Source organism: Phragmites australis, chromosome 5 (assembly GCF_958298935.1).
Source record: "Phragmites australis chromosome 5, lpPhrAust1.1, whole genome shotgun sequence".
Taxonomy (NCBI): Eukaryota; Viridiplantae; Streptophyta; class Magnoliopsida; order Poales; family Poaceae; genus Phragmites; species Phragmites australis.
In genome coordinates, this window is record NC_084925.1 from 24,208,354 (window position 1) to 24,280,442 (window position 72,089).

The window sequence follows — 72,089 nt, forward strand, 5'->3', positions numbered from 1 at the left end:
ACAAAGAAAAATGAGAGCTAGAGATCCAGAGAAAGGCATTTGAAGAGCATTGATAACATACTAGACACACAGGAGTAGGGTATTACGCCTCAGTGCGGCCTGAACCTGTCTAAACCCTTGGTGCATTCATTACTACTAGCCGACGACGATTCATCCCGCCTAAGTCCCACACGCATCGACCCCACGTACGAGGTAGATCCAGGACTAGCTCCCCGGTTGAATCTCAAAGGGGGTCCCTCAGGATCCCTACTTGCGGTGTTCATCCACCGACAGCTGGCGCGTCAGGTAGGGGGGTTGCATCTCTGAATCCATCTCGTTTTCTGCACCAAAAATGGCGGGTGGACATCGTTTACCAACCATATAAGTTATCACTTACTGTTTAAATTCATCATCTGTATGAATCATTGCTATACACCTGTATTGCTCTTGTTCCAAGTTTTCCTCTGAAATCCATATGTTAATCTGCTTGGTGAGGTGCTCGACTCGTGCGCGAAAAACACGCTCTCTCTCATTTTCCCGCTAACAAAAATGGATGCTAGTTGGTATGCGGCGCAGGCAGCGATCGCCGACCTAAGTCCATTGTGGTAGGCTATGTAGCCCAGCTACTGTGGCAATACCCCGAGCACTACCGAGCCTCTGGGGTTCTCGGGTGGTTCTACCGCTCGAACATGAGTGGTCGGGCTGTCGGTGCTCGGCCTGGTCAGTCCTACCCCGAACACCACCGAACCATGGGGACTCTTGGTTGCATTTCCGCCTATGCGCGTCTCTGATCTATTTGTTTGAGAGGTCGCAAGGCAAAAAGCATTTACAAGTCACGGCGGGTACCGTGCCAGGTGGACTCACTTCCCGAGCAAAAGAGTTTTGTGTCTATTTGCGCCTATTTGACTCAGCAGCCGCGTACTCGCAAGCGCTTGGGGGCTGGATGCTCGAGGACTGCCGAACACCATAGGATCTTGGGTGGTCCTGTTGCTCGAGCGTGAGCGGCCAGGGCAACATAGTTCTCGGGGGTAAACTACCGGTGCTCGGCCTGGTCTGTGTTCCCGGGACGTCAGTACAAACAAGATCGAGGAAGGTGAAGTACAAAGCAAAGTACGATTCGACACCGGGCGACAGAAAGCCACATGACACCAATGCTGTGATCGGCCTCGAAGAAATAGGGCCCCACCCACAGTCTCTGGACCATCGCCTGCCGATGAGCCCGGGGGCTGCTGTTGGTGATATGGGATTCGAGGGTTCCCTAGTCCCGAGGCCAGGACAGCGTAGTGCCACATAGCGCCTTCCCTAGGGGACCACCTCCCCGAGGGCCCGAGGGAAGCCAGGTCCGGGAGGGGGTGCTCGAGGCCAAGAATAGTTGGCCCCCCGAGTACCCTAAGTGCCCTGAGGACCCGAGAAGAGCCAGGTCCGGGAGTGCGCGCTCGGGGCCAAGTACAGTTGATCCTCGAGTACCCAGAGTGCCCCGAGGACCCGAGAAGGGCCAGGTCCGGGAGTGGGCGCTCGGGGCCAAGAGCAGTTGGTCCCCGAGTACCCAGAGTGCCCCGAGGACCCGAGAAGGGCCAGGTCCGGGAGTGGGCTCTCGGGGCTAAGAGCAGTTGGTCCCCGAGTACCCAGAGTGCCCCGAGGACCCGAGAAGGGCCAGGTCCGGGAGTGGGCGCTCGGGGCCAAGAGCAGTTGGTCCCCGAGCACCTAGAGAACCCCGAGCACCCGGCAAGCCCCATGCCGGTGGACCCCGCAGGGACTCCACGATGAGGTGTCGGTCGGTGGGAGGCCCGATGCTGCGTTTAATAGGGGGTGTGGATGGTCACATCCAACCAATCTCCCCCACGCCTGTCGTACTGAATACGTCAGTCTCTGCCACCGCCTGGTAGGAAGGCGTGGGCACAATTAATGCGGCGGGTCCCATCGTATGTCCCCTCGCGGGGCCCATAGAGAAAGACGGCTTGAAGATATCTTTGATGGGCTTGAGGCTTATCGCCTATCGCCTTATTGCATCAGACCATGTCAGACCTACTCTGACTAGTCAGGCATGAGAGGGTACTCAGAGGCTGGTCGGTGGGCACCCCTGCGCCTGCTAAAGTTGGGACGTGAAGACCGATAGGACCGTCCGAGGGATGTATTTTCAACCCTCTGTAACATCAACTGTAGACCCATGATGGTCGCTTTCCATTTATTGTTTACGGGAACTTGTGCCCTCGTTCTGGACGTTCCCTAAATGGCCTCTCCCCCCATTAGATAAAGGGGGGAGCACCTGGTAAAAAGACCCCAGATCGGAGAGAGGATAGAGGAGCACTTCGTAGAAGGGGACTTCGGACAGCCGAAAGATAGGACCCCGAACCTTGTAACATAGAGAAAGACGAGAGCTAGAGATCCAGAGAAAGGCATTTGAAGAGCATTGATAATATACTAGACACACAGGAGTAGGGTATTATGTCTCTGTGCGGTCTGAACCTGTCTAAACCCTTGGTGCATTCATTACTACTAGCCGACAATGATTCATCCTGCCTAAGTCCCACACGCATCAACCCCACGTACGAGGTAGATCCAGGACCAGCTCCCCGGCCGAATCTCAAAGGGGGTCCCTCAGGATCCCTGCTTGCGGTGTTCATCCACCGACATCGGCCTTCTGTATTTCTCTGGCATTGTTAGTTCACGAATTTCGTGTTCTTCCATATATCTTATCCATTTATCTTGTTGTTATGCATATTGTAGCATACATTGTTGCATTTCATTCATGCTCATCATTACGCGTGTTTTTGTTTAGTGAGCGAAGAACCGGCACGTGATCCGGCCGTGGTTGAAGGTGATGCCAACATTTCCGAGTTCTGTGAGTGTTGTGTGGGGAGTATCAGGCGATCACCTAAGTAGCAAGGCAAGCAACTAAGCATATTGCACCTTTGTTCAATTGAATGAAGTCTAAAATTGATAAATTATGCTTATGTATGTTCGCATGTTTAGTGAGTCAATATTGGGTCGATATGGGTAGAACCTATGTTGATGCATGATCTCTACCTTGGCTTATTGATGAATCTGTATCCTTGTAGCCTAGGTCACCCAGAGGGCAGATTATGCCAGGGTGTCCTGGAGGCATTGCATAGCCTCAGTAGTGTGGATGCCACATATCAAGGGATGAACTTGATGTGAGGATGCGGTGCTCTGAGGAATGCTGTCGCAAGGAATCCTCGTTGCACGACATGCTTATATACCGCAAGCGCAGCATACCTAGGTCACTGCGAAGGCATCAAGTATAGGTTTCCTAGAAGGTATTGCATAGCTTCGGTCGTATAAATACCACGCGTTAGGGCACACCCTTGGTGGACAGTGTTTCGGTGCACTCGGGGCATTTCCTCGAGAGCACGACAAGCCTACACACTGCGGGCGTAGCATGCCTAGGTCACCTGGAAGGTAAGACTGCCTAGGTTTCTTGGAAGGTATTGCGTAGCTCCGATAGTGTGTAGAGCCTTCGACATTAATACATGCCAAAGTAGAGTCCTACAAAACCTCCAGCAAAAACGGAGAGTCCTACAAAACCTCCGGCAAAAGCGGAGAGTCCTACAAAACCTCCGGCAAAAATAGAGAGACTTACAAAACCTCCGACAAAAATAGAGAGACTTACAAAACCTCCGACAAAAAAGGAGAGTCCTACAAAAAACGGAGATACTTACAAAACCTCCGGCAAAAACGGAGAGACCTACAAAACCTTCGGTAAAAACAAAGAGACTTACAAAACCTCCGGTAAAAACGGAGAGACTTACAAAACCTCCGGCAAAAACGGAGAGTCCTACAAAACCTCCAATAAAAACGGAGAGTCCTACAAAACCTCCGACAAAAACGGAGAGTCCTGTGAAAGCTCCGGCAAAAATGGAGAGTCTTACAAAGCCTCCGGCAAAAACAGAGAAACTTATAAAACCTCCGGCAAAAACGGAGAGTCCTGCGAAATCTCCGGTAAAAACGGAGAGTCTTACAAAGCCTCTGGTAAAAATGGAGAGACTTCCGAAAATCTCCGTGAGACGGAGTGTCTTACAAAAACCTCCGCCAAAACCGAGAACCTCACCAAATGTCCGCAGGATGGAGAGCCTTGAAAAGACCTCCACAGGACGGAGAGCCTTGCAAAAACCTCCATAAGACGAAGAGCCTTTAGAATCCCCCGCAAGTGGGGATGTCTTCCAAAAACCTCCGCCGCCCGGAGAGGTTTAAAAAACCTATCGGACAAAATCCCGCGGCATCTTAAAGGTAAACGCCTCCATGCCGAAGAAGTGCGAAACACACTAGCCTCCGAGAGGCACAACCAACAGATCAAAAGGGGTACAAATCCCCCTCCCTCAAGGAAGAGGAGCTGAGCAACGGCTAAAGGCCGAGGAGTTCGAGGACCACCTCTCCCATCTAGCCTTCGGCTTCGCCTCCGACACGCCATCACCAGGCTCCGGGCGGATTACCTCCGGAACTGGGCAGCAGCTAAGGGCCGAGGGGGTCGAGGACCACCTCTCCTGTCTAGCCTTCGGCTTCATCTCTGACATTCCATCGCAAGGATCCGGGCGGATTACCTCCAAAGCCGAGCAGCGGCTAAGGGTCGAAGGGGTCGAGGACCACCTCTCCCGTCTGGCCTTTGGCTTCGCCTCCAACGCGCCGTCGCCAGGCTCCACGCGGATTACCTCTGGAGCCGGGTAGTGGCTAAAGGGCCAAGGGGGTCGAGGACCACCTCTCCTGTCTGGCCTTTGGCTTCATCTCAGACACGCTTTCGCTAGGCTTAGACGGATCGCCTCTGAAGCCGGGCAGTAGCTAGGAACCCGAAGGGACGCGAACCACATCCGGAGCTTGTCCCCAAAGGTTCTAGATGGACTTCGTTGGGTCAGAAATATGGAACAAATTTGGAAGAAGGCCATACCAATGCCAAACCAAAGGAGTACGTGATGACCAGGAACGATGAGGTCGTCACCGCTTCGCCAGGCCCTCCTTAGTTACCCTATGTGTCTACCACCACCAGATTTCTGAGGCCTCCTATCCCCTAGAAGGAATGAAACCGGCTATGATCTAAGGCTCGGTACATCGGTCATCCAAAAAAATAGCCATCGCCTACGAAGGGGACGAAGAAGCGCAACACGAAGGCACGAAGGCACACAAACATGTGGTCACCTGCTCGAAGGATCCCCTTACACTTCGGCCAAAAAAGAGATACAATCATCCCTAAAGGTCTAAATTATATTATTAAATAAACCGTGCATCCGGAGGACGCGTATAAAGAAGCAAATAGTACAAAGACCGATACGGAGGAGATAGACCCCGAAAGAGCAAACCAGGGGGATAAAGAGTACAAGGTGGCAAAAGGCAACATGGCCCACAGCAGGGCCATAGTCGAATGAGAAGACATGGATGTCCATGAAGCACCCCCAAAGGCCACCTTCGCCTCCTATGGATCTTGGCAGGAGCCGTGCATGGAGCGATGTATGCACTTCATCCGCGGCCTGCCGCCACAGAAGCTGATGCAGTAGCCAGCCCCCGAATTGTCGAAAGAAGAAGAAGAAACCCAAGGAGCCACTGTCGGGGCCTCCTCCCGCTTCTTCCCAGCCCCCTCCCTCGACGTCGAAGCCTGCTCCTCCTCGTCACTCTCCCTCTGTAGGAGATCCCAACCAATCTCCTCATCGTCATCAGAAATATCGATGATCTCGATAGGCGTGGTCTCCCGAACCGGGGGTTTGGCAGGTTCGACCCCGCAGGGACAGAAGCAGGAGGGCCACTGGCGCCATCGTCGGTGGCTGAGATGGCCCAGCCCTAGTAGAAGCAGTCGAGATTATCGACATTACCGAAGAGGATGAGGAGGAAGACTATGCTATATTCAAAGTCAAGGTTGGGTACTCGCTCGTGCGGCAGTGGTAAATCCAGCAGGGTGACCCCAGCTTTATATCTGGGCCAAGCAGCCATGTACGCCCGGGAGGTGAGGCGGAACCAATGTGGCATCGTTCCATGGCATCCCTCATTAATCTTTGAGGGCCCGTGGCCATATCCTAGTCGCTCCACCGACACATGGCAGCATCCCATGGTAATGCCTTGTTTTCTTGCACGAACGTCCCATCGCGTTAATGACCTAGACTCCTTTCGACGCATGCCAGGGTTGTGGGCACAAGACCCTAAACGAACCCACGCATTATCCAGCCAGAAACGCGCCAGTGACACATCCCAGCCTACCGTCCTCAAACTAGCGAACGTTAAGGGTGGCAATTTCCCCCGTCGGGTCGGGTCCCCACGGGTTTCAGACCCAACAGGGGCGGGTTCGGGTGTAAAAAACCCCGCAAAGCTATCGGGTCGGGTCTTTAATTCGGGTCAGATTCGGGTTCGGGTCTGTTTTTTCACCCTTGGGTGTCACCCGAAACCCGAAACCCCGCCCACCAAGCGCCCGGGCCCGCCTCGCCCCGCCTCACTCCGCCCCACCCCGCTCGCCCGCCCTACCGTGCCCGCCTCGCTCGCCCACCCCGCGCTGACCCGCCGCCGTCACACTGCCGGGTTTTTGGTTGCCCCGTCGGGTTTTGGGTCCCCGTCGGGGCCAGGGGCGGGGGTGGTTTTGCGCCCGTTATTGATTTCGGGTTCGGGTCGGGTTTGTCGAGTCGGGTTTCAGGTTCGGATCCGTTCCAGCAAAACCCGGCAGGGGCAAACCCGTTGACATCCCTAGCGATCATGGGGATTCCCCGATCCCACACGTAATCCCCCACTCTGACAAACTCAAATGGCGAGAAGACCCATCACCAAAAAAGTCTGAAGAATATAAACCAGCCTCAGCACGGACCTCGGAGTGCATCACGTCCACCGACACCCCTCCGGCCTCAGGTCCTGATACCGCATACACCAACTCCAACAGGCTCCGAAGCGTGCCTCCTCTGCAAATACGTCTTTGATCTTTCACTTCAACTTCGACGCCGGCTGCACCTCCGACCTCAGCATAACCCCAGGGTGTGTCGCCACCACCAATGCACCGTCGGCCTTGAGCTTCACCATCAACACCCGCGGTTCCCGCTGAAAAACTCCTCAGGGATGGGGAATGGCCTTCAGGAATAATGGTTGATTATCGCTATCAAAGGTCCCTTCGGAGCCTTTGATCTCCGGACCCTCAGAGGGAGGCTGTCGGTGTATCAGGAACCGGGGGTCCCCGAATCCCGAGGCCAGGCCAGCCATCCGCCACATGGCGCCATCCCGCGGAGTCTCTCCCGCGAGGTAAGAAAGATCGAGTCCCGGGAGAGGGCGCTTGGGGCCACAGCGGTGGCCCCCAAGTACCCCAGTTCCCCGATGATCCACGAAATCTAAGTACCGGGAAGAAAGTGCTCGGGAAGGTATACGGTGACCCCCGAGCACCCTAGTCCCCCGACGACCAGGAGAGCTAAGTACCGGGAGAAACGTGCCCGGGGCCGCCGGCGGTAGCCCCTGGGCACCCAAGTATCCCGAGGACCCACTGAAGGAAGTTCTGGGAGAGAGTGCTCGGGGCTGCGTGCAGCAGCCCCTGAGCACTCGGTTCCCCGAGGATCCGTACAAGAGTGCCCGGGAGAGAGTGCTCGGGGAGGTGAATAGTACTCCCGAGCACTCGGTTCCCTGAGGACAAGAAAGGGCATTCTCGGGAGAGAGTGCTTGGGGAGGTGAACAGTACCCCCGAGCACTCGGTACCCCGATGACCCAGAAAGCCCCTGGCAGAGGCCCCCGAGGGGCCCACCGATGAGGTGTCAGCCAGTCAAAGGCCCGAGGCCGCATTTAAAGAGCGTGCGTGCCCTGTCACCTCCAACTGTTCCCGCCGCGCTCAGCGTCAGTTCCTGCCACGTTCTGGCAGAGAGGCGTGGGGTCATTAAATGCACGGGTCCCATCCCGTACCATCCGGCCCGTCTCGGGATAACATCGTAAGAGCCGAGGCGTTCCATTTGCTGCGCTGCTGTGGTAGGGGAACAAGACAGGGCGGGCAAGCCGGGCCGCTCTGCGGCTGCCCGGTGGGCCCTCTCCACGGCGCCCGTTGCCAGGACATTTATTGTGACGGATGACCGGGCGTGTGCAGCATTTTCCACCCCCGTTCACTTCGCACAGAGGCTATGATGACGCCCTTTCCATTTATGGTATCTTGGAACTCATGCCCCCCCTCCCGTTTGGGGCACGCTCCTACCGACGGGTATTTAAATCCGCCGGCAGCACGGACAAAGACAAGCTCAAAAGACATATGAAAAAGAAAGGCTTTGGAGTGAATCAATCGGTCACAAACAAAGACAAGTTTTTGAAGCTTTGAAACCTCTGAGCAAGCTAAGCAGAGAAGAGAAGAGAAAAACAAGGAGCCTTAGGCTCTAGGATAGACAAACATTCTTGTAACCAGCAACATCCTTGAGGGACTTCCTCAGGGCATTTATAGTATCCATACAGGAGTAGGGTGTTTCGCCCCGTGTGGCCCGAACCTGTCTAAATTCTGGTACATTTACTTCTTTTCGCACTAGGTCACTCCACCACCACCGGCCGTTGCATTCATTCCCATTTATTTCTCAGACGAACATATTCAGGATCATCCCCCCGGCCGAATCTCTAAAAAGGGGTCTCTCAGGATCCCTGCGACTGGAGTTAATCCTCCGACAGAGGCCCGGGCCTCAGAGGTTGCGAACCCCTTCGGGCCCCCTCTTCAGCACGTACGTGGCCTTTCGAAGACTCAAAGCTATAGCAAGTCCGTCTAGAGCCTTCGGCCTCCAGACTCAGCAGGAGGCCTTATCCCCGGAGGCTGCGGACCCCTTCGGGCCATCCCTCCTGTGCCCATGCAGTCTTCTAAAGCCTAAAGATGTAGCTGGCCTCCGGGGATAATATCAGGGAAGAAAGGACACCCCCGTACAGTCGACCTGACGTGAGGTGACGGGCGATTAATGCTGGTGCAAGTGGTGCTTATCTTGGCACCCCAGCGCGATGCAAGTCATCCTAACACCCCCGGCAAAGCGGCGTCGGGCCGCACTTGGCAACCAGCTCACCCCTCAGGGGGCAGGCATCACAATAGTTACCATGGTAGATATTTATCTTCTATGTAGGGTAAAAAGTAGTTATCCAGGATAAGACCCAGTAATTCAGCCAGGTCCTAGATATTTGTACATCGTGATAACTTGTACACTAAGCTACGTACCACCCTATAAATAGGGGGTCGTGGTCATCGGGGAAAGGAGGGGGTGACAAGGAGAAGGCTCAACACAACACGGAGGAGCACAATTACAAAGTCTTCATGTGATACTCCCCCTAGCCCGGTCCATATTTTTACCATCAACACATTTGTGGTGTTCCTTCCTATCAAACTTTGTCTCCAAACTTGAGTCTCCTCCTTAGAAGAGACTCTCGCCGTACTTGGTGAGGCAGGATGATCTCTTGCTCCAACATTAACCATGTGGCTTTTCCTTGCTAATAGCTCAATGCATAATCCTTGGAATCGAGCTATGTATATGTGCTCTATATGGTTTAACTCATACGAGTACCTTCGTACTCAGCTGCTTTACAGGTTTTGTATGTGAGGAAGAGTCAGTGTTTGGCTACTTCGTGCTTGCTGATCAGGGTGGCGGGCAAGAGTAGTTCATCCTACTCTCGGAGGTTGTGCTTTCGGGGTGGAGCCTAAGGGCATGTGGCTCCATCCTCCATTTGTTGTATAGCTTTTAGTCTTCCGCTGTTTAGTTTCTTTTGGTGGTTAGGAGTTGAGCAGGTTTTAGTCTCCTCCTAGCTCTCTTTTGCTGTAAATTGTAATAACTTGTTGCATGCTTAAGAACTTGTAATATAACTTTAATTACTTGCTCTTTCTTAAGTCGTGTTGTGATGCTATATGTTGTAAAGGCATGTGTTCCGATCTTGGGCATAAAACACGTGTCGGGACTACCGGGATGATATTCTGGTTAATCGTTGAAGTCGTGATTATGTAAATAATCAACTTGGTGATTAACTAGAATATTATTTGAACGATTCCTCACAGCGTGGTATCAGAGTTTGGTTTAATGAAGTAGCCTAAAAATACTTAGGACGTAGGTTAGCAAGTGTGTCAACCCACTAAAGCAACATGTGTCAACCCACTAAAGTATCCTTTCATGCTAATATGTATAAACTTGCTATAATATGCCCCTAAGTATAATGCATTCGGGAAAGAAATGTAAAGATAAGGATCGAGCATACTTTCATGTTTCATTGTTCATCTTGCACCATACAAGATGAATTTCTGGATGAAATCAAGCAAGCTCAGAAAGGTGATAAGGGTATGGCCCGAATTAGAGACAAGATGAAGGAACGCAAGGCCACGTGTTTTTTAGGACAATCAAGGTGTCCTATGGTTTAGGAACCGGCTAGTGGTTCTGAAAGTTGAGGCATTGAGGAAGAAAATTCTGGATGAAGCTCATGACTCTTTGTTATCAATCCATCCAGGAAGCACAAAAATGTATCGAGACCTCAGCCACGTTTTTGGTGGACTCGCATGAAGCGAGAAATCGCTCGATATGTTGCTGAGTGTGATGTCTGTCGAAGAGTCAAGGCCGAACACCTCAAGCCGGCCGGTACGCTCCAACCTTTACCCATTCCCTCCTTGAAGTGGGAGGAGATCGACATGGATTTCATTACAGGATTGCCGAGGACTTACCAAGGTTATGACGCGATTTGGGTCATTGTGGACCCATTGACAAAGTTTGCTCATTTCCTTCCTGTCAAGATCACGTATTAGGTCAAGCAATATGCGGAGTTGTATCTCACTCGGATTGTTTGCCTCCATGGGATTCCGAAGAAGATCATTTCTGATCGAGGCACTCAATTCACTTCTCATTTCTGGAGGAGCCTCCATGAAAGTATGGGAACCGAGCTCTTCCACAGTACCGCATACCACACACAGACCGATGGTCGAACTGAACAGGTGAACCAAATTATAGAAGACATGCTCCGAGCTTGTGTTCTCACATATGGGAAGAAGTGTGAAATATGCTTGGCATTCGCTGAGTTCTCATATAACAATAGCTATCAATCAAGTATTGAGATATCACCATTTGAAGCTCTGTATGGCCGAAGATGCCGAACGCCCCTGAATTGGTCTGAACCTGGTGAAAGAGTTTTTCTAGGCCCGGATTTGGTCAAAGAGGTAGAAAAACATGTTTTGATAGTTCGTAAGTGTCTCCTCACGAAACAATCACGATAGAAGAAATATGTGGATCATTGTCGTCGAGATCTTGAGTTCGCCATTGGAGACTTTGTGTATCTTAAGGTGTCTACACTCAAAGGGGTTCGCCGCTTTCAAGTTAGAGGGAAGCTAGTGCCTCATTACGTGGGATCATTCCAAATTGTTGCCTGGCGTGGAGAGGTAGCATATCAGTTGTACTTGCCTCCGTCCCTCTCCGTCATTCACAATGTTTTCCACGTGTCGCAATTGAAGAAATGTCTTCGGATCCCAACCGAAGTCATTGAAGTAGCAAACCAAGAGTTGCAGCCGGATCTTACATATTGTGAGTGACCAATCCGGATATTGGATGAAGCAGAACGTAAAACTCGGCGTCATTCTATCAAGTTTGTGAAAGTCTAGTGGAGCAGCCACACCGAGGACGAAGCGACTTAAGAGTACGAGGATAAGATCCGCTCCGAGTATCCCGAGCTTTTTTTGAAAACTTGTAATTACCATTGTAATATGTGCCCATTGGAACATCTCATGTGTCTATGTTCATCACTATCACCTTCTCCCAAGGATTTCCGAATCTCGGGACAAGATTCTTTTAAGGGGGGAGGTTTGTCACGTCCCAAATTTCGTAATCGCGTGATTAAGCTTAATCATTCATCATTAGAGTTGTAATTATTTTTGAGGTAAATTATTTAGGCACACTAGAGCACTTCGTTCCGAGTCATTTGGATGAGAGAAAGAAATTCAGGAAAGAAAAGAATGTGATTCACAGTAGAAACAGACTTTTTCTATAATATGTGGGACCCACCACCTGACCCCACACCTTACTCACTCAAAGAGGCAGCAGCCCCGCCTGCTCTCTCTCTCTCCCTCGCTCTCCCACCCTCACACCCGTGCTCCCTCTCCACCCGAGCAAGCAAGGGGAGCAGCCCCCTCTCTCTCAAGCACTCTCTCCTTCTCCCCCAAAATCCCACCTCAAGAGAATGAATCGAGGTGTGCATGTGGTGTCTACGCGATCACTAGCTCTTAAGCTATCCATCCCTCCAATTCATTTTCGTTTTCCGGAAGGATTCGAGCCGATTTTGATATCTTTTGGTGTTCATGGTTGAAGCACAAGAAGCACCGGTGTTCTTCCTCTTACAGAGCTTTCTTCCTTCAACCGACGGTCCCTAAGCTCAGCAAAGCATATTGGGTGAGTCCCCTAGGCATCCATAGAAAAATCCATGTTTTGGTTGGATAGATTTCGAATTTGGAGTTAGGGTTGTGAAGTTCATGAGTTCTTGAGTTTTGGAGCAAATTAGAGGATTGTGGATGAAGTTGAGTTAAGAATCGAGTTGATAGATTAGTGAGTAAATTCTAGACCCCCATGAGCCATTGCAAAATCTTGCTCTTCGATTTGGAATCGAATCAACCAAAATTCCCCCTTGAAATTTCTTTCTGTGGAGGTCTGGGGTGTTTGGAGAAATCTCCGGATACTCCGCAAATCTCTGGAGAGTCCAGAGAAATCTCCGGAGACTTTGTAAAAGTCTGGAGAGTCCGAAGAAATCTCCGGAGACTCTGCAAAAGTTCGGGGAGTCTGGAGAAATTTCCGGAGTCTGTGCCCTCCTGCATTTCTCCGGCATTGTTAGTTCGCGAATTTTGTGTTCTTCCTTATGTCTTATCCATTTAGCTTGTTGTTATGCATATTGTAGCATACATTGCTGTACTTCATTCATGCTCATCATTTCATGTGTTCTTGTTTAGTGAGCGAAGAACCGACACGTGACCCGACTGTGGTTGAAGGCGATGCCAACCTTCATGAGTTCTGTGAGTGTTGTGCGGGGAGTATTAGGTGGTCACCTGAGCAGCAAGGCAAGCAACTAAGCATTTGCACCTTTTTTCAATTGAATGAAGTCTAAAATTGATAAATTATACTTTATGTATGTTCGCATGTTTAGTGAGTCAATGTCGGGTCGATGTGGGTAGAACATATGTTGATGCATGATCTCTACCTTGGCTTATTGATGAATCTGTATCCTTATAACCTGGGCTTCATATAATGTTGTTAAATTACAAGTCAAATCGAAATGCTTAGCAATGCATAGATCATTCGGTAGAAGTCGAGCGGTGATTGTTTCATCATTCGTGAGCATAGGTGATATTTACTTTCATAATGATTCAAATGTTGGATATGGGTTGATGATGGCTGGATAAGTGGTGAGTGTGAGGCGAGATGTGGGCGGTGGTAGGGGTGTTATCTGCTCCAGAGGAAGGTCCTGCTATGGGTGTTACTTGCTCTTTTTAAGTTATGTTGTGATGCTATATGTTGTAAATGCATGTATTCCATTTTTTGGCACAAAACACGTGCCGGGACTACCGAGATGATATTCTGGTTAATCGTTGAAGTCGTGATTATGTAAATGATCAACTTGGTGATTAACTAGAATATTATTTGGACAGTTACTCACAGCGTGGTATTAGAGCTTGGTTTAATGAAGTAGCCTAAAAATGCTTAGGACGTAGGTTAGCAAGTGTTTCAACCCACTAAAGCAACCCACTAAAGTATCCTTTCATGCTAATATGTATCAACTTGATATACTATGCCCCTAAGTATAATGCATTCAGGGAAAAATGTAAAGATAAAGATCGAGCATACTTTCATGTTCCATTGTTCAACTTGCACCATACACTTGCACCAAGTAGATTTACCGGGTGAGCTACGGCGGTGGAGTAGCACACGCAAAATCGAGGTGTACCATGGCGCCACCGAGCTACGGTGGCCTCCCTCTCCGGTAACTCTCTCTCTCTCTCTCTCTCTCTCTCCAACAAATCCAGCCAACTTGAGCACCTACGACCTCAAATCGACCCGGAAAGAGGAGGATGAAACGCACCTGCGGTGGCAGGAAGGGTCAACTTCCTGGCGATCATTGGTCGATGGCGAGAGGGAGACGTTCGCCAGATGTGGCACAAGGCAAAGGCGAGATGGTGAGGTGCCAGAAGTAGTGATAGGAGTAGGGAATCGGTTAGAGATGATTTTTTTGTGTTTCTTCGCTAAATAATAGGGTAGGGAGGCAAATAGCAACTCAATTGGAGTTGCTCTTACATCTGACCCAACCACTCGGCTCTTACATCTGACCCAACTACTGTAGCAAAATGCGTAGGTTTTTTTCCTCCCCGGTAGAATTCCACAATCCTATCTAAAAATAACCTCGTTTCCCCAGTCTCTCTTTATCGTTGCTGGGAACTTCACGATTTGCCATCGGAGATGATCTCAATCAGATCTCCTCTGCACCCTCAAACATAGTCATCTTCCCTGTCCGTTGCGAGCCATCACGGTGCATGGGTGGGTTGCTCACCCACATAGTGCCGTCGGTGCTGCTACCCATCGCAACAAAGCGGCTGTCGTACGCCATCGCCTAGCCACCTGTCCTCCTGCACGCGAGGTAAGCCGGGCCCTTAGGTCTTGTACTTAGATTTTGTGCATCCAGCTATTGATTGACAGAGTAAGGAAGTGATTTCTGATCCATTCAATGAGGGGTTGAACAAGGTGATGTCACCCCCTCCTAGATTTATCCCTTCTTTTCTTCTATGAACTGGTGAGTTCACACATGTTGGAACCAATCAGTTGATGCATTCTGAAAATCCATTCAAATAACCCTTCTTGCTGTACAGTGACCTAGCTAGCACTAGATCTTGTTACGTATACTTCAAATTTGTTGAAACTGCTGCCCGACATGAGCAAAATGCTCTTACTAAGATATAGATGAAATTAATGTATTTGGGGAATTGATCTGTAGTTCATCTGTACCGTGAATGAATCCAGGTTCAAATTAAAAAAAATGGATGAATGTGTGATGAATTGGTGCTCATATGCTCATGAGTCCCAGATCTGACAAACATTGCTGCCAATATGATCATGTATTCTAAAATTTCAGTAACCGATTATGAATGTCACTTTTGCTTGCTCTTGTCATCTTGACACATACACTTCATTATTGCAATTGACTCCTACCCCTGTGGGCTCTCCCTTTTTTTTCCACGTTTCTAATGGTTTGTGACTGGCTAGGCTATATAGTTACGAAATTATGGGGTAGAATTTAGGGTAGTCCTAGGCCTATCTAGACCCGCCCCTAGTCACCCACGCTGGAGTTTTGAGGCCACTCACACTGCATGTCATGCTCACTTGCCCTATGCATTGTGATCTCCTATATGTCAGGTGATTGATTTGTAACAGATTTAGGTCGACTAGACCCACTTCTCTCCATTAGCTTCTCCATCACCAATGCCTGTCCACCACTCCCCACCCCGCCACATATGCCACCACCTTTGCAACTGCCAATAACACACCCGTGTTGCAGCCGCCCGCCTCACTATCACCTCCCACATCCATTGTCTGCGATCGTTGGCGTTCTTGCCACCTTGCTGGGCCACTCGCTGTCCTCCTCCACCACTACCACTTCCACACCGCCCTTCCCTAACTTCTCTGATTGTCTGTGCATCTTCCATCACTAGCGGCTAGGGCCCACCAACACCAGCCCATAGGCCCCATACCCCGACCTCCCCACCATTTGTCTTCCGTCACTCGCGGTCGTGCAGTGCTTTAATTGCCTCACCCACCACCAGTTGGCCAATGCATAGGAAAATCCCAGCACATCACATGCTTTCTCGCCATGAAAAACACTAGTGTGCCGTATCGCACTAAAAGAAAAGACAAAAAAGTAAAAGCATGAGGCTGTGCGTAACATTCCTTGATGGCACAGGTAACGAGTCGCTTGGGGCTGTCCCCACTCTCGGCAGTGCGCCACCACGCTACAGAGCTTCATGCTCACTTACATTCCACACTACCCCTACCTCCATTCTTGTTCCACCTCTCTCCACGTTCCCTTGATCCACCTCTTCTCGTGCCCCAGTCAAGCTTTTGCCACATTTGACACATCACTTAGGAGAGGAAGGTGATGTGAACGGTGGCGGTGCTACCAGGCTCCGCGTACTGGTATGATGAGGCAATGTGATGGGGGAGACCACATGACCATCATCGGAGCAAGAGGAAGAAGTTGAGAGGTGGATCTGCAACAGGAACAATTTATCTATTAGAACATTTTATTTTTCGAAGTGGAACAAATTTTTTGAATGCTCGGAACTAGGGATGGAATTCAGGTATGGCGGATATGGGTAGTGCTCCTCCATACCCATACCCGTGTGTTGTAGCTCACCCGTGGGCATACCCATGAATGCCCTACGGGTGAAGAGTAGAGAACAAATCCATCACCCACGAGCATACCCATTTACTCGTGTGAATGGTTGTGGGCTTGTACCCACTACCATTCCTAGGAGTGCATTTCACAATTCAGACAAGCTAAAACTAGATCAAAGCAATACAAAGATACCAAAAGCATGAACAACACAAACATGTACCATGAATTTTAGTTGGATTTTCTAAACAAATTTGTTGCATAATCATCGATCTTTCAAACCTTTAGCTAGCTATCAACCATCAAGCAAGATTCACAAATAGGAGATGAATGGAGAGAAGAAGAACCACCTTACAATCGGGCGGCAAGGCTCTTGGGCGGCGAATCGAGCAGCAGGCGTGCCCGTGGCCAATGCCACCAGCGGGGGCTCCGACGGCGGACGATCGGAGGGGACGACGGGGATATCGAATGCCGGACGGGATCTCAACCTCTCGGGCGGTGGATGACGGATGGGCGAAGGGGATGGCGGAGGGAGCATGGGGATCTCAGACGACGGACGGGTGGAGGGAGCACAAGGATCTCGGATGGCGAACATGCAACATATTGGCTTGGTGCCGTCGCCTGGTGATTGGGACCTTGGGTGGGTGAGTTGGTGACTGCCATTGGTGTGAAATGGTGACGACATACATCAGATGGATGGGAATTAGAGTTAAGGTTGGTCTACCCACTTGTCATTCATATATATATATATGACAAGCGGGCATAAACGTACATTGGGACAACAAATAGAGAATAAATCCGATTCTATTATATTATTTATCCATAAGTAAACGGATAAACTAATATCCCTACCCAAAACATTTGGTGAGAGGCTGACCAAAGTTATCAGTCAGCGAGAGAAGAGGTTGGCGAGCTAAATGGAAGCACCAGGGCTTGCAGTAGCAGGCTAGGCCGAAAGTGGGGGCGGGTAGGGCTGAAAACGGTAGCGGAAATTCCTGTTTTACCGGACGCCGTTTTCGCGAACTTACGACCATTTCTTGCGGTATCGGTATCCCGAGGAATTGGAAACGATATCAGTAATTTGAGTCGGAAACGAAAACGGAAACGATGTTGCCTCCTTTCGACTGTTTCTGAATATTTCCGTTTGTAGCTGATAATTTCCGCCGATAATTACCGAATACCCACAACTATGTCTATGTTTATGTGTCCTTTTGGTTCAGCTGTTTAAACTTCATGTGTGACCACCAAACCATGTTATTTTGGTTCAGACTTCATTCTGTGTCTATGTCTATGGTTATGTTCATATGACGTATGTGACTTGTCACTTGTGAGTTGTGAGGTGTGAACTATGAACTTATGTTTAACATTAGAACTTGTCCTCGTATATTCGTATGTATCATAGATTTATGTTTATCATATTAAATGTGTCTTGTCCTTTATCATATATTTATATGAGACGTGTTTTAACTCGTATTTTCACTATATCATGATGTTATGTGTGACTTCATCGATTTTGTCGTATAAGATATATGGTTTGTAAGCTATAGATCGGTATATCGGTTATGAATTATCGATTTCCGATCGATACGTCATATTTTCAGTTTGTCATCATCATTTTCGATATTTTCGTAATACTGCTACTGTATTCGTTTCCGACTTATCGTTTTTGATATCGCTTTCAAAACAATGTAAAACTAAAAACGGTTTTAGCTTTTTTTTTTCAATCGTTTCCGACCGTTTTCAGCGTAGGGGTGGGGTGTTGCCGCGAGTTGCGTCCGCACGGCCGTCCTTCTATCTAGCCAAGCGGTCCAGAAATCGAACCGTTCGTGGGCCGGGCTTCTGGCCTAAGAAAACCCAAGGGTCAGAATGCAAAAGAGGAGGAGGCCCACAACCGAGCTGACAACGCGCGGGAAAACGCATCGCCGTCTTTTATAATTGGCGCGCCCATTACTCTGTTCCAAAAAACCTCCATCTCAAAAAAATATAAAAAACAAATCTCTAGGGTTCCCCATCCCCCGCGCGCAACATCACTATTCCCTTCCAGCGCGCTCGCACCAGCGCGAACATGAGCGGTGGAGACGGGCGGCGGCGGCGGCCGTCGGCCGGAGGAGGAGGGGGAGGGTTTGGGGGAGGAGGCGGCGGCGGCTGGCGGAGGAATGGGTCGTCGGTGGCGAAGGAGCAGCGGCTGCGGCTGGGGGCGGAGGAGCTCCTCGAGAGCCGCCTTGGCTTCGCGCCCTACACCGACGGGGAACGCCGCCTCGGGTGGCTCCTCACCTTCTCCCCCGTGAGTTCGATTTCACTCTCTCTTGCTCCCGTTACCCCTGTTCTGGTTTGAATCTCGAGAGGGAAGTGGGCTCCATTGGGGAAATAGGGGCGGAACGCTGTAAATTTGTAATCTGGATAGGGGTGAAGTGGAACTACTTGAGAAATGGGCCGAAAAATCAGTTGAAATATGCAGATCAGCAAGAGAATTCGGAGCTTCTATTTTTTTTTTCACGTCAGCGAGTGAACCACTGAGTGAATTGGGTAACCGAAACTGTACTCTTGGATGGTGAGTTTGCTGCTAATTTTACTCTATCCTTACTATTCATTTGAGAGACTGAGCCAAGTTTGGGAAGAACAAATTTGGGTGAAATACTGAAATTACTAAGCTGCAGACTCTTCCTGATTCTTGCAGATGGGTACAATTAGTGAGATTTGGAAGTAGCTTATGGAAATGTTGTGCGGATACGAGTGATTCTCTAATATAATCTCTTCAAAGTACTATGAATCTGGTGCTTCTATTGCCATATCTAGTAGAACTGGGGAAATTACTGAAATTGTTCACCTAACTAAAATAAAATTATTCACTTATTAAGGCTCGCTCCATCAACAATGTGGATAGTTACAAGAAATAGTTGGGACCTACTTGAAGAATCTTAGTCCTAGGTCAACTGCCATTACCTTAAACTTTACCAATTTGCAAAATGTAATCTAGGGCTGTACTTTTTTTAAATAATGGGAGATTACTGTTTGACCTCAATAACACCTGCAGTCATCATGGGAAGACGAGGACACTGGGAAAATCTACAGCTGTGTTGACCTATACTTTGTGTCACAGGTAAAATTTGCAATTACAACATGGAATTGAATTTCCACATGTCTAAATTCGTTTGATTTCTTGTAGGATGGTTCTACATTCAAAGTGAAATACAAGTTTCGGCCTTACTTTTATGCTGCGACTAAGGTGAGCTTGAGCTTAAGTTTTTTCTATTCTTTTACTCCATCATAGGATTCAGTCATAGAAAAACTTAACTTTTTCTGATGCAGTTTTTGTTTGTTGTATTCTGTTTTGGTATATTGAAATGTTGCAGGACAAAATGGAGTTGGAAGTTGAGGCGTATATTAGGCGACGTTATGAAGGGGAAATTTCTGACATAGAAATAATTGAGAAAGAGGATCTAGATCTTGTATGTGCCTTGCTTTGCATGTTTAATTCAATATTCTGTTTGACGGCATCATGAAATGCTGTCATGGTGATAATTTTGGTTCTATGTTCAGGTCTAATATGTTTTCTGCAGGAATGTTGATCTGCTTAGATTTTTATTGCTGCACTCTTTTCTCCATTGATGTGCATCTTTTTAACTTTGGTTGCTCGTTATAGTAGAAGAGAGATTCATATACTAGGTAGTCCCTAGAAATTAGGTGAAATTGAATTGCTTAAAATTTTCAATTTAAATTCACAAGCTAGTTAGAATATGTTAAACTGACTCATTATTGTTTAAATATGAATAGGGAAAGATGTTAATGTTCTCATGCATTTGTCTTGTTCTGCCATCTTGATGTGGCTGAGCCAAATGTAGAATATAATTGTAACACTTCCACTCTGTGTTGCAGAAAAACCACCTTTCGGGCTTGAAGAGAAAATATTTGAAGCTTCAGTTTGATGCCGTACAGCAATTAATGCGTGTAAGGAATGACCTATTACATGTTGTCGAAAAGAATGAAGAAGAACTAGATGCTGCGGAGGCATTTGAAACAATTCATGGTGTAAAAAGGTGCATAAACATTATATAATATACAGCTTAATTGTTGTGAGCTAACAGCTAAGACGCTTCTATGATTTCTATGCAAAATCACTCCATATATATATATATATATATATATATATATATATAGACACGGCGAGGCTATTTTGTGCATATGCGCAGTTGCTATTCGCACTGCGCACATTCCCCAGTTACAACCCGAAACACTGTGAGTTACAACTTGTTAGTTAGACCAGTTACAACTTCACGTCCAGAAATGTATAATTGCAACACGAGAAGCTAACAATGTGAGTTACAACTTGTTATTCGCACTGCGCGCATCCCCTATTACAACCCGAAACATTATGAGTTACAACTTATTAGGTAGACCAGTTACAACTTCACGTCTAGAAATGCATAATTGCAACACGAGAAGCTAACACCGTGAGTTACAACTTGTTATTCGCACTGCGCACATCCCCTAGTTACAATTCGAAACACTGTGAGTTACAACTTGTTAGGTAATCAGTTACAACTTCACGTCTATAAATGCATAATTGCAACACGGGAAGCTAACACTATGAGTTACAACTTGTTATTCGCATTGCGCACATCCCCCAGGTACAACCCGAAACACTGTGAGTTACAACCCGAAACACTGTGAGTTACAATCTAAAACACTGTGAGTTACAACTTGTAGGGTGTGTGCAGACATGAACTACAGTGAGCATACCTGCAGAATATACATAGTGTGTGTGTATATATATATATATATATATATATATATATATATATATATATATATATCTTTTTCCTACTTTTTTTATGGAATAAATTTTACTGTCTTATCCATTTTTGTATTTATTTGTGAATCTATGGTCTGTTGATCTTGTGTACTATGACAGGGTAGAAAGGACACAAGATTACATAAACTGCATCATCGATTTGCGTGAATACGATGTTCCATATCATGTTCGTTTTGCTATTGATAATGGTGAGCCCTATACTTGCAAATATTGTTACTTCTTATGTGCTAATTTGCCACTGACCCTTAGCTGCTCCAAAATTCAACTTATTCGCAGATGTGAGATGTGGACAGTGGTACAATGTTAGCGTATCTGGTTCTGATGTTTTGCTTCAGAGAAGGGAAGATCTTCTTCAGCGCGCAGAAGTTCATGTATGTGCTTTTGATATTGAGACCACAAAGCTGCCTCTGAAGTTTCCAGATGCTGAATACGACAATGTAATGATGATTTCGTACATGATTGATGGGCAAGGGTACCTGATAATCAACAGAGAGGTTTTGACTTGCCCTAGCACAATACTTGTTTATCACTTTCTGGTTTATTATGTTCAATTTATGGTTTGAAACATCCTTTTCTGTATTTCCTGGGTATGCTGCCTAGCCTTGGACAGCACCAATCACCTGATGCGCCTTCATGCTGTTCGTCCTTTATCTACCTTTTGTCGCAACATGCAGTTCTGTTTAGTACATCTGAAAACTGTTCAAAATGTGATTTCTGTGTTAAAAATGCTGAAAAAGCTGTTACCTTTTGTGTTGTGCACCAGATGCATACTTCAAGATCAGCATCTAGCTATTTACAGAAAGAAACAGTTAAATCATTATCTTAGCTTAACCCACTTCTTTTTATTGCATTTGCAAGATGCAGGTTCCTCAATTATGGTTGCGCAATGCATTATTATGATTATTTTTGTATTGTGTAGTGTGTAGGGGAAGATATTGAAGATTTGGAGTACACACCCAAACCAGAATTTGAGGGGTATTTTAGAGTTAAGAATGTTCCAACTGAGGTATGGACAACTTTCACTTATTTTGTTCAGCATCATTTGGATTGTATGCATCCTAAATATTTTGCTAACTACCTTTATTTTCTATATGTATAGTTGGATCTACTTAAAGCTTGGTTTTCTCATATGCAAGAGGTTAAGCCTGGTATTTATGTTACATACAACGGTGACTTTTTTGACTGGCCATTTTTGGAGAAGAGGGCTGCTCACCATGGGATAAAAATGAACGAGGTGTGTTTATTTCTTTTTAATTGAGGCTTCGTTTGGCATTGAGGTGGATTATGATAATCTTTTTTGGTGCAAGTGCTTTTAAAATTTTTAGTGTTTGGTTAACTGCTTTTCTTTTATGCTGAGTTGCGTGTGAGACAAACAATGGTTGTATAACGAAATTTGTCTTAATTTAATTTCCCATTAAGATTACAAAATTTTACATAACTGCTTTTCTTTTCTTTTTCTCGAACACGCAGTAGAGTCAGGGCTTGAAAATTCGTTTTCACGATATTCGACCAATTCGGTCCGAACTGCATTCTGAATTCGACCGGTTTTTGAATTTGAATTTAAAAAAAAATAAAAATAAAAAAATTCTAGAGACAATTCTAAGACCTTATGTGATTTTTTTTTAAAAAATAATGTCGTTTGCATCATATTTCATGGAGATGAAGTTTGAAAAAAAGAAAAATGCGGAAATGGGCCGTATGAACAGGATGATTTGGCCCATCATGTTAAGTAAAAGCTTAACACGTAAACACATATCTTTTTGTTGTGTAGAGTGTATCTTAAGAGGATCTTTAAAATTAGTTTCACTTCATTTAAAGTTTTATTAATTTCTTCATGATTTTTACAAAGGTCACAAGCATAAAGTGAACATGTTAAGAAACAACACTGTAATTAACTTTGTCATGTCTACCATTATTTTTTCTACATAAAGCACAATACAAGTAAACTAATAAAAGTGGTTTCACTAATTTTGGAGGTGTGATGGGTGAGTTATGAATTAATCTAGTTGCAACACATTTACACAATCATGCATGTTACAATAACTATTTAATGAGTTCATGTATTTTTAAAAGACATAGGATTATGTAAGAAGACTAACAAAATTGGTTTCATGATTTTTGGATTAGTAAAGAATTAACTATGTATTTAACTAGAAAATATTCAACTTTTTTATGAGTATAAATACTTTTTTCATGTAGATCATGTTACAAGAAATCAACAAAATTTGTTTCACTTGATTTGAAGCTCAGATGAATTAGTTATTGATTTTATAAGGATGAGCCATTTTTTGGTTTTTTTGTTGGTCTTCACTGCATTTTGGGAAATGCGCTTGGTAAATTGGGAAAACCGAACGGTTTTTGAAGAATTCGTTCGAAATGCATTCAATGCGGAAAATTCAGAAATGCGATCGGTTTTCGGTGTAATTCGATTGGTTTTCGGTTGAATTTGAGCGGTTACCAAATGGTCAATTCAGTTGAATTCTCACCGAATTTTACAAATTTGACCGAATGAATTTAGATGAATTCTCATAAAATTTTGAGGGGTTTTTCTGATACTCACGAATTTCGAAAATTCGGTGGCCTGGTTTTTGACTATAAATGAATTTGTAAACCTTGAGTAGAGCTGCATGCCATTATATTAAGAAGGAAAGGGTTCGAAACAACAAACAAAGAAGATGAGAAAACCAAAGAACATAAGCAAGAACTAAAAGAACACACGCCAACACCAACACATAATGCTAACTGAACAAGCGCACCGTTGAACTAGAACACATGACCACGAACACAAAACCACTAGCTCAAGGCATCAGCATCCTTAGCCCTTTGTCCACTGTTATGCACTATAACCCGGCCTCGTCCTAGATCTCATGAAGGACGGATTGTACATTAGGAGCGGCACCATTAAACACACAATTGTTATGGTGTTTCCAGATCCACCTGTTAGGTTTATAGAGCCCTTATCCATTACGTATAGGTTAGATTACTAGAGTTCTTATCCTGTACTTCTCATGTACTCTATATATTGCTCACAGGGGCTACTATTGAATACAAGTTGCTATTCCTAACATGGTATCACAGTTAGGATTTTCTTTTAGGGACGCAACAACTCGTCCCAATGTAGATCTAATCCACCTGCCCGCACCGCCCGATGCATCCCGTCCGTTGTTCCGCTCTGTAATGATGGCTAATCTGGATCAAAGCGTTTCCTAGCGGTGAGTGCATCAGCTTAGAGCAGTTGTGTTGTCGACTGCGTTCTAGTCTCGCGTCACGATGAGGAACTCGAGCACTCTCGAGCCCGTTCTTCAACACATGGTCAGGCGGCGACCACATCCAAGTTCGGCTGTCGTTGCTTTTGGGGTGCTCCTCATCGTCTTCCGCTCGATCTACCATTAAGGCTTCGATCTGCCAGCCTATCTTCGCTCTCTCTAGAGGCCGCCGTTGCTCGTGTCTCTTCCGCGCATCGAATCAGCCCATTGTTGGGATTCCTTGGCATCATGTTTCAGTTCGTGCACCTCTTGTGCATGTCTCCTTGTGCTGCTTTGGAGGTGTTGTGCTTCCCTCTGCACACTACGTCATGCTTGGCGCATTGCTGGTTGTGATCTGCGCTTCTAACCGTGGTGGTGATATCCTCGGTGTCTACTAGCTTCATTTGCGTCTTAGGTGTGGTGGCATGCTACGGTTCTAGGATTTTGCTTTGTTGCTGCTGCCTGCTAGTGCCTTAGCCTTGTATTAGCATCTTTTTAATTCTGTTGCGTCCATCCAAATTTCAGTCTCTCTTTGAGTTCGTCTATGCCATGCGAGTCCACATATTCGTCAATTAGTCGATTTCTTTCCTGCCATTATTGATGCAACTTAGCCATCTAGGTATTTTCCATAGCGTTACTGATAACTTCTTTTGTTGTCTTGCTACTTGTTGTCGTTTTGTTGCGATTCTTGACCAAGGACATTCATTTGTTGTCATCATCATGACTCTACTCTTATGCTTCACTATGCACTTCTTCTGCTTGCTTCGACGAAATTACAAGACTTCACTTTACGACGGTTTTGAAGAGACATATTTTGGATGTATTAGTCTAAGTTTATTACTTAGTGTCACATTTTTCAAATGCAATACTATTTCATACACCTTGCATTTGAGACGGGGTGTTAGGAATATAAGTTGCTATTTCTAACGCCACCAATGAATTGAAGATCTGCTTTTCTAAAGCATCTTAAAAAACAAGCAGCACTGTGCAACAATTGCCTGACCCTTCGTAGCCATTCTTTTGTTGGAAAAACTTCACTTTTTACACTTCCTTTCAAGTATCGTGTTTGTCTGCTTATCCCCATGAACTATTTTGGGTCCACTTAATCCCTTGAACTTCTAATGTCCAATAACTTCATCCCTCGGACTACTTTTGCATAGCACTTTTGGTGGCATGGTGGTATTGCCACTTAGCTACCATGCCACCGGGTTTTGCCACTTGGCAGCACATGTGAATGTTGTCGTAATCTTCGTCTTACAACTCTCTTAGTCGGTTCTCCCCTCTCCCTCCTTGCATCTTTATTCTCTCTACATTCTCTCAGATGACATGGACAACAACAATGACAACGGTGGTAAAGATGGGCACAAAAATGTGGCGGGAATGGTGACTAGTAAGGTGGAAGTAAGAGAGTTGAATATGTCATGAGCAGGTAAGGGCCAAGTTGAGAGCTAGGGAGAGTAGAGGTGGAGAGGGGGCAGTTTGCATGATGAATTGTGCAGTGATCCGGCGGTGATTTTGGGGGTGATTTAGTGGATCTGATGTGGTTAGATTATGCTTACGTGTGTGTGATGAGGGAATTAGTGATTTGTGTTAGGAATTGCAATTTGTATTCACTGGAGGCACTGGGTTAGTATATGTACATGTACATGTGACGATATGCAAATAACTCTTTATACTCTAGGGATATTACACAGAGTAATATATATCTATCTAACACCCCGTTCAAACTCATGGGGGATCAACCACACTGAGTTTGGAGAGATATAATCTATGTTGAGCTGTACTCTGTGCCTTTGTGAAGAAATCAGCCAACTGAAGCTCGGAAGGAATATACTTAAGAACAATCACCTCATCTTGTACCTGTGTCTCTGTGTAAGAAGCATCAACACTAATATGCTTAGTGAGCTCATGCTTCACCAGATCTTGAGCGATACTAGTACATGTACTGTCAGAGTAAAAGAGGAGTAGGGCAGGAGAAGAAACACCAAAATCCTCAAGTAACCACTGTAACCAACTGAACTTTGTTGTCAAAAATGCTATGGCTCGCAACTCAGCCTCTGCACCAGAGTGAGAAACCGCGGTCTGCTTTTTAGTCTTCTAAGCAATGAGAGAGCCACCAATGAAAACACAGTAGACAGAAATAGACTGATGATCAGAAGGATCACTAGCCCAAGTAGCATCAGAATAAACACGAAGTTGTAAAGAGCTGGAGCGTGGAAAGAAGAGATGACGAGAGATAGTCCCACGAAAATAGTGCAAGATACGTAGGAGATGACTATAGTGGAGCTGAGTGGGAGCAGAAACAAAACCGAGGATGTGCACTGCATGAGAAATGTTAGAACGAGTGATACCAAGGTAAACAAGATTCCCACAACTAGAAGACAGTAGCGAGTGGGATCCGCAGGAGGCTCACCATCAGTGGATCGAAGCTGAAGGTTAAGCTCCATGTGAGTCTCAACAGTACGCTCATAAGTGAGAGAAGCACGATGAAGAAGATCCTAAATATTTTTCTCTTGGGACAGAAAGAAGCCCTCAGAAGTAGAAGAAATCTCAATCCCAAGAAAGTAACAAAGAGAACTGAGATCAGACATAAGAAACTGCTCATTGAGACGAGCCTTCACAAAAGCAATATACTCAGAATCATCTCCTGTAATAATCATGTCATGAACATATAAGAGAAGAAGAGTCCTGCCATGAGAGGAAGTGTGAAGAAAGAGCGCAAGATCATGAGCACTAACAGAAAAACCTGCAACAATGAGCACAAGAGAAGCGCTCAAACTAGGCTCGAGGGGCTTGCTTGAGGCCATATAGAGAGCGACAGAGACTACAAACCATGCCCTCAGGAACAAAATACTCTGGAGGTGGGGTGCATGTAGACCTCCTCACGTTATTCACCTTAAGAAAGTCATTCTTGACATCAAGTTGGGAGATAGATCACTGAGGCATAGATGCATCAACAGAAGAGTGCACACTGTGGTCATGTAGGTCACTGAAGTAAAAAGTCTCATCATAGTCACGATCATGCTCCGGTTGGAAACCACGGGTGACAAGACGAGCCTTATAGCGCTCAAGAGAACCATCAGAGTGGGTCTTAGCCTTATAGATCCACTTTCACGTCATTGGATGAAGATGTGGAGGAAGAGGAACAAGATCCCACGTGGCGGTGCGCTCAAGAGCATCAAGCTCCTATGCCATCGCATGCTACTATTTCTAATGAGCAACATCTTGATAAGAAGATGGCTCGGCAGGAACAGCACCAGCAAAGCTAAAACGATCAGGAGCTCAAATCGAATAGCAACCACGAAGAGAATAACGAGGAGAAGATGGAGGAACTGAACCACCGGAAGGAGACAGCTCATTAAAAGGTGGCATAGCAGGATGTGAGACAACACGAGAACGACAAGTTGCTGCGTTCCTAGGTGACAATACGCAAATAACCCCTTATACTCTTGGGATATTACAGAGTACTATATCTATCTAACAATTTGGAGATCTCTCGAAAAGTCTTTAGTGCTCATTTAGCTCAACTCTCTATTATCTTTCTTAGGGTGATGTGTCTGCCATGGTGGCTAAATCGGGTTATGTGGCAGCCCTGTTGGCATAACCACTCTCGAAATTGGCATCAGGGAAATTTAGGCACTTTAATTGACGAAAAAGTAGTTTAGGGAGTTAGGCAGACAAACATGATACTTCAAGGAAGTAAAATGGTCTTTTCCCTTTTTCTTGGAATATGACAACTATGTAATAAGATGTAAAAAATATTATCTAAACAGTTAATGGAAATAAAGTGATCTAAATAAATAGCTATCTGCGGCTGAAGGGTAAAAGAAATAAGACTAGGTTATTGTTTAGTAGCGCCTTCTTTTCCTTCATGGATTCTATGCACATCTGCTTTTTTCTTTTCCTTTTGTTTTTGGCCTAGATGATCTCAGATTGGAAAAGACTTGGAAACGTCAAAGTGGATATGTTTCTCATACCTTGTCCATTTTCATTTTTGTTGTTACAGGAGATTGGTTTCCAATGTGACAATAATCAGGGGGAGTGCCGGGCTAAATTTTCTTGCCACCTTGACTGTTTTGCCTGGGTGAAGCGAGACAGTTACCTTCCACAAGGAAGCCAGGGTCTAAAGGTGATGCATTACTTACGGAAATAAAAATGCATTTTTAACTAGCTTAGCAGTTTAACACTAATCAGTCTTATGCATGTGTTTTGTTTCAGTACAAAATGCCTTATCAAAATTGAATTTTGAAAATAATACAAATATTTAGTGCTATAGAGTGTGGAAAGAAATTTTCAGTTAGAATCATGTTTGAACAAATGATCAATATTCACTTTTTAAGGCTTTCTATTTCACTAGCACTAAACAGGCTGGCCATTTGACTTTTTGCTGATTGTGAGGCATCCCCAAATCTTTTTTTGCATTATATGGTGTTACATTGCTTATTTTGAATATTTTGTTTCTGCGTTTAACATTTTCTAGTGATTTCTCTTATATTTTCACACTTACAGGCTGTTACAAAAGCCAAGCTAGGTTATGATCCCCTGGAGGTTAATCCAGAAGATATGGTTCGCTTTGCAATGGAGCAGCCACAGGTATCTTTACTCTGCCTGTCTTGCTGCTTTTCTGTGTGTCGCTTTATGGATTGTACTTGTCTTTATTTGAAATGTTCCATTGTGTTTATTTTTCCCTCCATTGTTTTGTTTCCTTTTCAGACAATGGCTTCTTATTCTGTGTCAGATGCTGTTGCAACGTACTATCTGTACATGACTTATGTCCATCCATTTATCTTTTCTCTCGCAACCATTATACCTATGTCACCTGATGAGGTATTGCGGAAAGGAAGTGGGACACTTTGTGAAATGCTACTAATGGTCCAGGTGTGTTAACGGAACTTTTCCGCCATGTTTTCGATACTATATTTGTTTTGAAGTGGTACCTTTATCTAGACTCAGGTGTTCCTTATGAAACTTTGAGTGTACTTGAGCTGTCAAATTGTGTTAAACTTTGCCTTTCAGCCTTTCTGTTTTTTGTTATCTTTTGCTTAAAATGGGTTCATTGTACAATTTTATGTATTACATAAAACTTGTTTGTTGCTCAACAGGACGTGAGTTGTGAATACATCTTTCAACTTTTTTTTTTCAAACGTGTTCTATTTCTTTCCACTCCTGCTTGGTCTAGGGTTTGAACCCATGGCAAGTGCTTGAACTCCCAATTCCAACCACTAGGAATGCTCTATTTTTTCAATCTACCTCTGATTATTCTCATGCTTGCTGAATTTAGTTTCTTGTAATGTATAGGCATTCAAGGCTCATATCATTTGTCCTAACAAACACCAAGCTGACCTGGAGAAGTTCTACAATAACCGTCTTTTAGAAAGTGAAACCTACATCGGTGGTCATGTTGAGTGTCTTGAAACTGGAGTATTTAGATCTGATCTTCCCACAAAGTTCCAACTTGAACCATCAGCATATGAGGTAACTTGGAGTTACTATATCTTCGGAGTTGTTTAGCGTTAATTTGTTGCACACTGATGGGGTTCCACACAAGAAATTTTAGCTGTACCTTCATTATTAACAATGCATATCTTCTTTCAGCAACTGATTGGAAATCTTGATCGTGATCTGCAATATGCCATTGCTGTAGAAGGAAAATTGGATATTGATTCTGTCACAAATTATGATGAAGTCAAGGATGCCATAAAGCAAAAGGTATTAACTTTCATCGAGCAAGACACTTCGATCTTCATTTTCAGTTCAGTCTATTAAATGCCAAAGTACCAAATGGAAATATACTACCTTGGAAACAAGAAAATGAAAATATTAATATAAAACCAAGTCCAATCTGTTCCAGCATTGTAAGTCAATGTGTTTCAACTCCTAAGACATTCATTTACCTTTTGATTTTTGAAACATTTAGTTCACTGTATTCCAGCATTGTAACTTCACTAATATATCAAGGCCGTTCCTTATAAGGATCTCCCTGAACATATAACTACATAATTGTTTTGGGCCCTAACTATATAATTTACTTTCTTGAAATATTGCATCTTTTAAGCACCAAGCTTGTGTAACTGTTGTTGTTATGTTGAATTCACAGCTTGTTTCATTGCGAGATAACCCAATTCGTGAAGAACGTCCTCTTATATATCATCTGGATGTTGCTGCAATGTATCCAAATATCATTTTGACAAATAGGCTCCAGGTATTCTCTTGTACATTAATCTAATATGTTTAATGCTGTATTTCCTTGTGCACTGATACCATGTTCAGTGAAACCTAACTTGTATTCAGTAGAGCCAATAGGCCAGTATATGAACATGAATTTTTAGGGCGGCAATATATGAACATGTACAAAGGGGAGAAACGACAATGATGCCCCTACACAATACACATAGACTAACATACGCTAACATTATTATCACAATGGCTCATTTGGTAGAGCACTTAAAGTTGTTCTTTTTTTCCTGTTGGGGTGAGTTTCTTTATAACCTCACTGTGTGCCCTTTTACTTTAGTGATGATTTATATCAGATGTGGTCATATAAGAAGTTAGGGATCATGATCTGGTGAGGTACATGACTTAGCTTCCTTTGCTGGCATTTCTGGCCAATATAGGGATTTGAGAGGATTGTCAGGTTGATGTCCACAATCTCATTGAGCACTATTTTACTGAAGTGTCATTCTGGGATATATAGTAAACACAACAAAGTGAGGGAATGTTTAGACCGTTGTATTGCTAAAATTTTATTAAGGTACTATTGATTTTCATGCGCTAACCGATTAACTCAAAAGCTTTAGTTGTTAGGGAAAGGTAGGTAAACTACTCATATTTCAGGACTCCTCTGTTGTGGCTTGTGGCTGGTGGAGGGTTCCGAAGGTAATAGTTGTGGTTGACGGAAGGGCGAGACCAATCCTTGCACCGCCTCCCCGTCATGGTACTGTTGGAGAAGAAGACCGAGAGAGGAGTTTGGCCGCAGGGGAGAGGGGGAGAAATAGAGGGAGATATGACTTCTAATTGCTTGCTTTATTATGAGTATTGCCTCTCCTTCTATAGGGAGGAGGAAACAATCTAAATCTAACTCCAAATCCTAACTTACCTAATTTATCTCCTGTTGAATTGGAAACTAACTCAAACCAAATCTCCTAACCAGATAAAACTGATTCCTACCAAACCTTATCTCATAATAAAAAGAAACTTATCTCCTAATCCTGATCTGCTCTTGCTGCTATTGCCGCCACCCCCAACTTCCTATTGCGGCGTGTGTATGATCGGCCCCACATAACATCTCTCCCCTCCTCGACAAGCAACTCGTCCTCGAGTTGAAAATCGGGGTATCTTTCTTGAAAAGCTTGTAGATCTTCCCACAATGTTGATGATGCCCGCTGACCTTGCCACTAAATTAAAATTCGACGAACACCACGAGCCAACCTGACTTTGAGGCGCGGTCTGAAACAGGAATAACAACACCATGATGAGTTGGAGGCAAGGAGGGTGGCTTTGTACGGCTCTCCTACAAATTTCTTGAGCATCCCAATGTGGAAGATGTCATGCAGGCGGGATCCTACTAGCAACTCTAGCATGTACGCCATTGGGTTGATCACTTTGGCAATCTTGTATGGCCCATATAAACGAGGACGTAGCTTCCCGCAAGTGTGATCTATAGCTGGCATTGGGAGACAATGACGCAAGCGCAGCCATACCCAATCACCCACTGAGTACGATGCATCGCGGTGTGCCTGATCATACTGGCGCCTGATCAGTAGTTGTGCCTGCTCTAGGCGGTGGTGGATGTCTTCCAAGAACTCATTGCGCTCTATCATAACCTGTGCCATGGCTGCCACCCTGAGCTTGCCAAGGTCGTAGGACCGAATAAAAGGGGGGTCTAGGTCATAAACCACCTTGAAGGGTGGTCGTGTAGGGCAGAGTGGTACGAGGTGTTGTAGATGAATTCCACCTATGGCAGCCAGCGAAGCCATTGACAGAGCCTGTCTACTATAAAAAAACGAAGGTACATTGCAATTACCTTGTTCACAGCCTCGGACTGGCCATTTGCCTGTAGGTGAAAAGTTGAACTCATGTGCAGCTTGGAGCTTGATGCGTGAAGCAACTCTTGCTAGAAAGTTGATGTGAAGATAGGATCACGGTCGGAGACAATGGAGTCTGGTATCTCATGGAGGTGCACAATCTCAGCGAAGAAGACTCGAGCCACCTTTTCCGTTGAGTACGGGTGAGCCAGCGGAATGAAGTGACTATACTTGGAGAATCTGTCCACCACCGTTAGCATGATGGATTTACCTCCAACTTTGGGCAGTCCGATGAAGTCCATGGTGACGTCTGTCCACACAACCGATGGTACGGGCAAGGGCAGGAGGAGGCCGACCAGGTGGAGGTGTTCCGCTTGTTCCGTTGGTAGGTAATGCAGCCGCGCACGTCGGATACCAAGATGTTGTGGTTGGTGGAGGGTTCCGAAGATAATAGTTGTGGTTGACGGAAGGGCGAGATGAATTCCTGCACTGCCTCCCCGTCGTGGTATTGTTGGAGAAGACCAAGAGAGGAGTCCGACCACACGGGGGGAGAGAGAAATAAAGGGAGATAGGACTTCTAATTGTTTGCTTTATTATGAGTATTGCAACTCCTTATATAGGGAGGAGGATACATACAATCCAAATCTGACTTCAAATTCTAACTTATCTAATTTATCTTCTATTGAATTGGAAACTAACTCAAACCAAATCTCCTAACCAAATAAAACTGATTCCTACCAAACCTTATCTCTTAATAAAAGGAAACATATCTCCTAATCCTGCTCTGCTACTGCTGCTCTTTCTGCTGCCCCCTCCTTCCTATTGTGGCCCCACATAACATCCTCACATCTAGTCTCATTCTGATCTTTGATGTGGATTATACACACGGTGTGGTGTGGTGGTGCTAGAGTGCAAGCCACTGACAACAGCACTTCAACACAAAGGGTGCCAGGGGCACATGCGGAGGCCCTGCCTAGTCAACCATGCACCAAAAAAATATTGTTTGGATAAAATGGGTTTTGGTGGGCCTTGTACTCAATACCTCCAACTCCAATAATTGTACTTATTTTCACGTAGAAACCAATTCACCCAAAGCTTAAGTTGTTAGGAAAAGGTAGGCAATTTACTCATATTTCAACAAGCACCTCAGGGATGTGTAAAGTATCATTGTAAGTTCATCATAGTGCTATAGAGACAACTAAAGGCCTATTTGTTTTTGATTCTGATTGTGGATTCTAGCTTCTAAAATCATAATCTAAAACAAACATGGCGATTCTACAATCCAGAATCCACAATCTGGTACCAGATTGTGCCACAATCCACGATCCAGGGAAATGCTGCTTCTATCAGATTATGTCACATATATACCCACCATTGCCATTACAAACATAGCATTTCGCTACGGAGAGAAGAAATCGGGTCCAAGAACACCAGCGCCGTCCGCCTCCTCCCTGAGGCTACAACCTCGCCTACGGGCTTTGCCACCACGCCGTCTGGCTCCGATGCGATAGATGCCTCCAACGCCTCATCGTCAGCCCGCGAGCGCGAGGACAGCTTCAACCAGTGGTTCTACGACGGCGGTGCCGGGGACCCGAATGCAGATCGCTTCCACCGAACATTCGTCGTTGCGGCCAGGCTCATGGTGACACGCGTCGCGAACTGCGTGGACCTGGTCTCGGACATGACAGTGGACGTGGCTCAGGCGACTAGAGGCACGGGCCCAACAGATGCTGGAGAGACGGTGTCCAAGCAGGAGCAGTGCATGGTTGACCGCATGGCGGCGGAGTGCGCCTGGTGCTTGGAGGACTTGGTGCGGGCGGTGCCGTTGGTTTGCTGCCTATGGGGAGAGGCAACGCAGCAGTAGGTGGTGAAGGGGAACAACGACAGTCTGTAGGGGAGAGAGACTATGGGAGGGAGAGGAGTTTGTAGGGGAGGGGGAGAGATTCTAATAATCTGGTGTTGTTTGTTTTAGATTGTACAATCCAGATTCTAGATTGTGAGAATCAAAATCTAGATTGTTAGAATCACAAAAAAAAAACAAGCCCTAAGGCCCATTCGAATCAATCACCCTATTCCATGAGCAATGTCATTTCTTCCAAAACCATCCGCTTTCTTCTAAGTTGTACCAACATATTAGATCTCAGCATGATTATATCAATCAAATGATTTTTTTGTCTGTTGATTGCAGCCGCCATCCATAGTTACAGATGTGGACTGCACAGCATGCGATTTCAATCGTCCTGGAAAGAATTGCCTCAGAAAGCTTGAATGGGTTTGGCGAGGAGCGACCTACATGGCAAAAAAGAAGTACATTTTGCAAATTTATGTACTCTGAAACTTGATGAATTTCCTTATCTAATGCTGTTATATTTTGTAGTGACTATTATCACATAAAGAGGCAAATTGAGTCAGAACTGATTCAATCTGGTGGCACGATATCGTCAAAGCCTTTTCTTGACCTCTCAAAACCAGAACATTTACTAAAACTGAAGGATCGTTTGAAGAAATACTGCCAAAAGGTTCTATTTTCAAACTCATGGATAATTTTTCTCTTTTAATGAGCCTTCGGTGAATGTACTTATGTCACAATGCAGGCACATAAAAGAGTAGTTGATAAACCAATTACAGAAGTTAGAGAAGCTGGAATATGCATGCGTGAAAATTCTTTCTATGTAGACACAGTACGAAGGTCAGTCTAATGCTTACTCTGTTCCTATTCCTCTTTAATTTGATAGCATAGACGTGTAACATTGGTCTTCAATCTACCTTACATGGTAGTTTTTCGTGGAGCAGACTGCAGTTTTTTTTTATTTATAAGCATAGTATTGGCTACTGAAATCTTATGATGGACGGGCTCTAAAATCATCCCGTCATTTGATTATTCCAGCTTTCGCGATAGAAGGTATGAATACAAAGGTCTTAACAAAACATGGAAAGGAAAATTGGCAGAAGAAAAAGCCAGTGGCAATTCTATCAAAATTCAGGAAGCGCAGGTTCAATTACGCTCTGTACAATGTACAGCCTTGTTTCATGTTTCAGGCATTTGAACTTTTCCCCTCTTCCACTTGCCTTTTGCAGGACTTGGTTGTTCTATATGATTCGTTGCAACTTGCTCACAAGTGCATTTTGAATTCTTTTTATGGATATGTTATGCGCAAGTACGTGAAATTTAAATAGACAGCATGACTTTCATTTGTTTTCATATAGTATGATAAGCTATGTAATAATTACATATCCTTTCTGATTTAGGGGTGCAAGATGGTACTCTATGGAAATGGCTGGTGTTGTGACATATACTGGTGCGAAGATTATCCAAAACGCTCGACTACTTGTAGAAAAAATTGGAAGGCCACTGGAACTGGATACAGATGGCGTTTGGTGTGTTTTGCCTGGTTCTTTTCCAGAGAACTTTACTTTTAAGACAAAGTGAGTGTAATCAAAATTAATTCCCAAACTAGCTGTTTCATTGTAATATAACGAAACTTTCATATAGCTGCTATCAATAATTCAAGACAGTATATTCTTTCCGAGATATTTCTGTTGAAGTGAATTCCTCGGCTGAGTGTTGTGCTTACTTGATTGTTTTTTAATCCTAACTTTTCAATAGGAACTGCTACTTCTGTAATTTGATGAGTTAGAAGCATTGAAGTTATTAGGAAGCCATTTAAATGTAAAATCAACAGAATTCCAGAAGAAGGATTTGTTATATCTTAGAACTGATCAGTTATTACTACCTCTTTCCCAAAGTAGTTGTCACAACTTTGACTACTAAATTCTCATCACAATAGTTAGTAAAAATTGACAAAAGTCTGATGCTGTGAAAGATTTTTTTGTAAATATACTTGTGTTATTTTTATGTCCTTATTCTAAATATTTAAAAAGTATTTTAGTGGCCAATAGCCCAATAGCGATGAGAGCTGACTGCGTGTGAATCTTAGTCATTTCTGTTTTGGATTGGATGTAGTGTGTTAATAATTACTGCATCTCAATTATTCTCAAGTGATACATTTACACTGTTTATTAAAAATGGAGGTTCTCATCGTGTCTGTATACTCAGTTTTCAATTATGGTGATATTTCAGAGCTGGGAAGAAGCTTACAATATCTTATCCCTGCGTGATGCTTAATGTTGATGTTGCAAGGAACAACACTAATGATCAATATCAAGTAAGAATTACATTTCTTGTTCTTCTGCAAGTTACACTTCAAATTATTACGTTAATTCATGTTCTATATTCTTCGCATTGACAGTCATAATGTTCTTAATTGCTTGCTTTTTTTGTTGTCCTTTTAGACACTAAAAGATCCAGTAAATAAGCTATATACAACACACAGTGAGTGTTCCATTGAATTTGAGGTAGATGGACCTTACAAGGTGAGTACTCTTAACGGTATTACCGTCTCCCTTCTATTCTTTTTGTAGTATTTCCATTCTTTGATCCAATTTTGTTTTACTAGTCTCAAAAACTGATCTATTTTACTTTTGTAAACCTCGCAACACATGCTAACATAATAGGCCATGATCCTACCTGCCTCTAAAGAGGAAGGGATTCTGATAAAGAAGAGGTATGCTGTCTTTAATGAAGATGGTACCTTGGCAGAACTTAAAGGTTTTGAGATCAAGCGTAGAGGTGAGCTGAAGCTCATCAAAGTTTTTCAGGTATATGCTCCCTTTCTGCATCAGTTACTTGACCATTCTCTTTATTAGATGTTTACAATTGTGTACACTTATGAAGAAAGAAATACAATAAGACCAAATGCTCCTACCGAATTTGTGTCTTGCTACTCATTAAATTTGTTTCTCCTATAAACCACCCTTCTTTAACAGTAGGGACCAATGAAGAAACAGAATCAGTCTTTTTGTTTGGAGAAAAAGGGATTGAATCTTGTATAATGTAGAATACACTAAATGAGGCAGGGGCACTTAAGGGCCTGTTTGTTTTAGTTTCAGATTGTGAGAATCCAGTCCATTTCGTAGAATCTGTGGAAGCTCTTTTTCACTAGATTGTGGATTGTGAGATTTCGTAGTACAACTTGATTTGTGGATTGTGAGAACCAATTTTTATATTATGACCATTTGTTTTTGCTTTTGCTTTTGAGGCTAGAATCCATAATCGTAATAAGAAAACAAACAGCACCTAAGTTAGATATAGCTGTGCCGCTTCTTGAAATCCTCTAACATTATATACAAGAGAACACTTTTCCGCTCCTAAAACATCAAATAGAAAACAATGGAGGTAGTACTGTTTATTATAAAGAGGAATACAGGGAAATAAGTACTGCATCAGCTGGCCAGTTTAATTTCTTATTTTTTTATATATATACATATATATATATTTTGCTTGCAGGCAGAGGTATTTGACAAATTTCTCCATGGTGCAACTTTAGAGGAATGCTATGCTGCTGTTGCCTCTGTTGCTAACCGTTGGTTGGACCTACTGGACGTAAGTGAATTGTAGAATTAACTATATGCTCTAAAGACCAACAGCCTAACCAGTTTAAGTTATCAATCCTTGCAATATATATGAAACTATTTGTCTGTTACAGAATCAAGGGATTGATATTGCGGACAGTGAGTTGCTTGATTTCATATCAGAGTCAAGCACAATGAGTAAATCCCTAGTTGACTATGGAGAGCAGAAGTCATGTGCTGTAACTACAGCAAAAAGACTTGCTGAATTTCTTGGTGATTCAATGGTTAAAGACAAAGGACTGCATTGCCAATACATCGTTGCCCGAGAGCCACAAGTAAGTTTTGAAGTGTTTCAGTAATTCACATCATACAGTTACATATAATTTAAATTAGGATAATTGCAACTATTGTGTCTTTCATGATCTTTCCAATTTCCATACATTGGTATCTCTTATATGATCCTTTTAGCAACCAGGGAAACATCCCTTGATTTATCCATGGAATTAGTTTGATAATATTAAGTGAGTTAAATTATTTGTATTTATCTTGCCTATGGTTAACTTGACTTTCTTAAAATATGTAGGGAACTCCAGTGAGCGAGCGAGCTGTTCCTGTAGCTATATTTGAGACAGATTCTGGTACCATTTTACCTGTAAACTACTGCTTCTGCATCAGCTGAACTGTTCAATTTGCTTACGACATCTTGCTATCCATATATCATGCAGAGATTGCAAAGCATTATTTAAGGAAATGGTGCAGAATCTCCTCTGATGCAAGCATCCGATCTATTGTTGATTGGTCTTACTACAAGCAACGTTTAAGCTCAGCTATCCAGAAAATCATAACAATTCCTGCAGCAATGCAAAAGGTAATACATAATTGTTGTTTCTGTTGTTTCTTGTTCTCTTCGATTATCTGCACTATTACTGAGATCCTTACATCTTACAGATCTCAAACCCTGTTCCTCGAGTTCTTCATCCTGATTGGTTACACAAAAAGGTCAGAGAGAAAGATGATCGATTTCGCCAGCGTAAATTACGTGATATCTTCAGTCCCTTGGCCAAAGATGAGGGGATGCAGAACTTGAATGGGATTGGAGATATGGAAGATTTATTAATGTCAAACAAGGATTTGAGAAACATTCCTGCATCCAATGGTTTGAACATTGACAAAGAAAATAATCCAAATGGGCCATCAGTGGAAGCTGGTTCAGATTATAGTAAAAACAGGCAAAAATCTCTAACTGGGTCAAATGTGCCACTCTCTTCACAAATCCAAAATGATGCCAGTGATGAAACAGTTGATAGAAGTATGGATTATCAAGGATGGCTTGACACTAAGAAGAGAAAATGGAAACATGTTCGCGAACAAAAAAAGCGTCGAAGGTAATGCCACAGTTATAAGCACCCCTGGCAGTTCAAATATGCTTGTAACTGATGCTCTGTTAGATCCAGGCACTTTTGTTTGATGTTGGGTGCTCGCCATTTTATGACCCCTAGTCCTAGCTCACAAACAGGCTAGTCCCATTGAGCCTACTTCAGCTGAAGTTGATATAGTATTTTTGTAGGCTGATGACAGTATGCTGCTGTTTTGTGAAGAGTCATTGGCTTTTGAAGCGTTGCATCGCCTTATAAAGCTTAAGTTTGACATGCTGGACCATTGATAGGGATGCAAGTATTGACACCAATGGGCACCCACTAACCCACTCTATTTCATTTGTCCTAAAAATCCCTAACCATTGACCTCTGCTTTAGTACTGGAGCAATTCACTATGATTATTCATTTTGGTTATACAATAATTTTAACCCAGTATGTTTCTTTTATCTGCAGCATGTAAGACCAATTAGGAGGCTAGTTACCAGCCTACTTAAAGCTCGAGTGTGTTTGAGTAAATTTATGCACGGGGAAAGGAAAATGATAAGTGTGCAGTACTGCAATTTGCGATATAACACAAACAAATAACGCAGGAAGAATGAAGCCTGAACTTTTAGTAGGTTATGTTGTTAGAACTTACAAGCTTACCACTCTTTGTGGGAGCTGCAGCATATACTACTTTAATTGCTAAGTTTCTGTTTGGCCTAACTGGCACTTAAACTAGCCCACTCATAATTTGTTTTGCATGAGCCCCAAAGCTGTTGCCTCGGTGTATGCAGGATGGTGCTTACATCTGGATAGTGAACTCCAGCTTATTGAATAAGCTGAACAATAAGGTGTATGTTTGGACTTACCTTCAGCTTGTAGGCCTCCCAAACGATCTCAGTGGCCATTTCTATCCTACTTCTGCCTATGAGATCAGAACATAGTATGACATACTTGCCCTCAGTGCGATTCTATGATAGGGGCAGCAGCCGGTTTCAGATGTTATAGAAGTTAATGCCTTAGTATTAGAGATAAAATCTAGTTTGTATAGGAAGTCTAGTGTAGATAGCCTAGCTTTCTATCTTTACCAGATTGCATCCTAGGAACTGAGCCTAGCTCTGTTGGTTGAGGGTGTGGATGTACGTCTGGACCATCCAGGTTCGAGTCATCTTCGACGTGAATTTGGATGCCTATTTCTTATTTATAATGCCACCTAGTTCCTCCTAGGTTGGTCGAGTTTTTTTTTTTAGAATGGTTTCATCCAGTGTCCTAACCTTGAGGGTTTCGATGGATAACTTATGTTCTTTGAGCTACTCTGATTTATTTTAGTTCTTTTATTCTGGAGCTATTAATGTGATAAGGACTAAACCAAGCAAACTGAATAGTTGTGGAGAAGCCAAAGCTTATGTCACTCTTCCACTTCTGTCAGGTTGGGTGTTGCTGCCACTTTTGACAGTCCTACTAATACATTGTTTTCTGTGAGAAATGTCAATCAGTCACAAGGAAACAGCAGGAACCGATCTACATTTTTCCAGAAACAAGAATTGGCCCTCATTAGATCACATTGGCAGGCATGTAACTTCTGCTATCTATTATGCACTGTAGCAATTTTTTTACCATCATAATTTCTTTAATTGCTGTCTTCATTTACATTGTTGCTTGACAAGTCCATATCTTGTTCACACCAGATAATCCAGCTTGCTTCAAGTACAATACCTGGCCGCTTTTTTGCATGGGTTGTCACTGAGGGAATCATGTTCAAGGTTCCTATCAATGTGCCTAGAGTTTTTTATCTAAACTCGAAGGCTCCTGTCACAGAAGAGTTTCCAGGAAGGCGTGTGAAAAAGATTCTTCCTCATGGAAGACCTTGTTTCAATCTGATTGAGGTGAATATTTGAACCTTAGCTGTAAGGTAACCAGGGGTGCAATTTCTTTGGCTAAGAGAACATACTAATGGCTATGGCATTCAGGTTGTAACTAGTGAAGAACAGTTCAGGGCTGAAGGCAAAAAAGTTGCTGCTCATCTAGCAGAACCAGATGTTGAGGTGAGTATTTGTTAACGTGTGTATGATATATGGTTTTGTATTTTTTTATCTCCCTTATAACCTTGAATCGCTTCTAGGGAATATATGAGACAAAAATTCCACTGGAGCTCAATGCTGTTCTCCAAATTGGCTGTGTATGCAAAGTGGACAAGTCTGTAAAAAAACGAAGTATACAAGATGGATGGGATCTTGCTGAATTGCAAATGAAAACAACCGCAGAGTGCTCATACCTGGAACAAACAGTTTCATTTTTCTATTTATATCACAGGTAGACCTGATAATATAGCTATGATAAGCACATAAGACCTATAATGGCGATCTACATTTAGTGCTTGACTAGCAATTTTATATTGTGCCTGTGGTACATATAACAATAGTGTTATCTTCACTGGAGTTCAATCAGTCATTACCATTTATTGAACAACATTTTCTGACATTATATTTATACTCTTCACTCTTAATATTCTTTACCTTGAGTGATTAGTTACACCCATTTTTCATCTCTGTCAAAATTAGAAACGGCAGTTGTAGTTAATTAATTCAAGCACTTGAATTGCAGAGTAAAATGCTAATTTTATTGTATTCAAGAACATTTTCTCATGACAGTACACCATGTTTACAATCTTTAACTCTTAAATGTATCGTAGGATGGGCGTTAATGAATTACTTAAAACATTGAATGTACCAATATGTTGGATATCTGATAACCTAAATACTCTATCAACCTGTATTTTACTAGCCAATACTTAAAGCCTTGACTGTACCAATGTGCTGCAAAGCTGACAACCTGAATACTCCTTGCTTTCATGTATCATATATAAACCATTTGTAGTCTTTAGTTATATTTTTGTTTTAATTTGAGACTGATGTATTTATTCTTTTATTTCCAGCTTGTCTGAAGGAAGGGCTGTATATGTCTTGTACTTCCCTACATCTTTCAGAATATATGCTGTGGTTGTCAATCCTTTCCGTAACAAAGAACTATCACCTTCATTTCTTGAAAAGCAATTTCGAGATGCTTCCCAAGCTCTCGGCCCTGTGCCTGAGAATCTCACCTTTAATGTATGAGTGAAATCATGATATTCAATACATAAATTTCCTCATTCTGTTTACCATACCAAATTCTGATTATTTGATTCTCTTTAGGTGGATTACCAAACATCAATTGATGCAGGTAGCAAATACGTGCAAAGAATGTTACTTGAGTACAGGTATGCCATTTTCTGATTGTTTCGAAAATCAATCTTATTTATCGCTTCTTTTCTGTGAGCCATGAACACTTTAGTGAATTGCTTTTAGTAATTTGTGGCACTAATAAGTACTGGACATGCATATATGCAATTTTCATATCCTGTGCTCACATCCAGATTTTATTTTCTCGTGACAACTGGCTGATTACTGGCACAAGCCAATCTTGTTCTAGAAAACTATCTGGGTTTAAAAATATTTCTTATTTGAATTTAAATATTCTGTTTTCTGAAAAATAAATTTGTGGCAAAACTGAAACACATAATATCATAAGAAATAAATATATAAATTCTTTCTATGGCTAGCATTCCGGAAACGTTGCTGGACAGCCGATCGTTTGGCTTGCCGTGGACTTCCGCATCTAGCCCACTGTCCACTTTGCGACCAAGATGACGAATCGGTCAACATCTCCTTACCAGCATCTACTCTCACACATTGGCCTACAAAATCTCACTCTAGAACCCCATGGCATGAACTTCGCTGATTGGTGGCAGCGTTCTCTTCGTCAGGTGGGCAAACCAGATCGTAAAGGCTTCAATTCTCTAATTATTTTGGGAGCCTGGTGGATTTGGAAACAGCGAAATGCTTGTGTTTTTGATGGAGCTTCTCCTTGTGTTCTAAATGTGCTGAGAGATATAACAAATGATATCAAGCTCTAGTGCATGGCTAGAGTAAAAGGGCTCCATGCGTTGTGGCCTGGTTAGATCAGGAAGTGGTTTAGGTCATGGTCGTTCCTTTTCCTTGTAAGTGGCGTGCATGGTAACACAAGAATGAGGGGGGGGGGGGGTGTTTGGTTTTCTTCCTTTTGGAAAAAACCTTTTATTGGGTCCGTTCTCTTCTCTATCTAATACAAAGATACAAGCTCTCTTGTGTGTTTGAGAAAAAAGAATGAGTTATAGCTCTTAGCCTCTTACACTGATTATATAGCATTAAATTAGATCTTTTGCTCCACCGGTCGGTTGATTGGTACTAGACTAGCCCATAGCATTTGAACTCTGAAGTGTTTCTTGATTTAGGGTTGCTTGCTTTCTTCAGCTTAGTTAATCTCATTTGTAATAATGTTTTATTGCATTTTGTTATTTCATCAAAATGATTGCTAGAAGGCGATAGTTGGGTTGCAAGGTAGATTATTATATTGCTGGACGTGAAATCGTTGATAGGGCCTAAAGATGGCTAGTGTATGCAAAGTAGTGGAATCAAGTATCCTCTTCAATACATAAGTTATTACTGTCTCTTTTGTTAGCAATAAGCTTTGATGTGTGCAGATTTTCAGCTAGCAGATTAGGGAGAATAATTTTTTTTTCTCGAACCGGCAGGAGAACTGCCCGTCGTTATATTAAGAAGGAATAAAAGGGGGGTGGTGCACCAAACTCAAAAACCAATGCACGCACCACAACAGATTAGGGAGAATAATAGCTAATAAAAGCGGTAATTGTTGTAGTTATTAGCTGTTTGAACCAGAGATTTCCAGCTAGCAAATTAAGGAGAATAATAGCCAATTAAAGTAGTAATTGCTGTAGTTATTAACTGTTTAAACCAGGCCATATTGTAGTGGTCAGCAGTGTATAAATAGAGAAGAAAACAGAGAAGGCAGTAAGTAATTGCAGCACCAAAAATACCACTACTAGTGTACGTGTCTTAGGTGAGTTCCTGGACTACTTGTGAGGCTGTAGGCCTTTCAATTGGTATCTGTAGGGTGTCATGGCTGGTGAAGATGGCCCTTCCGCAGCTCCTGCGCCTGTGGTACAGCGCATGGTGAGAGATGTCGGAGGCGCGTACCCGATGCTCACCAAGCACAACTACGCCGAGTGGTCGGTGATAATGGAGGTGATGCTTGAAGCCCGCGGCCTTTGGGAGGCTGTGGACAAGGGCGGCGTGGACAGGGTCGACGACAGGTTGGCAATGGGGGCCATCTTTTGCGCAGTCCCGCCGGAGATGGTCACCTCCCTTGCGAAGAAGACGGCGAAGGAGGCCTGGAACGCGATCAAGACGATGCGCGTCGGCTCTGAGCGCTCTCGCAAGGCGACTGCCCAGAAGGTGAGGAAGGACTACGAGGCGATCTCCTTTCGCAACGGTGAGTCAATCGACGACTTTGCCATGCGCCACACCGGTATCGTCCACCAGCTGGAGGTACTCGGTGATCCGGTCGACGACGCCAAGGTCGTGGCCAAGTACCTGCGGGTTGTCTCGCCCAAGTTCGCGCAGATCGCGCTCCATCGAGACGCTCCTCGACATATCAACGTTGACGATCGAGGAGGTCACGGGACGGCTCAGGGCGGCGGAGGACCACCTCGACCCGGACCAGGTGCTGCCATTGACATTCGATGGCAAGCTGCTGCTCACGGAGGAGCAGTGGCTTGCGCACCAGAAGTAAAGGTGAGCTAGCGAGGGGGGGGGGTCGCGGTCTACCAAAGGCGACGACAAGAATCGCCGCTCCCGTGGCTTGCGCAAGAAGGGCGCGACTGATGGCAAGAACGCTGCCCGCAACGACGACCGCGACACCTGCCGCAATTGCGGGCGTACCGGTCACTGGGCTTGTGATTGCCGCCAGCCCAAGCGAGGTCAGGTGCACCTCATGCAGGAGGACGACTACGAGCCTGCGCTACTGATGGCGCAGGTCTGCGCGCTGAACGACGACACCACGCCGGCGTCGACAACAGTCCACGCGGGCGTTCCTCGGCGAGGCGGACGCCGGTGAACTCTAGGACGGCTGGTACCTCGACACTGGCGCCACCAGCCACATGACGGGTCGCAGCGACATTTTCGCCAAGCTTGATCGCGCGGTACAGGGAATCGTACGGTTCAGCGACGGATTGCTCGTCGAGATCCACGGCTGCGGCACAGTGTTGTTCGCCGAGAAGAACGGCGAGCACAAGGCGCTCTCCGACGTCTACTTCATCCCACGCTTGAAGAACAGCATCATCAGCGTTGGCCAACTCGATGAGTGTGGCTCGAAGGTGCCGATCGAGGATGGCGTGCTGCGCATCTGGGACCGTCGGTGCCATCTCATCGCCAAGGTGAACCGCAGGCGGAACCGGCTCTACATCCTACGCCTCAACGTCGCGCACCGCATCTGTCTCGCGGTGCAGCACAACGACTCGTGGCGCTGGCACGCCCGCTACGGCCACATCAGCTTCGACGCATTGCACCAGCTTGGCCGCCAGGACATGGTGCGTAGTCTTCCGCGGCTAGGACACGTGGAGTAGCTCTGCGACATCTGCGTCATGACGAAGCATCGTCGAGCCCCGTTCCCAGCCGAGGCGAAGTACCGCGCAGAGGGCGTCCTAGACCTCGTCCACGGCGACCTCTGCGGCCTCATCACGCCGGCGACGCCAGGCGGGCGCCGCTATTTTTTCCTGTTGGTAGATGACGCAAGCCGCTACATGTGGCTGGCGCTTCTCACAGCAAAAAGTGATGCTGCAGCGGCCATCACGAAGTTCCAGGCTGCTGCAGAGGTGGAGAGCGGGCACAAGCTCCGCGTTCTACGCACGAACAATGGCGGCGAGTTCACCTCCGTTGAATTCGCGCTCCACTGCGAGGACCACGGCGTGCAGCGACACTTCTCTACGCCGTACACGCCGCAGCAAAATGGCGTGGTGGAGAGGAGGAACCAGACCATCCTCGCCACCGCACGCGCCCTCCTGAAACAGCGGAAGATGTCCGCTGAATTTTGGGGGAAGGCTGTGACCACGACTGTCTACCTACTCAACCGGGCGCCGACGAAGAGTCTTGATGGCGAGACGCCATTTGAGGCGTGGCATGAGCGCAAGCCGGCGGTAAGCTACTTGCGTACATTCGGGTGTCTTGGTTATGTAAAGGATACACGACCAGGCCTGGGGAAGCTCGACGACCATAGTACCCCAATGATCTTCATCGGTTATGAGGATGGCTCCAAGGCGTACTGCATGCTCGAGCCACGGTCCCGGCGCGTCCACATCTCCCGCAACATCGTTTTTGACGAGGACGCTGGCTGGGACTGGGAGGCGGTGCTGCAAGGCGGTGGAATAGCCACACTTGACTTCTATGTGGAGGCAGTGGTCAACTACATCCACCCAGGCGCGTTGGCTCCGTCCGCAGGCAGCGCAGAAGGCGCTTATCCTGCTGCGCTGGCGCCCACAGGGGCAATCTCGTCGCCCACGCCCGTCTTCCCCGCAGAGGCAGCCCCCACATCCGCGGGGACGGATCCAGCGCCAGCCTCGCCCGTTGGCGTGTCGTCCACGCCCACAGGGGCTTCTCCCGCGACGGCCTCGCTCCTGGAGTTCGCCTCTCCTCCGCCAAACGACTCCGACAGGCTGGATGCGTACCACGACTCCTCCCCTCTCCGTTACCGTCGCATCGACAACGTGCTTGGAGGGGGAGAGGCACCAGGCCTTGCCAATCGCATCGTCGATGGCGAGGGGCTGCTGTTGGTCAGCGAGGATGGAGAACCACGCTCCTTCGCTGAAGTAGAGCACGATCCAGCATGGCAGGCAGCCATGCGCGAGGACATGGACTCCATCGAGCAAAACGGGACATGGTCACTGGTGGAGCTTCCTCATGGGCATCGATCTATTGGGCTGAAGTGGGTCTTCAAACTCAAGAAGAACAAGGCAGGAGAAGTGATCAAGCATAAGGCTCGTCTGGTCACCAAGGCTATGTGCAGCAACTGGGCATTGACTTCGATGAAGTATTCTCACCCGTTGCTCGTCTTGAGTCTGTTCGGTTGCGCAACGGCGATTTGGGGGAGGAGGTGTACGTCACGCAGCTGTCGGGCTTCGTCGTCGCCGGAGCAGAACAAAAGGTGCTGCGCCCGCGGAAGGCGCTCTACGGGTTGCGGCAAGCGCCGCGGGCTTGGAACGAGAAGCTGCACATGACATTGCGAGCTCTCGGGTTCGAGCAGAGCCCGCATGAGGTGGCGATGTACAGGCGTGGCTATGGCGACTCGTTGTTGCTCCTCGGGGTCTATATGGATGACTTGATCATCACTGGATCAGCCGAGGCGGAGATCAACCGCTTCAAGGAGGAGATGAAGGCGAGGTTCAGGATGAGTGACCTTGGATTGCTCTCCTTCTACCTTGGCATCGAGGTGCAACAGAGTAGCAGTGGGATCACGCTGTGCCAGGCGGATTACGCCAAGCGCATCCTAGAGGTAGCGGGGATGCAGGACTGCAACCCTGCGCACACCCCCATGGAGGAGCGGCTCAAGCTGAGGCGTGACAGCACGGCGGTGGAGGTGGACATCACTCAGTACCGGAGGATCATTAGAAGCCTCTGCTATCTTGTCCACACGCGGCCGGACCTCGCTTTCAGTGTGGGGTACGTGAGTCGTTTCATGGAGTGGCCTACGGAGGAACACATGGTGGCAGTGAAGATGATCCTGAGCTATGTGGCTGGGACTTTAAGTCTCGGTTGCACTACGGGAGGACAGTGGAGGCACGGCTTGTCGAGTCCACCGACAGCGACCTCGCCGGCGATGTTGACACAAGGAGGAGTACATTCGGCGGTTTGTTCTTCTACGGCAGCAGCTTGGTGAATTGGCATGCTCTCAAGCAAAAGGTGGTGGCACTCTCGTCCTGTGAGGCAGAGTATGTTGCTACCACTACCGCAGCCACACAGGCGGTGTGGTTGGTTCGGCTGCTCGGCGACTTCAAGGGGAGGGACGCTGACACTGTCGAGCTGAAGATTGACAACAAGTCAGCCTTAGCGCTGATACAAAACCCTGTCTTCCATGAACGTAGCAAACACATCGATGTGGGCTACCACTTTATCAGGGAGTGCTGGGAAGATGGGAGGATTAGTGCTAATTTCGTCGGCACTAAGGACCAGCTCGCTGACATTCAAACGAAGGCACTTGAACGAGTTAGATTCCATGAGCTTCGTGCTAGGATTGGAATGGTCAATATCAATTCCAAGTCCACACATAAGGATTAAGGGGAGATTGTTAGCAATAAGTCTTGATGTGTGCAGATTTTCAGCTAGCAGATTAGGGAGAATAATAGCCAATTAAAGCAGTAATTGCTGTAGTTATTAGCTGTTTGAACCAGGGATTTCCAGCTAGCAAATTAGTGAGAATAATAGCCAATTAAAATAGTAATTGCTGTAGTTATTAGTTGTTTAAACCATGCCATATTGTAGTGGTCAGCAGTGTATAAATAGAGAAGAAAACAGAGAAGGCAACAAGCAATTGCAGCACCAAAAATACCACTGCTAGTGTACGTGTGTCTTGGGTGAGTTTCTGGGCTACCTGTGAGGCTGTAGGCCTTTCATCTTTTAATGGCTTTTGGTGATGTTGTATTACTAATTGTGTCATTGTGTGCGGTCATATGCTTTCCCCACTATGTGTGTATTAGACACTGGTTCCTGTGTACTCAGGTTGGTCACTAAAAACACTATTGGAGAGTGTAAAACTATAAGAGTTTTAGATATTAGCATTGTATCACTAAATGTGTGTTGCCATATGATTTTCCCACTATGTGGGTACCAAACACTGGTTCCTCTGTACCTACGATGGTCACTTGTGAAACCAACGTTGGAGTGTGTGCAAAGAGACCTTATAAATAATTTGGATTTACCGCATAAAACTGGTTGATATCCCTACTCTGTGCATTGTTCAATAGCTTGATTCACCATCTAACCCAAACTTACTCTTCCTGTAATAACTCTGTCACATCCGAGCACCTGTTGCAACTAGTCCAGTAGGGAATATAATCCTTCATTGTTTCTGTGGCTAAGTTTAGTCTGAAAGGACACTGATCTAAGGTACTGACAAACTGATGCAGGAGATAAGTTGATACTTGATACATAAAGTAAGCGCAAATGTTTTACATAAATGTATTATTCAACACCACAATTGCCAATTTTCGCTCTGTTTTCCATTAAAAAAATCACTGTTTTGGCTTCTTGTCTAGTCACCTAAGTTAGGGTACATATCCGGTGAAATTGGGCTAAGTGTTGGAATTTTGTTGCAAACGCTGTTTCGACTTGTTGCAGGTGTTGTTTTGAAATGTTGCAAAGACTGAATGTTGCAGCAACATTCATGAATGTTACATGAAACAATGTTGCATGTTTCCAAATGTTGCAACATCCAGTTTCGCAACATTTGAAAAAACATTTTGCAACAAATCAAAACAATGTTTGCAACAAAATTTCCAAATTTCCAACACTTAGACCATTTTCACTGGATATGCCCCCCTAAGTTATGTATTACTTAGTCACAATAAATCTAGTTTCTGTCTATTAGGAGTATTTAGTTACTTTTCTTATCATAAGCTAAGTGAAATATTTTGTAGACAACAACATCCTGGACCTGTCATAAGCATCATAGAATGCCCTAAACTCCAAGATATAAAGGCAGCTGTACGAGCACTTGATGATTTCCCATGTGTAACCATTCCTTGTAATGCACGGGACAACAACTATCAGGTATATAATGGACACAGGTGATTACATTTTTTGTTTCACTCTCTTCTTGTTTTGCTTACTCCTATTTCTACAGGCTCTTGGTTGGCAAGCAACAGCTGGTCGAACAAGCATGCAGCGTTGTGCTGCATCAACCCAGTGGTTCAATGAACGAATTTCACTTGCAAGATATGCGCATGTAAGAGTTCTCTTCTAGGATTTTGATGTTTTTAGTAGGTTGTTTCAGTTCATAGGAAAATGAATTGAACATCAATGCTTTGAAACAGGTGCCATTGGGAAATTTTGAACTAGATTGGCTTCTTTTTACTGCCGATGTGTTCTTTTCAAGGGCATTGCGTGACCAACAGCAGGTTTTTTCTATCTTGAATAGGGAAAATTAGGCTTTGTTTTGTCTGAATGATTGCATTTGAAATCCCATGCACTTCTCTGTTATATTTCTTGTGGTGAGCTCCTGATTGATACAATCTCTTGTTTGCGCACCATAAGATTCCTGGCTTAGTAAATGATATGCAGCTTTCAAGTAATACCTGCATGCATGCGAGTCATCTTCACCATAGTCAAAATTATGCTTGCCTTTGCCCATAGAAAGCTGAGTACATTCCCTTTCTTTTTTTGGCCTGATATCATGTGAATTATATATGTTTTGCCCACGGAAAAGGAAATAATTAGGAGCTGTCTGGCAAAAATCTTTTCCTATGTTTCCTTAGGGAATAGTGGGGTCTGCTAAATGATCTATGTTCCCCTGAATTATACCGATTAATCACCAAATTGCAACAATTCTGCTGATTCTGAAGTTGGTCCTTCAACAAAACGTACCATTTCAATACTGTATTTCAAAGGGCCAAAGAAAAATTCCAAACCCAGTGACTTGGAAATTTTGTAAGGAATGAATTGGCATATGTCAAGTTCATCATACTGAGTTGTAGGGAAGATCCTCCTGCTCTCGAACTACCAGGAAGTTGAAAGAAACTGGCATCATTGTTTGTAAGTCTTGTACTTGTTGAAGAAATTCTGACTGATTGGCTCACTATGTGGCCAGTTCCTGATGAAAGTTGGACCAATGGTTCGCTGTATGGGCAGTTCCTGATGAAAGTTGGAATAACCCAATGGTTCACTATATGGCTTCCTGATGAAAATTTGAATGACCTAGGTTTTTGTCGTACTATCTTGATCAAATTGTTTTGTTAACACTAAAGTTCATCTGCCCTTACTTTTATCCTCTCTAAATTACATGGGCGGAAATAAAAGAAATTATACATAGTAGCTTTTTCATCATGGTGGTTTAGTTGTGTGATGTTTGCGCGATGCTGTGGTGCAAATTTTGGGCTGGGAACTGGCATGTCAGCTGTGTGGTGACAGCCTGTTTAAACCTGAAGCTGCACTGTGCCACTGTCTTTAGTTTCGATTAAAGAACTTGAAACCTGGGGATCGACCCTGTTTGTTGAAAAACCAAGATGTTGTGATTTGGAGCTTTTTGTAATGCACAAGTGTCTTACTGACTTGCTATATATGCTAGGTACTATGGATATCTGATGATGGTATTCCCGATTTGGGAGGCACTTACGAAGGAGACACATGCTTTGCTGATGAGGTGAGAAGCTTTGTTTTATATTTTCAAGACTGCATGGTATTATACCCTTTGCATTTTGTTTTTAGCCGTTTGACTAAATACGACCTCATTTTACAGGTCATTCAGCCTGCGCTTACTTATCCTGGTGCATATAGAAGGATTTCTGTTGAGCTGAAGGTAAGCCTCCAATGCATTCGCTTGGACATCATAGAATGCGATATGTTCATTGCCATGCTGATCTTCGGTTTATATGTACACATATTTCTTCTGCAGATCCATCATTTGGCGGTTAATTCTCTCCTGAAGAGCAGTCAAGTGGATGAAATGGACGGAGGATCCATCGGTTGCTTTGGAAGCGACATGGCTCCTGGTCCACATGCCGCTGAAACTGACTTCGATGATCCTAGCTTATGTGCACCTGCTTTCCAGGTGCTAAAGCAACTCATTCAGAGATGCATTTCAGATGCAGTGTCGTCTGGAAATGCATTTGCTGATGCAATATTGCAACATCTCTACCGTTGGCTTTGCAGGTAATAACTAGTATGTTTGCACTTGAACCAGTTAGTAACTATATTTCTAATTTTTCTTTTGCACTCTTTGCACTTTCTTGTATGTCTATTTTCCAGCCCACGGTCGAAACTTCATAACCCAGCTCTCCATCGCCTTCTTCATAATGTAAGCTAAATTACTTGGCTGCGCTGTGCCTGTCAGTCCATTTTCACAATGCTTATACTGTGCAACTATGTACAGTTGACTAGTAGATTTGCAAGAGTATAATTGTTTTCTTAAAAATAAGTGTATTTTAAAAATCTAGTGTCACTTGATACACTGTCAAATGTCAACATTAGTTTCTCTATCTTTAGCTCTTCTTACCGTCTTTTCTTTTATGGTCGAACTTTATCAGGTCATGAAGAAGGTCTTTGCTCTAATGTTGGCTGAGTTACGAAAGCTTGGAGCTAATGTTATCTTTGCAAACTTTTCTAAGATAATCATAGATACTGGAAAAGTGGATTTGTCATCAGCACATGCATATTGTAATAGCTTATTAAAGACCTTACAGACAAGGTATTGTTTGATCTCCGGTTGCAAATTTGAATCGGTGATTCTCTTAAGTGAAACTAAGAATGTCTGTTTTTAGGGACCTTTTTGAGTGGATAGAGCTGGAACCTTTGCATTATTGGCATTCCTTATTGTTCATGGATCAGGTTTGTGCACTTTGTTGTGCTACCATAAACATATTGATTTATTTCATTGTGTTTATTATAGACCAGATTGTCACCTTCAATGTTTTATATCTTGTTTTATGTTTCAGTATAACTATGGTGGCATTCAGGCTAAAACACTAGATGCGGACTGTTCAGATGGTGATAATGGTATTGACATAGTCTCAAGCTGGAACATAGCAGAATACTTGCCTAAAGCTACACAGGTCATTCATTTTTCTGAAGTAGAGTCATCCTATCATTAGTTGCTTCTGTTTGTCAACTGTAACTTTCTTTACTTTGCATCAAGTTCAACAACTATCCTGCAACTGAAAGTTGAGTAATTGCTTTAACTTTCAGGATCACTTTGTCTTAATCGTCTCAGAGTTCCTATATATTCCATGGAAATACATGAAAGAAGAAGTAGCTAGGACAGCAACTATAAGGGATGATACCTCATGCACTCCATCTATAACAGTCATGGCTGCTGAGAACCTTGAGGGCCAGGTCATAGGATACCTCTGTGACAAGGTAATTTGATTTAGTTCTCCATCCAGACAAATATATGTCGCTTTGGAGTTGACATTGAAATGGTTACCATAGTGTAATTTTAATCGCAATGAATCTATTGCCTTTTTTTTTGCCCAAGGCTCATCTTAATTCCTATTTACATGGTATTCAAAGTTCTAAAAGGTTGCTGCTCGTTTTCGACCGTACGAATTTATGAATGGAGGGAGTATCATCTGCTGTCCAAAAACAGTCTTCTCTAACCTGCCTTTAATACCTGATTATGCAGATCAGCACTTACTTTGCAGACAAGCTTCTAAAAATTGTAAGTGATATACTTCACCATTTCAAAGGGAAAAGCAAGTTTGAATCAGATGAACCTGCAAATAGAGAATCCAATCCTCACACACATAAAGGGGGTGCTGCACTGGAGTTCATTAAGCATATATGTGCTGTTCTTGCTCTTGATCAGAATGTTCAGCATGATATTCTGGTAAATCTCCTATTTGAACCAGTCAATTGATAGTTATTTTTTTACTGGAGCAACTTAAAGCAGAAGATTATTGGTTACTGCTTCATCAACTTGGTAAATGAGAGTTCAGTGCCCTCTGTGCTATTGCTTTTTTTTTTTTAGAAAAGGGAAGATTTATTGTTGTGGTTGGAATATTGGCTTTATTAATCTGGATATCCTAGAACAGTGGCAAGAAGATGAGCCTGATCGCCCTCCCTAGGAGGCTCTGATCATCAAAACTCACTTCCTCCTTCCCCTAATCCCATTCGGGTTACAGATAAATAGCCTTAGAGGCCAACCACTCCCCTAGAATTTCTCTCCTCTTTCCTATTATTCCTCCCAGCCTTCCAAACTAAGCTCCATGCAGATAACTAAGGAAAGACTTAACAAACTTGCCACTAATTAGGCGTGGCTGTTAGCCACTTGGCGTTGTGGACGCCGGCGCTGGGGACGTCGGCTTGCTCTTCTTGCGGCGAGTATACGACTTGCTGACAAAAGCGTCCACAACATTTATTAACTCTCGTAGGCACATCAATGTGATACAATGCACAAGAGTTCACACTCGGCTTCTGTATATAACTGCACGCAGCCAAACTATGAAACAAGAAAAGAGAAACAACACTATATCAAAAGAGAACATGTCTTAAAAAGTCGATTATGGTGGCGGGGCTTCCAAGCGAAGATTAGATTGTCACCCAAACCGGGTATAGAGCTCCCTGGTCACTCTCTCCAAGTGTGCATATTCGGTTGTAATCAACTATCGATCTTCTTGTCGGCAGCATGATCACGTTCAGAGCCAATGTGTATAAGAAAAAATAACCTGCAAAAGAGTAGAATATTTTCTTTTGTTAAAGACAATGTCATCCATATATAACCATAGCGACCATCAAAAGGGGGCCGCCACCACGCGTATTGCTATTGCTATGTCTGTCTTCAGATCTGCATGCATACTGACTACTCAAGCAAAAACCTTTGGAGTCATGGCATTGTCCTGTTTTGATTAACCTATTTTGTTACAAAACACAAACAGCAGTCTCTAATGGTCTTATGTTGCATTCTGACATATAATTCAACTCCTTTTCTTTCAAATGTTGTGGTCAGAATAACCTTTGCTTTTACAGCTAGGTTAGACTTTCACACTGGCAATTTTGGTATTATTCCTCTCACATCTTAAATGCCTCTGACAGAGAATGAGGAAGAACTTGTTAAAGTTGGTTCGTGTCAAGGAGTTTGCCCCAGAAGCACAATTCCAAGACCCATGCGCCTCATTCACTCTCCCAAATGTGATTTGCAGGTAAATTGTTTCAAGCTGTTTTTAGAACTACAGTGTACAGAATAAGCACTATTCATTTCCCCTTGATATTACCAAATCTTACGAAACAAAACCATGTTGGCAGCTACTGCAACGACTGCCGGGATCTTGATCTCTGTCGTGATTCAGCACTCCAAGGTCAGGAGTGGAGGTGCGCAGTGCCGCAGTGTGGGCAGCCATACCACCGTGAGCAGATGAAAAATGCACTTCTACAGGTGGTCCGCCAGCGAGAGAGGCTGTACCACTTGCAGGATCTGGTCTGCGTCCGCTGCAGGCAAGTAAAAGCCGCCCATTTATCTGAGCAGTGCTCCTGTGGAGGCTCATTCCGGTGCAAGGAGGAATCATCATATTTTCTCAGCAAAATGCGCGTATTCCTGAACGTCGCGGCCAGCCAAAAATTCCATCTCCTACAAGATTGCGTGCAATGGATTCTTGAAGTCAGATGATGCACGCTGCAAACTCAGGTAATATAGTGTAAGCTGATCTCTAGCTTGTAGCACCAACTTATATAGGCTAGAGCTCCAAATAGTGTACATAAACGGGTGTATAATAGTATCAATGTATCACTTTGATCTTCCGTATTGTAAAACAGTTCAGATGTTACCGGTCCCTGTATTTCATATTTATGTCAGCTGTAAAGATTAGCTGTAAACTGCTTGTATAATGTGAACGATTACTATGCTGCAGCTAGCAAAATTGGATGATAAATGCCTGTAACCTTTGTGGCCTAAATATCCGGATAAATATAAACAACAGGTAGGATCCTCGCAATAATCTTTAATGAAGAGAGTTCCAGAAATTCTCTAGTCATAAGTATCTAGATTGTTGCTTATTTAGGCGAGGGCAGATTATTATTGTGCAATTGTTTTCTTTTAAGCTGGACCACAGATATTTTTAAACTTTTGTTTATTCGTCACATAGCATGTCACTATATTACTATATTTTTATATACGTTATTAAAAGTAAGATTTAAATGTGTGTTGAAGACTGACGATGTTTGAAACAACAAACAAAACAAGTACAGATATATCTGTATATATCACGAGTAAAATTGCATTTTCAAATCTTTTTTTTTAAAATAAGGTAGGATCACTGCTAATTCATTTAAGAAGAAAGCAAGCTCAAACAAGGCTTACATACATTGTTCGGTGTTACATGGAAACTATGAAGAAACTCAAACTTGATTAAGCGTAATACATCCGAAACTAAATAATCTTTGGGGGTCCCCGGAACACTCGCCTCTTCCGCTCTTTCCATATGTTCCAAGCAATGATAAAAAAAAAAGAACAAGGCTAAAATCCTTCAGCTCCAGACGGTGCTGCTACGGTTTTGCAGTGCACAAACAAGTTCTGGATCAGAAGGAATGGTGACTGTTGTGCGTCCAGACACTTTCCCCAAACCTCTTTGGCGAAGCTACAATGAAGACAGGTGTGTGCCGCCGTCTCTTGTTCTTGATCGCAGTGGGTGCACACTGGCCAGTTCCTGATCGCTAGCTTGTCTGCTGTTAAGATTGTTCTCTGAAGGAGAAGCCACGCAAAGAACTTATGCTTTCCAAATCGCGTGGCTATCAAATGCTTCGTGTGATTCCTTGAAGCTGAATCGTGTATGCTGATTTCGATGTGTATTCGCCATCTGCTGTCCATTTTCCAAATGAGTTCATCCGGTTGGTCATTCGATTGGATTTGCTGCACAGCATCCCGGAGTAGTACCAACTGAGCCATTTCAGATTTTCATTGCGTTGTTCATCCTCCACAACCCTCTTGTCCAACTTTGATGCTCTAGTTCTTCTCTGACCCGAACTTCTTGGGACGGCAGACTCTTTTCCCGTGGACAAGGCAATGGCCGCCGTTGGCCTCCTCCGCGACTTTCCACACGAATTTGCGCCTGATCTCGTCAATTTTCTTTCTTAAGAGCGAAGACCGTGAGGTGGTATATGGGAACCGAGGAGATCACCGAGTTCACCAATGTTAGCCGTCCTGTTCGATTGAGCAATCTTCCTTTCCATCCGGTTAATTTGGCAGCGACCTTGTCAATAAGTGGTTGGACATCTGTTCTCCTGAGCTGCCTTGTGCTTAACGGTAGACCGAGGTATTTCCAGGGCAGCGAGTTGAAAGCTCTGCATGATGCCTTTAAGGTCGATGTGTCGAGAAGTTTAGAGACGATGCCTTTAAGACTCTTCCTCAACTCGCTGCATGAGTTTAGAGACAATTTTGGCAATTCCATGGACGATGCTAATTGGCCGATAGTAAGTAACACACTTAGCATCGGGCTTCTTTGGGATAAGGATCAAGCGTGCCGAGTTTAGGAGGTTGAAATGTTGATGTTGATGCTGCTGCTGGAAGAAGTTCACTGCCTGCATCATTTCTTCCTTGATGGCACCTCAGCTTGCCTTAAAGAACACACCAATACAAGGAGTAATGAACTACTACAATTGACACACACTGACATTTGTGGTCCATTTGATATTTTTTCTTGGAGTGGTGAAAAGTATTTCATTCTATTTATTGATGACTTCACACATTATTGTTATCTATACTTGTTGTATAAAAAATATCAAGCTGTAAGCATCCTTGAGGTGTTTGTCAATGAGGTGGAAAGATAACTTGATAAAAAAGTAAAGGTGGTTAGATCTGATAGAGGTGGTGAGTATGTTGGAAAGTTCGATGAAAGTGGGCAATGTCTAGATACCTTTGCAAAGTTTCTTGAAAGACGAGACATCTGTGCACAATATACATTGCCCAGAACACCTCATGAAATGGGGTGGCCGAAAGGCAAAATCGTACTGTCATGAAAATGGTTAGGAGCATGCTAAGTTTTAGCCATAAATTATTTGAATCCTAAATACAGTCGAAAAGAGTTTATTGCATATATTGTTACTAAAATTTCTCTATCAGTATTATATACAATTTTTAGCTTCTAACTTCCTAAAGCATATCTACAATTTTTTCCTTCTGTTTTTGGTGAATACTTATTAGGTTTTCGATTTAATGTAGCACCCCATCATTCTTTAGAAGCATCAGCTTTGATAATGAAATAATTATTATCTAAGGGTAATTCTAAAGGTTTTTAATCTTTAACTCTTTCCTTTATTATACCAATTTTATGTCTTCAGAGTTAAAGTACTTTTGTCCATTCTTTCTTAACTTTGCTAGGTACCTAATTCCTAAAACTTGTTGTAAATCTTTTTTGTCATTCATGACATCATGGAATTGTAAGATTTTCTTTGCAATATGCTCTTATACATATATTTTACCTTCTCCTATCTCATGACCAAGAAAATTAATTCTTTCTTTACAAATTTTGATTTTCTTTTTAGATAATATTAACCCATTTTGTTCAACCTTTCAAAACAATATTTCAAGATGAGCAATATGTTCTTTATAAGTTTTTGAAAATATTGACAAATTATCTATATAAATTAATATGAAATCTTGGTTCTCATTAAAAATATTTTGCATTTTTCTCTAAAATAATACATGCAAATTTTTTAAATCTAAATGCATTACAAGCCATTCAAAATATACTTTAGGACATGTGAATGTTGTCCATTCTATATATTCTTCTGCCATCTTAACTTGACAAAACCCAGCTTTGAAATCAAAATTTGAAAAATATTTGCTTTCTTATATCATATTAATCAATTCTTGTTTACTTGAAGTATTATATGCATCATCTACAATATTATCATTTAGCTTTTTGTAATTTCTCACCATCCTTGATTTACCTCTTATTATTTCAGAATGATTTCTTACTATAAATGTTGTTGATCTATGTGAACTTCTACTTTCTCTTATTGCCCCTAATTTTAATAATTCTTCAATATGTATTTTAAATTCTTCTATATCCTTTGAAGTGCCTTCTATAGGTCATGTCTTTATTATATAATCTGGATTTAGTATGTTTATTTTACATACAATAGAGTTCTTATCCCAATGCTTCATTGGAATTTCTCCAATTATTTGGATATTTTTCAATCTTTGTACAATCTTCTTTATATCCTTTTTAGATTTTATGTCTCTGTACCAATTTTGTACAAATGATTGTAACCTAATGCATTCTACACAATAATTTGCTCAGTAATATTCCTCTATGCTTTCATTAAGCTCATATTCTTTTTGTTTTTCAAGCTCATATTCTATATGTTTTTCAAGGAGCTCATTATTCATACTATATTTAAGATTGCTACTTTCAAGATCAAGATTAGTACTTTTTTGGTGTTGTGTTCCATCATGCTTTCGTACTTCTGAGATATATGGATCGTTGTCTTGGTATGAAATAAATGTAATACCTTATTCATGTATAATTATGATTTGTAATGAATGTTGTAAAAATCTTAATCCAATTATAATATCATCATTTATCATACATATGTCTTGTATTGTAATTTTATCTATTATGTATTTTGTGCCATTTGTAATTATACCAATATTGTATGCTAACTGATTATGGATCTTCCTTATTCCTGACATATCGATGGATGTTTCTACTTTATCATCATCTATTGTATGCACTATTTTGGAACATATTAGAAAATATTTATTATGAATAATATTTTTTGTGCATCCCATGTCTACTAATTGTAATATTTTATAGGTGATGTCCGGTCTTAATTTTACCTTCATTGGGATTCTTATTCCTAATACTTCTTAAATGACAATTTAACTATATACCTATTTCTAAAGATTGTTATAGCATATTTTAACTGAATTATCTTATCACCATTACTATCTTTTAATGCTATAGTTTATTCCTGACACTCGGTATTTTATATGAATTTATCTTCTTTCAAACCCTTATTGTCAATTTTAGCTTTAGATCCTCTAACACTACTTCTAATCTATTTACTCTATTTTCTAAGGTTCTAACTCTACTGGCCAATATTCTTTCATCTGGTTCTAGGTCAAGTTTCTTTCTCTATCTTTATACTTTGCTTTCAAACATTCAGAGCATGCTTGTTTTAGACATATACTACATGCAACTCTATTTTCTTGACTTGGGTAGTATATACAAAAAAACAAATATTATGTTATAACCCCCTTTCGTCTAATCCAATCATGATCATAACTTACTTGATTCATCATTTCTGTTGTTAATCCCGCTAATTCATCTACTAAGTCTATTTCATCATTACTTGACTCATAATCAACTTCGTTGGTTTCAATCTCATTAGTTTCTATGATTGAATATATTGACTCATCATCTTTAATTTTATCATCACATACTAATATATTTTCATTTACACTATCTACCATCAAAACTCTTTCTTGTTCTACATATTTGCTAGAATATCTTTTCTGATCTTTATTAGGACAAGTTTTACTTAGGTGGCCAGGTGAATTGCATATGAAACATTTGCATGTTTTATCATAATTTTTTTCTAGGATTATAACGACTTACATTTCTCTTATATAAAAATAGAGTTTTATTATGTGATCTTCTTAGAAAATATCTTCTCTTAGTTCTATAATTATTATTACCCTTTCTTTGAGGTCTATGATATTTTCTATTCTTAGGTCTTTCTTCTCCATAAGTTAATGATATTTGAACTATTTTATTGCAAAAATTATAATCTGAATGCCTCAAGAACCTTTGAGCTTGTATATATGTGCATATTTTCTTTAGTTGTTTGAATATGAAAGTTATAGCTTGCGATATATTGATGACCGCCCCTTCGGTTTCTTTTTTATATTTTTCAAACATCATGCTTCCTAAGGGATTAGGTAATTTATTAAAATATCATTCAACTACCCCTTGTTATAACCTTGTTTTGTGGTAGTGGCATTATATAAATAATATTGTTAATGTTAACTTCTCTATTTTCCCTAGCCTTTCATTTGTAATGTAGAATAATCCAATTTTGGGTCTTCTACTATTATAATATTTGATATTATATTTGCAAAATTATTTGGATTACTACCTACCCATTTTAACTCTTCATAATGGTTAGGATTATTTTCTACCCATTGCTCCTATAAAACCTATGTTGACTCTTCTAAAAATATTTCTAAATAAGTTATCATGTCTGCTACCTTATTTCCAATATTATACTAATTTCGTATATATTTCTGAACAATCAAGCCTTTCTATATGCTTATGATATTTGGCCAATAAATGGGATCATGTGCAGCTAGATTTAATGTTGCACCGTCACTCTTATGATTTTAAAATTTTACAGTCTTTTCAAATTCTCTTTTCTTAGAACCCATGTATGTACATTGTCTTGGGATATAATTATATGGATAGTATTTTTTATCTGAAGACCATTTTCCTAATACTCTAGATGGTCTCTCCATTTCTCCTTCATTTTTTACCGAACCTTCGCCATATCTTCTTTTTTTCCCTTTTCCTATGTCTACTTCCATTGTTTCCATTGCATTTTCTAAATTATACAATCATTCATCATCTAAGGAGTCTATAAAGTCATTTTATTGCTCTGAAGCATCATAAATTTTGACTTCATCGTGTATTTCATTAATTAATTCTTCCTCCTCTTCATAACTCCCTAGTAATAATTTGTTATTTATATCCCACTGCTCATCTTCACTTATAGTTTTACTATTAATTATTTTCTTACCTTTGTTATCAATGTCTTCTATCTTTTTCTTCAGTAAATTGGTTTATATATTTCTTAATTACTGAGCTTCCTAAAGTTAATTCATTATCTCTTTTAACTTTCTTAACCTCGATAATTTTCTATAGAAATAATGTTCTTTATCTCTTAGTGTAGACCATTCACTTGTCTTAGTATTATTATATTCTATGGATATTTTCTTTAATTTTTCCTCACAGTAATTTATTTTGGTATCTAAGTCTGACTTTCCATGAATTCATATACACTATACCGCCTATTATCTTCAATATCTTGTTATAATATAACAAAGTATAAATCATCCAAAGCTCTTGACTTATAGTTTATGAATCTAATAGTAGTATTTTCTTTACTATTTTGGTAACTTATATAATTTTCAATAGCTTTAAAGTCTTATTTTTTATTAGCTCTCTTATATTCCATTCTTCTCCTGCTCTTTCTTCAGAGTCTATCTTTAAATGACTCATAAATTTTATTTTCTTTGATTACATGCTTTCAATTACATTATTTACATTTACTTTATATCTAGTTCTACTCCTATTAGTCAATTTACCTATGAGTTCTAACAAATCCTTTAAATTCTTTGTATCCTTTGGTTTGGAAACCAAAATTCATTTTTTTCATAAATTATTTTTTAGGCATAGTCAAGTCTGGAGCTATGTAAGTTATTAATCTATTCTCATTCATATCTCATTCTAAGAATCCTAATACGGCTTTATTTTGTATCCCATCTTTTTATCTAGTAATGTTATTAGAACTTTTGTTCCTAATTTCTTCATTGTTATGCTCTTAATTCCTATGTTATACATTCCTTGGTGAATATATTCTTAACCTAAATATTTTAGATCATTTTCAAATTGCTTGCTTACAACTCCTAATTCTACTGGTTGTGTCAAAACACTTAATTGTACTTCTTTAGATATCCTGTATAATCCAGTCTTACTTTCAAACATACCCATTTGATATATCTGGTGAGACTTTATTTTTTTAAGGTATTCTTCTGATATCTTTTAAGATTTCTTTCTAAATCTATGACTTCTTCTAGGTTATCAATGTCCTCATTTTTACCTTTTAGCCTATCCATTAGAGTTAAGGGTCTTGCATGTCGGTTTACTAACAGGAGTGTTTTGTCTCTTCTGACAAAGCTTTTAGATATGCCAATCTTTGTGAATTTATAGCCCTAGTGGATGCAACTATTCTGGATGAGTCTAATACAATCTCTTTAATTATTTCTTTAATATTAATTCTATTCAAAATCAAATAAACAATTGGAGAATGGTATTATTCTGACTTATTAGACTTATTATTACTTTAGAGTCTTCCTTAGGTGATTCATAATCAGAAAAACCAACTAGATGAGCTAAGTATTTTTTTATTTCTTTTAAAATTTAGTTATATTCTGACATATATTTATGAGAGAACCAAAGTCTTGACTTCTTTCAAAAGCCTTTTAATATTAACTGTATTTTGATCTAAATATTTCGAGTCTTCTAATGCCCTTACGACTTGTTTCTTATCAGGTATTTTATCTAGAATCAGTAAAGAGTCTAGTTTCTTCTTATGTATGAGAGAATATTTTTCTTCTAACTACTTGTGTTCTCTGCATAACATTTCTAATTTTAAGTTCAAATCATCTTGCCTTTTACCCCAAGTTATATTAAATTTTTGCAATAAGTCAACAATTAAATTTAATTAGCTATGAGAAGTATGCAAACTATGTTCTTCAAAGGAATTTAATCTACACCTAATATTAATATTATCTTTTGTATTGATAATCTTCCTTGTAATTACTTCTAAATTCAAAATTTTAACTTTTCAATAATGATCGATCTCTGATATTACTATTCACAGGGACACGCTCAAACATACTGACTCAAGGGATGAAATTCAAAATACACTATCACTATTTAAAAGATGAATTTCTACAGTGATTTCCCACTAACCCTTTAGTATGGTGGCTTGAGCACTTCTACAAGGGTGGTGGATTCAATAATATTCACCCACTCACGTTGCTTCCAATCTAATTTTCTTCAATAAATGTCGCTTTTGATTAGTGTAATCCTTGATTAGATTAATCTTAATTAATTTCATTTTATCAGGATCTTGCGGGTTCGCGAAACCAACAAGACAATTGGTGTACAACAATGATCGTGAAAATCCTACTCGGTACTTACCATTTTTATCGCTAGCTTGTTTCAAAAGTAGCAAAACTTTTCCTAGATATCCCTTGTCATGAACATATATGATAAATTTTTATCATCACCCCAGGTAGTTCCACTCAAAGAGAACACTTCTATATAAATACAGAGTTTTCCTCATCCTATTATAACCACGCTAGATGCAGGGCTTACCTAAGAATTACCGAAGAAGTTTCTCCTATAAGATACCTAGCATAAAAACTCATCCCATATAAATAAACTAGAAGACCAAGGGATCTTAAGACAAGACTACTTCATTTCCACAAATATAGCTTACAAACAATTTTTCCTTTTGAGAGCCCCTGACATTTACACATAGACAGAAGATTACCTTATAGTGATAATACCACAATCCTTCCTTCGATATAGACTATCTTACAAAGTGGACTATTACAAGTACTAGAGGTGGGAGAAGGAGTGCTATATGGATTCTCTCGCTCTTCTCTGGAGGATGTTCGCTCGATGGTTGGTGTGTGTTATGCTGCTACCTAAAGCCTCCTTTTATAGCTGTGAGAGGAGCTCTCATGTCACACCCAGTTTTAACGGACAAAATCAACTATGGCTTATGTGTGCCTAGAAAGTTTAACACATATAAGGATATCATAGGTGAAGTAACAAAAGCAATACTTTAATATACAAGTGTTTAACTCTTACACAAAGACTTCACCTAAATAACTCTACTAACCAAACTATATCTACTAAACGACAGCAGCAGAACGAAAGCATCGGTGACCACAGCAACTCCATAGGCACCGACTAGGAACACACTCTATCGGAGGGTGAACTCCTATCGCAGGGATCCGGAGGGACCCCTTTTTGAGATTCGGCCGGGGGGATGATTCTGAATATGTTTGCAGGAGAAATAAATAGGCGTAAATGCGATGGCAGGTGGGATGGAATGATCTAATGCAGAATGCAGTAAATGCACTGGAGGGATTTTTAGACAGGTTCGAGCCGCACTGAGCGTAATACCCTACTCATGTGTGGATGCTATAAATGCCCTGGGAATGTCTCTCAGGAATGTTGCTGGTTACAAGAATGTTGGTCTATCCTAGAGCTTCGGGCTCCTTGTTCTTCGATGGTCTCAGCTTCTGTGCTTATACTGAGGTGTTCTTCTGTCTTCGCTCTGGATTCTTTAGCCTCTGAGAATGTGTATCCGAGCCTTTTAGCCTCTGAGTGTCCTCAAAATCCTTCTCTTGTCCGTGCTCGTCGGCTCTCTTAAATACCCGCCGGTGGTAGCGTGCCCCAAAAGGGAGGGCACGAGTTCCAAGACACCATAAATGGAAAAGCGGTCATTATGGGCTGCTACGCGAAGTGACGGGGGGTTGAAAACGCGCCCCCCACCCTGTCTTTGCCGTCATGATGGCGTTGGCAACGGCCGGGCAGCGATAGAGCAGCCCGGCGTGCCCGACCGGTCTTGTTCGCCTGACACAGCAGGGCGGCAGGCGGGGTGCCTTGGGCCTCGTGATGCTATCTCGAGGCGCGCCAGATGACGCGGGATGGGATCCGTGCATTAAATATTCCCACGCCCTTCTGCCAGGATATGGCAGGGACTGACACCGAGCGTGGCAGGAGCAGTTGGAGGTGACAGGCCACGCGCCCTCTTAAATGCGGCATCGGGCCTTTCACAGGCTGACACCTCACCGTTGGACCCCTGTGGGGGCCACCGACGAAGGACTTCTTGGGCCGTCGGGGAACCGAGTGCTCGGGGGTCACTGTTCATATCCCTGAGTACTCTCTCTCGGAAACACCCTTTCTTGGTCCTCGGGGAACCGAGTGCTCGGGGGCCAGTGTTCACGGCCCCGAGCACTCTCTCCTGGAATTAACTGTTCGGATCCTCGGAGAACCGAGTGCTCGGGGCAGCGAACAGCGGCCCCGAGCACTCTCTCCTGAAACTACCTTCCTAGGGTCCTCGGGGTACTTGGGTGGTCGGGGGCCACTGTTCATGACCCCGAGCACTCTCTTCCCGGCACTTGGTCTTCACAGATCATCGGAGAACTCGGGTACTCGGGGACCACTGCTCATGGCCCCGAACACCCCCTCCCGGGACTTAATCTTCTCGTACCTCGCAGAGATGACCCCCGCGGGAAGGCACCACGTGGCAAACTGCTGGCCTGGCCTCGGGATTCGGGGACCCCTGATTCCTGATTCACCGACACACTCCTAGTACACTAGGTCGTCGTCTTAAAAGTCTTGGAAGTTTTTCATTGAGCAACATATGTATTGTGAGAGATAGCAAGGGTGAGTACATGGGGTACTCAGCAAGTGTGGTAAAAAATAATGATATGCAGGCTTATAACAAGAGTAGGTTGACACAAGATATATTTGCATAAATACGAGTAAAGAAAACATTAATGTAATTGAAAAGCTTTAAGCAATTATTAAGTGAATATGCCCATATGACCCAAACTATTATTGTCCGAGAACAACCACCTTGCAAACCATAACCAACTAACCATCACCAAACCAAACCCATAACCAACTAATTATGTGAGGATCCAAGTCTCCCATGACTGCGGACACAACTGTTATAACAATTTTACACACTGCAGAGGTTGTCCAACTTTTATCCACGAGTCGTGATATCCATGTTGCCATGTTTGCAAGACACTTAACACACGCCAGCGGTGTGCCACCAAGAGATCACTACGAAGCATGGTCCATCAATTAGGCCCTGGTACTCCAACGAATGCCAACCATGTCTCTAATTGATATGATAACCCTTACCCATATCGGTCTTGTGTTGTCGCTCCACAAACCAGTCCTTAATCAAGTTCACATGGTTCACTTGTTTTATACTTAAGCAAAGACTATCCAACAAGGTAATAACCATCAAATGTTAAAGGACATCCATAACCTAGACAAATATTAAGAACATCCAGAACCTATCTTTATGCTTAGAACGTATCCACAAGCCTACCACAAGTACCAATATTATCAAACCGATCTCTTTGCCCAAGCCCTATTCCATGTTGCTATGTCATATTTATCATCGTAGTTGCATATTTTCATTAATCATGTATATGACACTTCCCAACATTCCGACAGCATGGTTAAGTAAATCTACCCAAAAGACTCATATAAACTACCACTTATGCTTCAAGGAATGTAAAGGAAGAACTAGGTAAACCCTAACATAGGTGACTACCCATCAAGTTGACAGGCATTGCATGCAGTTTTGTAAAATAAAAGCATTTAAAAACATAGGTTCAGATGATCAAGAACACTTGCCTTCTCCTTGCGGTTGCTCAGTGAACTCTAGCTCTTGATCTTGATGCTCCTTAAACTGATTCGGACATTGACGTCTAATCGCACGATTACCAGCAAAGAAGACAAACAAAGACATTAAGAACAGAGCTCAAAACAAAGGAACAACAAGACAAAACTCATCTAGAAAGATAGAGCTCGGAGAAACGAATCTAATGACACGAGAATCGCTTAAAATGGAGCTACGATGCAATAGTTATGCTAAAAACAAGTTTAGGGTTTATTTTGTAAAAGAAAGGGACCAGTTTGAGATTAATAGAAAGTTTTAGGCACTTATTTGTAAAAATAGAGGGACCTAAATGTAATTATGAAAACATTTAGGGGCTAAAGTGTAAAAAGATAGGGGCTTTTTGCTAAAAATAGAGAAGTTTAGGGGCCTAATTGCAAAATTACCCTAGTTATGGAACTAACCAAATTATTTTTGTATCGGAAAACATGGATTTGCTAACTGGGCTTGACTAGGCAAAACACATAGGCAAAGTGGGTGATATGGCAGGGCTACGTGGTGGCTGACGTGGCATGGGGCGTTGACTGGGTTAAGTGGTGACACATGGTGGCTTGCGATTGACTACCAAAGGAGTATACGGGTGATCTAATCTGGGTGGTTGGCTTTGGATCTGATGGCTTGGGAGAGATCGGGCGGCCGGATGGGAGGAGCGCATGGCGGAGCCGAGGTGGGACACAATGCACGAACGGCTGGAGGGATCACTGGACCTTGTCGCCAGTCATGGGGTGCGACGGCGAGCGACGGAACTTGAAGAGGAGAGCGAGGGGGTTCTGTTTTAGGGCTTACCAAGGGCGGAGGGGCACCGGAGGGGCGTCGACGACGACGGAGTCGGCGGAGAGGCTCGGGAAGCACGGGTGTAATACCGAATTTTTTTGAGAAAAAAGGAGTTTTTACCAAAAGTTGACTTTTTGATCCGTTGCTCGTATGGACGATCGGAGACAGTGGTTGCGTTCATCTTGTCGAGACGAACCCATTTTGCTATTCATATGTCCGTTCCAGGCATTTTGTGACCCGTAGCAAGCCCAATAAATTTAGACAGTTGTTTTTTTAAAAAAAAAAGTGGATAAGTACCGGATGGATTGGCCCTCAACTCGATCCATCCAGACTCTTCTCGCGTACGCCTCGCGTTCTCTCTCTCTCTCTCTCTCTCTCCGTCATGCACCGTGTTGCGCCGCCGGCCGTCGTCGTCGGCCGAACCACCTCCCCGCCACCTCTGCGCCACGCCTCCGTTGCTGGCCCGCCGTCGCCACCGCCTGCGCGCCGCTGCCACTCGCCGCCGTGCGCCGCTCCGCAACTGCGTGCGCTGTGCTGCGCGCCGCCGCTTCGCTGCTGCGTGGGCTGAGCCGCCACCGTCGCGCTGTCGTGCGCTCCATCGCGCCTGCTATGCGCCAGCCGCCGTGAGGAGCAAGAAACCAGCTGAAGAAGGAAGCCAGGAAGAAGAAAAACAGGAGAAGAGGAAAGAAAAGGAGAAGAAAAAAGAAAGAGAAAGGAAAAAAAAGGAAAGAGAAGAAAGAGAAAAAAAAAGAGAAGAAAAAGGGAAAAGATGGAAATTTCGTAATTTTGTCGGATTCGTCGTCAATCCTCCGAAGGTGATTCTTCAGTAATTCTTAGACGTTTATGGTTAGATCAAATCATCAATTCCTGTTGTATCATTTCATGTGATCAATAGTCCGATTCGTTTCGATAATCGTTATCGATTCGAAGATACGACATCGTAGTCGAAACATTCATTTCCTTCAACAGAGCAAAGTCTCATTAGTGGGAACTTTGATTCGACTCTGAATTGGAAATAGTGTATCATTTCATGTGATACAGTTTTCTGTTCGGTTTTCCGAAATATAGGCGTATATGCGACGTTTTCAGGTGTAGGGTTGACGCTTCATATTTTATGTGTTTTAAATGTGTTTTAAATGTGTTTTAGTGCTAATAATATACCTGTACAGGTGGTACTACTTCCGGATGTTCTTAATCGAATTTCTTCGTCGCTTTTGGTAAAAGGCAAGTAACGTGGAGGTGTGATTCAGTGCTATATTTATATTCATGTCTTACTTCTTTGCAAATAAAATTGAAGTATGTGGCATTTTTTCTAATTCATTCAAATCATGGATGATGTTGCATTTGATTATTTAAATCCATGCTTTTCTTATTGATTTGGTTGTACCATTGTCATCATGAACCAGTTTGGTGTTTTTTATTTATCACGAGTCATTCAAAAGGAAATTAAGAATTGATGTCAATTCACATGCATACATATGCATGTATGCACTTCATATGGTGATAAAGGTCGATCACTGCCATCGTGCGTGATTCGTACCGGTACATGGAGTTGCATGAGATGTTGGCATCATTCAGCTCTCAAATGGAGTTGCATCATGGCATTCGTACATTTTTTATGATATCTGGAGAATACATAATTCTGGGAGTTAAATGCCATATTTTGTGGGAGACCGGGTTGGAGTTTGTCGTTACTTTCTTGACAAATACTTCTGAAAAGATATTCTCTTTAAAACCATGTGTTTTTTTTTTATGTTGTGAGAAGAATGTTTTATTCCCTAATACTTTTGAACTGAGTAAGATGTGTTTATATTCATAGCTGTTACTTGCTGAGCTCGTCTCACCCCCTGTTAAATCTTTTACAGGTATGTTTAGAATGTTGATGTGCATTTTGGGAATGGATCTTGGTAGTTGCACGCACTACCTCATCACGATGTCAATAACTCAACCGGTGTTTAGAAGTTGTGTTTTGGTGGTCTGTCGTTTGTTTTGTATATGTGGTGGTAAGACGCTGGTAGCGTCGTGAAAAATTTCTATATATGTTGATTATATCATATAATGTCTGCCTGTGGTTTCTTTCTGTTGTGGTCAGTTATACCGCCCTATAGAGGAAGTGTTGCCAAAATTTTCTATTTTCAAATAAATATGCTTAGTTGTAAAGTAGGGTGTTATAGTTTGGTATCAGAGCCTAGGCTTTAGGTTCTAGGGTAAGAAGTTAATAACTTGACACACTTGCACATGTAGGATGGGAAAAGGGGTTGCATATCTTTTCATATGCCTTGTTCCGCTATATTCCCTTTAGTTTATTTGTTTGAAGTATGTTTGCAGTTTAGTGCATGTTTACTTATCCATTGTGGTATTTGTAGCTATGCCGCCAAAGGTGCGAGGTCGTGGTCGAGGTAACGAGGTAGGTCGTAGTCGTACAACAGTCCCAGGTCATGGTGATGCGTAGTTATCGGCTGCTGAGGTTGGGTCCTCTCAACCAGGAAGTATCAGTCAAGCAGAGCTAATGACCACTATGAAGGAGATACAAGAAGAGCTAAGAGCATTAAGACAGGCTGTTCCAAATACTCCTGCTGCTGCTGCTAGAGTTGTGGCACAAGAGATACCTGAAGAGGGTGCTACTAGTGGGGTAACGCTCCGTGAATGGGTTAGTATGAAATTGGACTCCTTTGATGGATTAGGGACTCCAATTCAGGCTGCAGATTGGCTTGCTTATATAGAAATGCAGCTGGATGCTTTTGATGTGTTGCCTCGAGACAAGGTTAGATATGTGATACAGTTGATGAAGGGAGAAGCCCAGATCTGGTGGAGAGGTGTACAATCAGCCAGGACTGCTGCCCATGGGGATCTTACCTGGTCTGAGTTTGTCAGACAATTTGAGAGAAGATTTTATCCAGCTACTTTTCTGGATAAAATGCAAATTGACTTAAACAATTATACACAAGGTCAGAAATCAGTGGCAGAGTATGAAGTGGGCTTTAATCAAATTGTGCGCTTTGTACCTCATGTAGCCCACGATGATGTAGAGAAGGCCAGACGTTTCAGACAGGGTTTGAAGCCTTTTATCCGTCATGTGCTTGGTGCTTTTGTTGTTATAGATTTTTGCTCTATGTTTGAACAAGCTTCTGGTGTTGAGCTGCAACAATCCTATACTAATGATGTTCGCAAGATGTCGGGAGCAGACCAGCATAGAGGACCAGAAGAGAAGAAGAGTCATTTTGGTGGTCCCATCCATAAGAAGTACAAGGGACAACAATGTCGCCAACCATACCGTGGTGGACCCTCTCAAATACATCCTCCAGGCACCAGTACCCAATTTCGTACAGTGGTTAAACCCGGTTTTGGTTTGGTGTGCTTCAAGTGTGGTGATTCACATATGCAGAGTGAATGTTCTTGGAAGGGGAACTGTTCAGTATGTGGTCGTCCAGGCCACAAGGATGTGGTGTGTCGCAGAAACCTGAACAGTCGTATCAGGTGGGAACCAGTATCTTCTTCTTCTGGGGTTTCTTCTTCATCGAAGGGATCAGCACATGTATTGGCTGCTACTCCTACTCCTACAGTCATTACTGGCCCGATGGCTCCACTGATGTAATATTATCTTCCTTCTATAGTTCCCACTGGGCCTTACTGGTCACATCAGCTTATGATTCCTTAGGGAACTTCTACACCGATATTGTCGGTGATTGGGGCATCTTCTTCCCACACTGCAGGAAGTTTCTTCATCTCAGACACCTTCTGGGTTATATACTTTACCTAGTGCTGAGACCGGAGGTCACAATGACGTGGTGATAGGTATCTTACCCGTGGACTCCTTTGATGCACATGTTTTATTTGATTCTGGAGCTAGCTTTTCCTTTGTCTCGGTAGACTTCGTTAGACGAGCGAGACTATCAGTACAACAAATTGGGCAATCTATGGTAGTTAACTCCCCCAGTGGTCTTATATCTAGTTCTTATGTTTGCCCGGGGTGTATTATAAATATTGGAGATGAGGAATTCACAGCTAACTTGGTGATGATCAATTTAGAGTCCTTCGATGTTATTCTTGGTATGGACTGGCTTGCCCAATACCAAGCCATTATCTCTTGTTCTTTGAAAATCATCACCTTGCAAGCTCCATCAGGAGGGGAGATTACTTTCCAAGGGAAGGCCTTGCCATATGCACTTTCCATGTTGTGCAGGATTTTCCCTAACTGGTGAATGTGGAAATCTGGTGCTCTTTGTTCATTGGTTGAAGGGTAGGATGTCACTCTACGCGTGGAAGATATTCCAGTAGTGTGTCGTTATCCTGATGTATTTCCTAGTGAGGTTCCCGGATTACC

At 43.0% G+C, this 72,089-nt stretch overlaps 1 protein-coding gene across 1 annotated transcript; it reads left to right on the forward strand.

The window, feature by feature from the left end:
• Window positions 1-18,264: 18,264 nt before the first annotated feature.
• On the forward strand, window positions 18,265-55,662 carry LOC133918985 (DNA polymerase epsilon catalytic subunit A-like). Its single transcript, XM_062363163.1, has 49 exons — window positions 18,265-18,568; window positions 19,319-19,384; window positions 19,451-19,510; window positions 19,638-19,733; window positions 20,161-20,321; window positions 21,197-21,285; window positions 21,374-21,591; window positions 22,017-22,103; window positions 22,197-22,331; window positions 28,349-28,471; window positions 28,852-28,935; window positions 29,056-29,220; window positions 29,641-29,817; window positions 29,938-30,051; window positions 30,440-30,544; window positions 34,555-34,673; window positions 34,744-34,885; window positions 34,961-35,055; window positions 35,254-35,359; window positions 35,445-35,524; window positions 35,616-35,792; window positions 36,448-36,532; window positions 36,660-36,740; window positions 36,882-37,025; window positions 37,714-37,809; window positions 37,913-38,113; window positions 38,362-38,416; window positions 38,504-38,646; window positions 38,727-39,163; window positions 40,567-40,708; window positions 40,826-41,023; window positions 41,108-41,182; window positions 41,260-41,450; window positions 42,073-42,244; window positions 42,329-42,393; window positions 49,699-49,831; window positions 49,905-50,006; window positions 50,095-50,178; window positions 51,345-51,419; window positions 51,516-51,575; window positions 51,672-51,928; window positions 52,025-52,073; window positions 52,303-52,463; window positions 52,537-52,603; window positions 52,711-52,827; window positions 52,961-53,131; window positions 53,397-53,600; window positions 54,806-54,912; window positions 55,016-55,662. Exons 1-49 carry the CDS (start codon window positions 18,350-18,352, stop codon window positions 55,374-55,376), a joined length of 6,651 nt encoding a protein of 2,216 aa, XP_062219147.1. The 5' UTR covers window positions 18,265-18,349; the 3' UTR covers window positions 55,377-55,662.
• The last annotated feature ends 16,427 nt before the right edge of the window (window positions 55,663-72,089 follow it).

Coding starts and splice junctions, on each gene's coding strand:
- LOC133918985 (XM_062363163.1), top strand. CDS start 18,350: ATGAGCGGTGGAGACGGGCGGCGGCGGCGGCCGTCGGCCGGAGGAGGA. Junction 29,221..29,640: donor AAATGCTACTAATGGTCCAG/GTGTGTTAACGG, acceptor TGTAATGTATAG/GCATTCAAGGCTCATATCAT. Junction 37,026..37,713: donor AGCTCATCAAAGTTTTTCAG/GTATATGCTCCC, acceptor TTTTGCTTGCAG/GCAGAGGTATTTGACAAATT.